Source organism: Dipteris shenzhenensis, chromosome 8, assembly GCF_047967505.1.
Source record: "Dipteris shenzhenensis isolate YYH24624 ecotype China chromosome 8, Dip_SZ_1.0, whole genome shotgun sequence".
Lineage (NCBI taxonomy): Eukaryota > Viridiplantae > Streptophyta > Polypodiopsida > Gleicheniales > Dipteridaceae > Dipteris > Dipteris shenzhenensis.
Genome location: NC_141603.1, coordinates 7,015,288 through 7,087,376, shown reverse-complemented (window position 1 = coordinate 7,087,376; position 72,089 = coordinate 7,015,288). Strand labels below are relative to the sequence as shown.

At 41.0% G+C, this 72,089-nt stretch overlaps 2 protein-coding genes across 2 annotated transcripts; one reads left to right on the top strand and one right to left on the bottom strand.

Moving 5' to 3' along the window:
• Positions 1-23,779: 23,779 nt before the first annotated feature.
• On the bottom strand, positions 23,780-24,956 carry LOC147899037 (uncharacterized). The gene is made up of 2 exons (XM_087378653.1): positions 24,769-24,956; positions 23,780-24,638 (listed from the first exon to the last, which is right to left on the bottom strand). Exons 1-2 carry the CDS (start codon positions 24,946-24,948, stop codon positions 24,468-24,470), a joined length of 351 nt encoding a protein of 116 aa, XP_087234779.1. The 5' UTR covers positions 24,949-24,956; the 3' UTR covers positions 23,780-24,467.
• A 37,590-nt stretch (positions 24,957-62,546) lies between these two features.
• LOC147899036 (pentatricopeptide repeat-containing protein At2g33680-like) lies at positions 62,547-66,169 on the top strand. The gene has a single exon (XM_087378302.1). It carries the CDS (start codon positions 62,745-62,747, stop codon positions 65,535-65,537), a length of 2,793 nt encoding a protein of 930 aa, XP_087234428.1. The 5' UTR covers positions 62,547-62,744; the 3' UTR covers positions 65,538-66,169.
• The last annotated feature ends 5,920 nt before the right edge of the window (positions 66,170-72,089 follow it).

Sequence of the window (72,089 nt, the reverse complement as noted above, 5' to 3'; positions counted from 1 at the left end):
GATCACCCGGGCTTTGATACCAGTTGAGAGTGCTCTCAACAGAAGCAAGAACAGAAGAAGGAGAGAGAGAGAGATGACTGGGGTAAAGGCACAGTGACCTTTAACCCCCACAGAGAGTGGGAGAGAAGTAAGGAGTCTCACTTGCAGCTTTCTCAGATACACAATGGGGGAATACCCACAAAGGTGGAGGCTAAAAACAGTTTTCCTCTTTTTAGTTGTGAAAGCCAAAAAAACTCTCTAAGTACAAAAGGAATAGGTGAACCCTATATGTGGGTCTCAAACCAAACTCAGCTAACTAAGGTGGCATACTAACTGAACCACTACTAGAGTACATAAAGATAGCTGTCATCTAGCTATTATTCATGGGCGGTGTACCAACCGCATCTACAGCTAACAAGTTGGTGACATAAATGCACAACGGTCACCCTGGCATATCACGAGTGGAGCTCGATATCTCAACACTCCCCCTCAAGCTCAATCCTAATTCCTACACACCAAGCAGGTCTTTGAACTTGCACAGCTTCTCTGCACCCAATGCCTTCGTGAATATGTCGGCTACCTGATCCTCTGTGCTGACATAAACTAGATCAATAAAACCTACTAGAACCTTCTCTCGCACATAGTGATAATGCACCTCAATGTGCTTTGTTCTAGCACGATAGACTAGGTTATTTGCCAAGTGTATACTGCTCATGTTGTCACAATAAATGACAACTGGCCCATTTGTAGACTGATGCATATCATAAAGTAGCTTACACATCCAAGCTACCTCACATGTAGCCATTGCTGCACCCTTGTACTTAGCCTCTGTGCTCGACAAGGCAACTGTAGACTGTTTCTTGCTGCTCCAAGTGACTGCAGCACTCCCAAAAGAGAACACATATCCATTGGTAGATCATCTATTAGACATACTACCAGCCCAATCAACATCAGTGTATCCATGCAACTATATCTAAACCCCAGACTCATAAAATAGTCCATACTGCAATGTGGACTTCACATACCTCAATATGCATCTAGCTGCATCCAAATGCAGTTTTCTTGGAGCTTGCATAAACTGACTTACCAGCCCAACAGCATAGCTCAAATCTGGCCTGGTAATAGTTGTATAAATCAAACTTCCTACTATGCATTTGTACATAGTAGGGTCTTCTAAAAGCTCACCTGCATCTGTGCTCAACTTCACATTCTGCTCTAAAGGAATTGAAATAGGCTTATAGCCTGTCATCCCATATTTGGATAGCATGTCCAATCCATACTGCCTCTGCAAGAGCCATATCCCACTTGTGGATCTAATCACCTTAATGCCCAAGAAGTAATGTAGCTCTCCCAAATCCTTCATCTCAAACTTCTACTTCAATAGCATTTTCATATGAAGGATATCTTCATCACTATTACCTGTGATGATCAAATCATCAACATAAATGACAAGCAGCATAATGCCTTTCTCTGTTTTTCTCACACAAAGTGAGAAATCTGCCTTGGAAATCTGAAAGCCAATAGTGACAACATACTGTCCTATCTTGTCAGACCATGCTTTGGGTGCTTGCTTCAAGCCATACAAGGCTGCAGACAAACTCAAGATGAACAGCATGAACATAACTTGGTGGTTGCTCCATATAGAACTTTTCTTGCAAATCACCATGCAAGAAAGCATTCTTTACATCCATCTGACATAAAGACCATCCCTTTGATGTAGCCATAGCAATGACTGATCTTACGGTTGCCATCCTTGCAACTGGACAGAATCTTTCTTCATAATCAATGCCATATGTCTGTGCATACCCCTTGACAACTAATCTTGCCTTGTATTTGTTCACAGAACCATCTGCATTGTGCTTCACCTTATAAACCCACTTGCAGCCAATTGCATTCTTGTCTTTAGGCAAAGGCACCAATTCCCATGTAGTGTTTTCTTCCAAGGCATCCATTTCTTCTTCCATGGCTTTCTCCCATTTTTCTTTTCCCATGGCTTGCTCAAAAGAAGTGGGTTCTGGTTCATGTATCACTTTGACCATATAGGCATAGTGAATGGTTGTAAATTTATCATATTCCAACCTATCCACAGGATACCTAGCTCTGGTAGACCTGTGCAAAATAGGCTCACTACCAAGTGCTCTTATAACATCCCTTGTGTTCCTTACTCCAGGTGTAACAATAGAAGGAATACCCAACTCATCATCAAGGCTCTGTTCTGAGCCATTGGATTCACCATCCACATAACAGTGACCTGGATGCACATCAACCATGGGCTGATCTACTTTCTCTTTTCCTTCTCGTGATACTTGCATACCACTATCTGCATTGCTTTGAGGAGATCCTCCTGACAAGCCCTGCTCAACCATTTGACCAATAGAAACCAAGTTCTTGGTGATATTCAGGACATGAAATACATCAGACAGGAATTTCTTTTTCCCATCCTACATAGACAAGGGAATTTTACCAATCTGCACAATAGGATGTGCAGTATCATCACCAGTCTCCACAAATCCTGGTCTTTCCATTTTCCTTGCATCCTGCATCCATTCTGCATGACCTGTCATGTGGTTTGATGTACCTAAGTTAACATACCACACATCATTGCATTCTTTTGCACTTGTTTTAGAATTGGTCATGTGCTACACCATAAACAAATGCTCATTTTGGTCATCACCTTGTCTACTAGAGGATGCATAATTGCCTTGCTGCAATTTTCTAGTCATGATGTCATTCTGCTTTTTATAGCAGTCTTTTACCATATGACCCATTTTACCACAGTAGTAGCATTCAACATTGATGTTTGCATTTTGGACTCTCTACCATCCACCACGACCTCTTTGGCTCCCCCTGCCTCTAAGGTTACCATGTCCTCCTCCATAGGACTGGTTTTCTTGAATTTGCAGCATATTTTGTTTTCTGCCATGGCCTCTAAATGGGCCTACTCTACCTTTGCCTCTACCTCTTCCAGCATCTGAGTAGAAGATAGTTTCTTTTGAAGTTCCTCCTAAAGAAGATGCACCACCATTTCTCTACTCTTTAGATATTAAAAGAGCAATCAACTCCCCAAAATTAGGAAAATTCTCGCGGATGGCAATGGATGTTTGAAACTATGCATAACCTTTCCTAGACCATTCAAGGTCACAGAAACTAAATCATCATCTTCCACTGGCAACCCAATGGAAGCAAGGGCATCTGCAATCTTCTTCACCTTCATGTGGTAGTCATGCTCATATTTTCTCTTTGCACATTATGCAACTCCTGCTTGAGCTGCATTTTCCTGGCTTGTGTATTTGTGCTATACATTTTTGTCAAAGTATCCCACGCCTCCTTCGGCCTGCTTGCATCCTCAATATGCACAATCATAGAATCTGAAATACTGATAGACAGCCAGTACATAACTTTTTTGGCTCTCTCATGCTAGCCTTTAAATGCCTGCAACTCCTATTGATTGGGAACATTAGGAATAACTGATTCTTGTTCAGCTCCAGTAATGAACTCCCAATAGCCTTTTCCTTTAAGAAAATTCGTCATTCTAAACTTTTATGCTTGGAAGTTGTTCTTGTCTAGCTTTTTAGTGACTATCTATGAAAGAGCATCAGACGCCATTACATAACTCTACAAAAAATATTATGTCACTGCAGAAAACACACCTTCTGCCTCACACGGGCAAATCTGCAAAACTGATGAAAGTGGTATTTGACCACATAGTCACTTCCTAGTGATTTTTTTGCATCAACAGGCAATAAGAATGATTCTGTCACTCCCAATATCTCTGTGCACAGGCATACGATGCAATTTCTGTGGTAAATTTTCACCAACCTATAGAACAGTGGTCGCACAACAAAAACAGGGCACTTTTTTGAGTGCCTGCAAAAAACTTCTGCCACCAAAACGGGCCCCGAAATGGCCTCGAATAAAAAAATAATATTACCAAGGGCTTAGCCCACTCTCCCAACATATACTGCTCTCTCACCACATCGCGAAGGGTGTCCCAATCTGAGACACAGTGCACTCTTGCACTTTTCAGCTGTGGTACTTGCAGAGATTTGCTCCCAAACTCTAAAAAGGAAAGCAACACTGATCCTCTTACCAAGACACCACAAACTTGGTTTGCTTTCTTGAGCTCCTTACCATGAACCTAGATCTAATACCATGTGAAAAGAGTGGGAGAAAAGTAAGGACTGTTACTCTAGAGGAGATACATAAGAAGCTTAAGGGAGAGGTTCAAGATAATCTCAAAGGAGTAAGTGAAAATCTCCTTAGATACATGGGTTTCTGCATGATTTCAAAATGAAGTAAAAGAGTAAGTTGAAAGGCAGCTCAACTCAAAGAAGCTCAAGATTGGAGGGCTACCTAACAAATGGAATTTAGTAGAAGATTCTTGGGAAGAGGCCCGTTAAAAAATAAAAAAAACTCTACCATGCGTTGAATAAGTAGATTTTGACTTTGATATTGGTCAAGAAGGAGTGAACAAAATTCTTACTTCCAAGACAAGAGCAAAAAGAACATAGATTATTAGACAATCCAATAAGTTGAAAGGTTTACTAGTGTGGATTTTAGAGGAACTCATAAAATCTCAATTAAAGAAAAAAGCCTTAGAATTTACAAAGGTAAAGGCAGCTAGAAAAGAAGGCAAATGGGTTATCTATATCGAGATGGCATTGCATTGATCAAAGACTTCAAAGCAAAATCAATGTACCCTTGGCCTATAATTGATGTACGATCTCCATTTGTCTTCTTTTTTTCTTATCTTTACTAGTAGAACCAATTGTATTTGGAACTTCAAGTTTTTATCTTGTCTTTTGAGACTTTATACAAAAACCTTTTTTTGTTGAAAAAAAAAAGACTTACAAATGAATTGTCTCCATCTTCCTTTGCCATATGTTTCATTTCTTATTATTCTTAACACAATGGCACATACTTGGTTTTACTTTGGACATAATCAAAATTATATGGAATGTCATTGCATAAACAACCTTAGTACATGGAAAAACCAAGCTTAGAAATGTGTGCTTCTAAATAAAATGTGTTATAATTGAAACATATATTTATAGTGTTGTAATCCTTTTTCTAAATGATTGTGTTATAGTGGAAACATAAGAGAAGGTTCAAATATTTTTTCTCATATTGAAAATGTTGTCTTTTTAAAAAATAACTTGTGGGTTAAGAGGATGCAAGATGAGAAACATAATGAACTAGAACAAAGGCGTATTCTAAAAAATTAGAGCCAATCAATTCCACTACCTCTCGGCAGAGAGTCATTGAGCTTAATGGAATGAACAAAGCCACGTGCATTCTTTGTTGTGCTCTTATAAGTAAGCAATTTATTTATAGTCTTGCAAAACTCACTAGTAAGGAAATACAAGAACATAAATTATGTAAGATCCTTTTTTTTGGGGGGCAAAAAATTATGTAATATTCCATTGGGAAAGGTCATTAAACCTTTAACTATATGTATTGAAACATATGTTGTATTTTCCATTCTTGCAAAGGTCAAATATATGCATTTGTAGTCTTTTTGGTGACATGCACATGTGCATAACCAAGCTCTTTTAAAAACCAAGCTCTTTCACTTTTAAGATTCCATTTGAGACATCTTTTCTATTAGTCACAACATTTGTAGTGTGTGCAATTGTCTCTAATTTAGTGTCATCGGTGTACTCTCCTTCACTACTACCATTAGGCCCCAATTTGATGCTATTTATTGATGCTTTTACTTAATTAGTGGAAAATTGACATTACATCAATATCAACATTGATATTACTGTAGGAAGTCATAGAAAGGTTGATATTAGTGTCAATATTTGTGTCAATAAAGCTTTTGAAAAAACACACAACATTGAAAAAAGTGATGATAATTTGCAAGCACTTAGCCATTGACAATGGAGCCCGATCAACCAGCTATATGGGGTAAAACAAAACGACAAAGAATCCCTTAGGAATGACATTGCGAGGATTAAGGATCGTGGCACCAAGGGGAGGTGTTGAGATATGGTGCCATGAGCATATATTAGAGGCTAAGGTATGGTATAGGAATGTATTAAAGTGGGCCACCCTAGAATGTGGACTACATGATGTGGAGATGTGGATCGAGGATATCCACAAGGAGAGATGTGGATCATAGGATCCCACAGGTGTTGATTATTCAAAGGGCTCTCTCTATATATAAGAAGCCTATTATGTATTGTTGATCATGCACATTACAATAGATTGAGTGTTTCCTATTTAGTGTGTCTCTCCCTATGTTTTTCACTATATGCTTTGAGCCTCTGTAGTCCATACATTGATCTTATGTACACTAGGCTTAGCATGATCCCACTATATTCACAAAAGCCACCCCAAAAATAATTATGTGATTGGATACAGCCACTAATGTATCGGCCCTAAGGGCTTTGTAAGAAGGGGTTTCTTGGAGGGAAATTTGCACATACGTTATGTAGTTGTCAATTTGAGTGCTTTGGATGATGTCATGGTTGTTAGGTTGAGTGCTTTGATTGATGATGAAGCCCAAAGTAAGAGGGCTTCCAAAACAAAATCCCATTCCAGTCTATCATAAGCCTCATCAAAATCTACCATTAAAAGGCAAATGTCTTGATGGATATCCCTAGCATACTTACATTCCTCCCATAGGTTTACAATTTCTTCAAGAAAATATTTGCCTTTGATAAAACCATTTTGATCCTATATAATCCAAGTGCCATCCTTTTTAGATCCTTAAGCAAGGGTTTTGGCAAAGATCTTATAGCTAAGCTTCACACGGTTCTTTGAATTCTGCGACTGCAGGTAAGTGAGCAACCATACCTTGCTTCTGCATCTCCTTTAGCACTGCTAATCCGATGTGGCTGAATCTTTCATGCCAAAGTCTACTTGTGCCCACTCCAGTGATGGCTGTAAGAGCACTTAGCTCATACAGGTTGTTCCTCCTTACTCCTGTGCCAACAAGATTTCCTGTACTATCCAAAATTTTTGCTCCTATCTTGTTGAACCTCACCTCATGGTCAAGGTCACTTATGGAAGCCATTGATAACAAATTTCTATTGATTTGTGGAACATACAGCACATTAGATAGTTTCTTACATCTCCATTTACAAAAACAAATGAAACCGTAAGGAGGGGTCTCCGATTTTTTAACTCTTCCCTTTTCCCCTCTTTGGATGAGCTTCATGATGGCCCAATCAACCCAGCTATAGGAAGTTGTTGTTGTTGAATGCTTTCCTACCAAACTCATAGACCGCTATCTCCCAAAAAAACTTGTAAGACTCATTGGTGGGGAATCTCTCCTCCCCGAGGGTTTTGCCATATTTCATGACATCCACAGCCTCCTGTGACTTCCTTGAGGGTTAAGAGAGTTTCCAAAGAAGAATTTGTCAATGTTCTTGATAGATATCTCTCTAACTTCAAAATCTTGACACTTTCTTCTTGCATGTTCAAACTCATAATTACTTCTATAGAAATGGAAAGGAGAGCTTGAAATTGTTGACTAGTGATTTGTAGCCTTAGAGTTATCACTCTTAACAAGTAAGGAAATTTCTTCATTTACTCTTGTTCTCCTCATGATAAGCTTGAAGGTTTCCTTGTTAGGTCTGTCAAAGTTCCCTACCCACCAATCCCTAAAGTAAGTTTTGGAGTCATTTAATATGACTTGTTCTTGCTTCATTATCTCTCTATTGCCAAAACAAGGTCTTCCTTAACTCTAAGGTCTCCTTGCCTTCCTAAGGGTTCCACACTTTCAATGGTCTGTAAAATTTGGTCCATGCTTTTTACTTGATTTTAGCCTTATTCTTCCTAGCATTTTTTTAAATTGTCTAATTGTCTTTAATTGACTCTTTCTAGGACTTAGTAGTAGACTTAGCAACTATAGAGGGAGAACTCCAAATCCTTATAATTTGCCTTTGCACAGTTTTTAAGTGAAAAAGGCTGGAATCAGCCACCATAAACCAAGAAGGGGATTTCCTTCCTAGTCTAAAGTCACAAAGCAAGTACAGTGGTTTGATTTCTAATAGAGTGAGAGGAAAAATTATAAGTGATGAGATTACTATTTTGTTAGAATTTCTTGAGAGAGGTAGGCTCTACCCACCCTTGCTTCCCTTCTATGTTCTCCTAACTATTTGTTTGTCCAAGTGGAATTACAATGAGTAGCAAAGTCCACAAGGTGAATTGAGTCCTTGAGAATTACCTCAAATAACTATTCCTTTTCCTTTTCTCAGTTATCTAAAAGTTTTGTCTTCTATTAGATTGAAGTCACCCAAGTCAACTGCATTTCCATCTATTAATGTCAATGAGTCCCAAGTGTCTTTTCTATCTTGCATACTAGTGGGGCCATAAACTCCTCATAAAATAACGTTGTAGAGTGAAGTGCACTCCTTTTGAAACACACTAAAGAACAATCCATATGTGATAGTGGCCTATCAGTTTCCTCACCATATCCTCTATGAGGTGTGAGAGAACCCCTAGGGTCAATGTTTCCTTAGGTGTAGCCAATCACAGAACTATTTTTGAGGCCAATTTGGGGCCACGATATGATGCACTCCTAGGTGAGATTTTGAATTTGGGGCAAACCCATGCTCTCACTGAAAATTTTATCGACGTCATGTTGCTACACTGGCATAATAATGAGATGCAATCTATCATTCTGAACACCACAGAGCTCAACACATGGCAGCTCTACTCTGCTTAGAAAAGTGCAATCTTTGGCTTGACTACATCATGCATCTCTGCCCTGCTTTGCACAGTGTAGTCTCTGTCCTGACCACCTATCATCACTCAGCCTTGCCACCTATAATCGGGGAGTGCATTCATGCAGATCATGAAAACTAGAGGTTGGCTTGGAGCAACCATCAAGCTAGTTCTTGGCATAATAATGAGACACAATCTATCATTATGAACATTGCAAAGCTTGACACACAACATCTCTACCTTGCTTTGCATAGTGCAATCTTTGGCCTCTGACTACATCGTGTAGCTCTACCTTGCTTCAGGCAACGCAGTCTCTAGCTTGACCATCTATCATCACATAGGATTTTGCTACATATTTACCACCTTTCATCATCGGGCAACGTGCACATGCAGATCATGAAAATTCAAGGTTTACCTGGTGCAACCACCTCGCTGTTTCTTGGAGTTATGGAGTTATTTATTTTTACTTATTACAGAATGCGATCTCATTTCCTTGTGCAACTAAGGAAAATACAAAGGTCAATATGGCCCTTGAGGGGTCCCCTTTAGGCGCAAGGTCCATATCGACATGCCATATCTGTCCATTGGCATCCTAGATATTGTATTATGCATGTCAATATGGCCCTTGCCCCTAGAGGGGACACCTCAAGGTCCATATCATCAATTGCATTTTCTAAAAGTTTAATTGTATTTTTCTAGATGTATCTCCATGCAACCACCACAGTGGTTGTTGGAGATATTTTAGTGCTATTTTGATCCTAAGCCAAGGAAAGTGTAGTCTCACTTTACTGCTTGTATCCTTGTTGCAATATATCCTAATTGAGGGAAAAGTATTCTGAGCCACCGTAGTGACTAGAGGCCTGGTGGTGCCATCTAGATAATCAACTACAATTCATCGAGTAAAAATTGAGTATAAGAGATTACATCTACACCCAATAATAGGTTATATAAAAATCAACAACACTTTATATTGAGAGCCTCATGGAGCGAAAATTGAACAAAAGATCTTACATTTATAAAAACTCAGTAATAGTTGTGAGCCTTAGAGGCCAAAAGATTAAATCTAACAAGTGTAACTACTCAACCATTATTGAATGGTTTATATAAAACTTAACAATAGTTTATACTGAGATCCTCATGGAGAAAAATTTAAGCAAAGGAGATTACATTTGTAAAAACTCAGCAACAATTGATGAGAGTCTTGGAGGCTAAAAGATTACATCCAACCATTGCTGAGTGGTTATGAGCCTCATTGAGCAAGAGGATATTTGTACAACTCAGTATTGCCACCGGCCTAGCTTGCTACATTCAATTTTTTTGGGGAGATGATGGAGAGGCCAAAGATCGTGCACATTTCGCAAATGAGGACTCAGAATACCCCCCCCCCCCCCCAACAAGATGAGAGAACTATGATGTGAAAATAATTAGCCCTTCATCAACATCTCCAAGGAATTCATAGAGCACATCCATATAGAGGCCAAAGGTGTGCATGCTATTTAAGGTTGTAACATGTAGATGTGGAGGGAATCAATCGAGGGATGGAGAGATTCTACAAGAGTGAGCATGAGTGGTTTATATAAAAATTAACAATACTTTATATTGAGAGCCTCATGGAGAAAAAATTGAACAAAAGAGATTATATTTATAAAAACTCAGCAATTGCTAAGAGCCTTAGAGGCCAAAATATTACATCCCACGAGCCAAAAGATTGTTGTTGAAAGCCTTAGAGGCCAAGAGAATACATCCAACCATTTCTACATGGTTATGAGCATCGTTGAGCAAGAGGATATTTGTAAAACTAAGTATTTCCAGTTACTAAGAGCAAGAGGATATTGGTACAACTCGCTATCACCACCAGCCCAGCTTGCTACATTCAAATTTTTTAGGGAGCCGATGGAGGAGACGATGGAGTGGTCGAAGACGTGCACATTACACAAATGCAAGAATCAGAATATGGCCTGCACCCCAACAAGACAATAGTACTCTAATGTGAAAATCCTTAGCCCTTTATCAACGTCTCCATGTAATCCATAGAGCACATTAACATCTCTAGGGAATCCATAGAGCACGGCCATATAGAGGCCAGAGGTGTACATGCCATTAAAGGTGGTGACATGTAGATGTGGGGGGAATCGATCGAGGGAACAAAGTGATTCCACAAGAGTGAGCACTTAAAGTCCTAACAAGTACAACACAATGGCCTTATACGAGAAGGAAGACAAGGTTGGGATCGCATTGCATCAAGGGGCGATAGTAGTAATAGGCATGGTGAAAAGAGTGGGTGAGATTTTAAACCACCGTCTTAATTAATCAAACCCCGAGAAGGGTGAAATCATGAGCCATTTTAATTGTAGTCCACTATGGTGGCTAGTAATTAACTACTAGCCTAGAGGAGTCTTAAGCGCCACCCTAGATGCCACCAATGATAGTGGCAATTAATTATGACGTGACTAGTAATCATGAAGCAAATGCCACCATCCTAGTAATGAATTGTTATTTAACTGGTAATTAGCTAGTAATTAATTGGTAATTAACTATGATAAGTAACTGCACTCCACTGAGCATGCAAGTGCGGTGACTGGTAATTAACAACACTCTACTGATCATGCAAGCTCGGTGGTGGTAATTGGTAGGTTAGTAATTGTAGGACACTGCTGTGGTTGGTAATCAGCTACCAGCCCGGTGGAATCTTAGTTTTTTCCACCACAGACATGGTTGGTAATCTTAGCACCGCCACCACCTGCAGAAGGTGGTAGTAATTACCACAAACATAAATCATGAATAATAATCACCTCTAATCACTCATTACCATGCACTCTATTGAGCATGCAATCCTGGTGACTCATAATTAACTACACTCTAGTGATCATGCAAGCCCTATGGTGGTAACTGGCCCGGTGGTGGTAACTAGCAGGTGAGTAAGTGCAAGCCACTGTAGCAGACATGGCTAGTAATCTTAGACACCACCTCAGTGGAATCTTAGCTATTGCCACCATCAGCCCCACCACCACCGAGGAAAGGTGGCAGTAATTACCACATATGTAAATCATGAAGCCTAATCACCTTTAATTACTCATTAACATGCAAGGTAGGACTGCCCCCTTGAATTAATCAAAATTTGGGCCAACCACCACGGTGTCTCTTACCTTGATAGTTCCATTTCCTTCACCATTTTGTCTAATATCAATCTCAACTGATTCTTTTTCCCTTGCAATCGGGCTACAAACTTAAGCCTCCACTATTCCATTTCCTTCACTATTTCCTCTTCTATCCCCCTTGACTATTTCTTTCTCCCTTTCACTTTTCTTGCAACTCTCATAATGGACCTGTTAGATATCAATGCTCCACTCTCATGTAACTATGCCGGAACCAGCTAACTCTACTTGTAAGCCCCCCCATATGAGGAGAAGGCATTTGAGTAGCTCATTATCCGGTAGGTCCTGGTTTGGACACCAGATGGGGGCCATGTGTGGCCTGATGGCTAGAGGCTTCAGATAGAGTTGGCACACTGCCAACTAGGCTACATGCAAGTGCAAGAAGGCATCCCATGACTGACTGCACTAAGGGTAGACGGAGCATTTCTTGGAACAGTCCACTCTCGGGTTGCGGGGCTCGTTTGGAGCCCCAGATGATCTCGGATGGGGCGAACGGAGCCCGTAGGTTAGTTGCTCTATTCTATGCCACGGTTCTAATGTGTGGTCGATGGCCTATTTCAAGACTGACCTCCAGTTGGTTGTTTTGGGTCGATTGGGTCGGTCTCCCAATTGGGTCTAACTGACTACAACTAGTGGCTATATAAGAGCAAGCTCGTGAAGCCCATATTTATCACTAGCTACAACAACCCTGATTCCTTAGCATCCAGCCTCCATCCTCTACTGTTTCCAGCATGCCATTGAAGCTTCTCACACAGGAGCGCATGGCTGGGAGGCAGCGCCATCTATTGTATTAGTTTTACAGTAATCAAATTTTTGATTCTCCATACTATCTGCTTTTCTATCTTGCATATGAGATCCTGTTATCTGTTGAGCACAGATGTTGTATTGTTTTCTTACAGGACCCTCCTGGACACCGAGCTCCAAAACATGTCTACATAGTTTGAAAACTCCTCACATAATCTTTCCTCCCCCTTTGCATAATCCAGGATGCCCTCACACAATCTTTTCTCCCCTCTATAGCACAATGCAAGAGACTCTCCTCCCCTGATCTTGAAATCATGACATATGGGAGCTCTTTCTTTCTCCCTTGCACTTTTCTTGCAACTCTCATAATGGACCCCCCTGGATACTGAGCTCCAAAACATGTCTACATAGTTTGAAAGCTCCTCACATTATCGTTCCTCCCCCTTTGCACAATCCAGGATGTCCTCACATAATCTTTTCTCCACCTCTGTAGCATAGTGCGAGAGACTCTCCTCCCCTGATCTTGAAATTGCGACATATGGGAGCTCCTCACTCACTCTTCAAAAGCCCAATTTGGATGCTCTCACCAACTTCACCAAGTTGGTACAGGAGGTTAATGTGAAGGAGGGGCAAACAGTCTATCAAGATCTGAAGATTACCATCACTGAAAGCATGATTGAAAATGCATTAGGCATTCCTGGAGGCAATTTGCAAGCACACTTCTTAGAGAAGCAGCAGTGGAAGAGACAGGATATTCTATATCTATACCCTAATGCTCAGATTAGTGCAAATAGTAAATTCAATCTTTCTAGCTTGCCAACAAACCTCCAGGATGTGCTAAAGAAGACAATGCACTTCTTTCCTCATAAGAAAGGAACTGTGAAGTTTTGCCAGATTCAAGTAGTAGCAGAACAACTAAAAGAATGTGATTTCTCAATGGTGATCTCCAAGAGCATGATAAACAATGGATTTTTTAGCAATACGATAAGAGGATATCTTAGAAGGTGACTTTCCTAAAGGGAAATCCCTCAATGTAGCAAAGGCAACGCTACATGAGAAAATGCTCAGGGAGGGTGCAAAAGCCAAGGTAGAGGAGGCAAAAGCAAGGGCCTTGCAAGCATGATAGTAGCAAGTTGAGCCCACTAGAAAAATGGTTGACATGGAAAGGCATAGAAGAGAAGAAGCAGAGAAGCGCATCAAGGAGACATCAAAATGCATGGGGACATCACAGAGAAGACATTAGAACACATGGAGACATTGCAGAGAAGGAGCTAGCAATGATGCAAAAGCATCTTGAAGACCAAAGAAACAAAAAGGAGGCTCTTTACAAATGGCTCTGCAACATGCAAAATGCATTGAACATTGAAAAATACCAGATGATGGAGGAACTAAAAAGGGAGAATGCAGAAACCAGAGAGGTGATGCAAGAGCTATGAGAGCTCTTCAAGCCAAGGAATGATGGGGCATAGAGCAGCCACAGTGGAGAAGATAATGAGGTAGCTCTCTAGGCTAGGAACAATGCAGAGAGTAGCCACAGGGGAGGAAGTTGTAGTAGCCACCACAGTGGAGCTTGTTATGTAGAACCACTTTTACAATTTTGAAAGTTAAGCACAAGACCTTGCAACAAGATTACGATAAGGTTGTGCATGATCTTGCAGTGGATTTTGAAAGTTTTGAAAAGCAGTCCATCATCATGAGAGATTTCCAAACTAGAGTGGAAGTCTTAGAAATGGCCATCTTGATGCTATTGATCAATTTAAACAACTTCAAGAGATGCTGAGGGAATCAAATGAAGCTATCGCACGGAGTGAGTAAAGAGTGGAGGAGTTGAAGGAGAACTCAACAGCCATAGGATGAGGGAGGAAGGAATCAAGAAGCAACTTCTTTGTGTATAGAGTCAGGCTGATGTATTGATGGCTGCAATAGTTAAATCAGATGCTTATCATTTTATGCAACAAGGTCCAAAATGCTCTATCTACAAGACCCACATCATAGATGACTGCATGACTCGATGGCCTTCATGCTACCATCCTGTGCATGTTTTTTGCTTCGGGTTGTTTGTGGATGCAAGCTTGGCATGTAGAGTATATAAGATACCACTGCCTAGGTCATGGAGAGATCAAATGTGCCTACCTGCTATACAGCTATCAGAAGCAGGAAAGTAGACGTTGCAACTCAATTTGCCATTTAGGAAAAAATTGCAAAAGATAGGGAGCTTGAATTGAAGAAGCCTGACGGTGAAGAAAAGGATCTTGAAGGGTGGAACCAGCCCCTTCACGAAAGGAGCAAGAAGGTCCGAGCCTACAACCAAGGAGCTCAAAGCAAGGAAATAGGAAGCAACATGAAGGGAGGGGCTAGGCCCTTGAATGAAGGGAGGAACTAGGACCCTTTAGGAAAGGAGCAAGGAGGGTTGCGAGCCTGCAATTAGGGAGCTCAAAAAGGTGACCTGCTCAAAGCAATGTGGAACCATCCCCTAAAGGGAGGATGTAGTCCCCTCCAGGAAAGGAGCAAGGAGGGCTGAGCCTACAATCAAGGAGCTCAAAAAGGCAACCTACTCAAAGCAATGTGGAACCAACCCCTTGAAGGAAAGGAGTCTTTGAGGTGTAATTTATGTAATCTATTGAATTATTAATGTTCTCCAAAGTTTACATGGGCAATTTATTTGTTTTAGGATAGCACTTTGCAACAATGTGATTCGTTTTAGTGGTCACCAGCCTAGCTTAGGTTCAGGAGAAGCTCACGTAGTGTACTTTTTAATGATTACTCAGCTACATGTATGTACATAACAAAATTTTGATGTTTTTGAATAAATTGCTATTTCCTATACTCTTCAAGATGCATGCTTCACATGCAACATAGCACTTGTAATGCTATAATGGTCTCGTTCCAAATTGTTATTCCATATTTTTTTTGTCTCATTTTCATGTTTGGAATGTACTACAACTTGAAGACAAAGTTTACCAAATTCCGTTGAGTAATGCATAAGTTATGGGTCATGCAAGATACCTATACACAGAAAATTCCCTGAACCTCGCCAAAAATGGCTACACCCAAGCAAACAATGACCCCCTAGGGTTGTTAGCCCTCTCCCCTCTTCGTCATGGTAATACACCAGGTGGCAATCACGTACTATTGCCCCTACAAATGGCCAAGCCGAGTGAACCAATAAAGTACTCAAATCTATTCTCACGAAAATAGTCCATATGCATTTCCGAGACTAGGATGCTAGTTTGTATCTGCATTATGGGTATACTTAATAACTTTCAAGGTGACCACAAACTTAAATTCATTCAGGATGGCATTTGGCCTGGTTCCCTTGGAGTTTCTTCTTTCGAGTCTCTGAGAAGCTATCTTGAATAAGTCATACCACCAAACACTATAAAAAAAATAGCTAGCTGAGTTGGACCGAGGTGGAGACCCAAGTTGCATGGGTTCTTTCCACCATTAATCAAGCCATGATTGATAGACATCATGACCACAACATGTAATTGACTTCCTCTGAAGCATCACATGGACCATTAATTCTGACAATGGATCAATCCCAACATGTCGTTATTCCATGCGAGATGAAAAGAGAGTCCAATCTCTATTGTGCCTCACTCTCTTATGACCTCAAAGCTCTTATCTACTTTTGAGATTTTTTTCATTGTCTCTAGCTCCATCTTTCTCTCAGTCTCACAAACTTCATCTTCATCACAATGGCCTCCTCCACATCTAGCCCTGAGCAAAACCTTGTTTGATTTAAGGCAGCCTCTTCCCATGTTGCACCTCCTCATCTTTCTAAAGTGACCTCGATGACACACTCTATGATCAAATAGATTTGTCTCTAACCATTTGCAGAGCTACTATGGGAGGACACCTAGGACCGCATAGTTGCTAAAGCCCTCCTAGTAACTTATATAGCAAAAGACCATATCCTCTTCTTTGAAGGTCAGGATGTCCTCATCAGCAAATATACTACCAGTATGGAAGTTACTCGACATCTCAAGGATATTTGATCAACACCATAGTTGATGACGTTATTCGTCCTCTCTTCTAATTTTTGTCCAAGCACATAGGCTTAAAGAAGAGTGCAGGAAATATATCTAAGACTTTGGTTACCCAAGGTGTTAGGAGGATTCAGAGAGGAATAGGGCTTGGTATCTTTACTAAGAATTTTGATTTGTGATTGCAAGCAGTCCGCAAGGGCCAAGCTCACTGCATGCTTGGGCCCCATCCATTTGTGATAAGAGGGACACCACCATGCACATGGATATGTTAGCCTGGCCCCTCGTATTTGCCTTTCCCTCCATGGCTCCTCCACCTGAACACCTCCTATTTCCCTTTGTTGCTAAAAATGGTGAGCTCCAAAACGTAAGAGGTCCCTTATTGGAGTAACTCGATAGTGCACCCATCTAGTTTGGACACCTAGTTCTGAAGCTAGGCTGGTTCTAGCCATCCCTTGACTTTGTTCCACATATGCAAGGACACAACTAAGTTTTAGCCGAGGCAAATAGTTAATCCTTTGTTAGTTTGATTTCCCAATCCGAGTACCCAATTAGCTAGGCACCAATACACCACCAACTAAGCACCAAAGGAGCGGGTTCTTGAGTAGCACAGATAAGTAGGAGGGAACTATGTACTATGTAGGAAAGCCAATTAGCAATAGATGATTGTAGTGGGTCGATTTTGGAAGGTGATTAATAAGAGCGCGAGTATGGACGTTTCTTTTGATTCAATCCAATATTTCTCCAAGTAGAGATAGGTTTGTGCCTTTAGCTGAGGCAAGTTGAAATGCTCTTCTACATGTAGCTCTCTCAAGGCCTCTTGCGATATTTATTGAGGTTGTACCTGGGGTTACTTTAGACTTGAGGGGATGGGTTGTTGATAGTCTTTTTCTCTCAGCCATTGGTTGACCTGTGACGACCTAGTGCCTAGTGTGTGCTTAGTGCTTGAAGCTTACAAATGTGCTTGGATCATGAAGATGTCCTCTCTTGCACTCTTGGTAAGCTTGGGGCATATCATCCTATCAAGGCTTTTGGTTAGCTTAGCACATAGTGCCATATTAGTGCCTAGTTTGCAAAGAAACAAGAGTCATGTAAATGTGTTGCAGTAACTGTGGACATAACCATATAGAGTGAGAAAAGGTGTAAGGAATAAACCACTTTAATTATCATAAGAAAAGGGCTTGGCGCCCATTACAAATATCCATTCATCCTATCAGGGCTTGGTTAGCTTAGCACACAGTGCCATATTAGTGCCTAGTTGCAAAGAAACAAGAGTCGTGTAAATGGGGCACCCATTACAAATAGCCATACCTACAAAGGAAGTGCTTGTGCAACAAGGTGTTGGTGCAAAACAATCCTCACACACATGCACAAGCCTAGACTTAAGAATCCAATCTATAGCAAGAAACTTGAGCAAAAGGATGGCATCACCACCCCGCATCAAAGTGAAGTTTTAGATCTTCATAAGGGTTGAGGATGAAGATACTTGTAGCCACTTACAAATCCTCCTTTGAGTATGCTCTAGTGACAGGTGAAACACCAAGAAAGAGTTCAGGAACTACTTCCCATTCACTGTGAGATTTGGTTAACCGATTCCCCATCACACTTTTCCAAGATTGGGAACAAACAAAGGAGTCCTTGTTTAGGCATTTCCACCAGAATTAAATGAGGATAATGTCAAAACTAAGACCATTAGCCTCAAATAGTAAAATAATGAATCCATCCAAGATGTTGGGTTGAGAATGCTACCTCACGTCCATGGAAGTTCTAAACCCAACTAAGGCATACAACAATTTAACTCATTTGAGCAATCACCATGGAGAAAAGAAACATGGCTAGTCCAAAGTCCATGAAAAAGGAATAAAAACCTATCTCATCCTTAAAAAGTAACAAAGAGCCCTTGATGTCCCAACTAAAGAAGGTTGTATAAGAACTCAGCTCTATAAAAGCTAGGTGTGGTAGACAAGGAGCCGATGAGAAGTGGTGTAATTAACTACACCCAAGGAAGATACATAGAATCAGACTGTTGCATGAAATATTGCAAAATCTATTTCAAATCAAACATAATAGCTCCTAGTACCACAATCGATGCCAAGGAATGCGATAGCGCCAAGAGCTAGTATCAGACCAAAGACTGAGCTAAATGCAAACGAGATCCCCAAATGAACTTTCAAGGTAGGGGAAAATCTAAATTCAAGTTTATTATTTGTGAGGAGTAAGGACACTAGAAGGCTATTATAGGCTATGGAAAGAACAAGTCAAGCTTCTCCATATCAATTGTGAAAGTTGTGAGGTCATCATGTGGAATGCCATATCATGCCAATAGAGGTGTTCAAGGAGAACCCACCACAAGTCAATGTGTTGACACACTCATAATAAGGAAATTCCATCAAGCAATCAAGGTCGTATCCCTAAACCAAGGATATCAGCTTGAAAGAATAGATTGTAGTAGCAACAAAGATTGCTAAAAGTTTGAAAGGTATTAAAGCCCCCACCATTGAGTTGCCTTTAGATGGATTACAAATCTAGGAGATGCCATGAGCATCAAGAAAGAGCCCATTACATATAGACCAAGCAAATATTGGAAGTCTACCTAGCTCTAGGACCAAGCAAGCCAATGAGTGTGAAACACCAAATTCATCCTCATCATAGAGTGTGCAGTAGTTACTACAGGAGCCAAGCCAAGATGAACATGGAAAGATAAAATACAATTCCATCAGAGCATGTGATTTTTCTTTGACTTGAAGGCTAGCATCAACATTGAGAAGCTATTATAGTTAGCTTCTTATCAATAAATTTTTGCAAAGTGTTGTCACGTTTTCTCTCATTTCCAATTTTCAAGAATTTTCTCTCCAATAATCATGGTTAATTGATCATCGTAGTAGAGTGGCACAGTTGTAACTTAGGACCGTGGGTTGTATTTTGGTTGGTGATGTAGGCTTCAGCATGGAAACTAGTCCTCACAATCAACTTAGTGAAGTAGAATGGATATTCGTGATGGTTGATGGATTTTTTCCCCTCTGTGAGGAGTTTTTCTTTTTATCTATCAGGAGTTTTAAGGGTGAGATGGAGTTGTAGGGGTTCATGAAAAGATTGCAAGGTTCAAAAAGGGGATATAGTTAAAAAGTGGATAATTTGTCTCCTTTATGGGTCAAGGGAGTACGGGGTAGAAAGTAGAGATCTCGTCTTCTTTATGGGTCAAGGGGGTAAGGGCTGATAAGTCTAATATAGGAGTTCTAAGGGTTGCAAGGGTAGATTAGGATACAATAGAATGATGTTTGGAATTAAGGAGAAAAGTATATATGAGAAGGGAGGAGGATGGGATATTGAAAGGTTAGAGCATGGTATCACACATTGATAAAATTGTCTTCAAAAGGTTAGAGCATGGTATCACACATTGATAAGATTGTCCTCAAAAGGTTAGAGCATGGTATCAAAAGGGAGGAGGAGGTTAGAACACGATATCACACATTGATAAAATTGTCCTCAAAAGAAGTCATCCAAGTTTTTTGTGGCTAACCCACCCCCTCTTATGGTACCCAAGGATAAATGGGTACCTAAGGTTAATAAAATTATTGTTGAGCCTCCCTCTGAGCAAGGAACACAAGGAATTGGGAAGGAGGTTGAGGTTAGCACTAGCAAAGATAAAGAAGAGGTGTCATGTATATCAAAGAATAATATTGAAGCTCTAGCAAAAGAAGAAACAGAGGCTTGGATCCAAGGGAATTCAAAGGAGGTGGTGGAAAAAGGGTGGTCCGGAGAGTTCAAAGATGAGATGAATAAGTAATACAAAATAAGAGGAGGCTTTCCCAAGTGAAAGAATCAATGTCTCAAGTGAGGAGCTCCAATCTCAGGCCAAGAGGGGGCACCTAAATAATGGTACTAATCCAACTTCTTTCCTCATACTCAATGTGAGTGGTATAATAGACCCCACAAGAGGGAATATTATTCTAGATGTATGAGAGAACTCTCTCTCACTGTGCTCTCACCAATGTTTGTGTCTATTCAAGAGGTCAAGGCTATAAAATCAAACTTTAGAAGCTAGACTAAAGTCCACAGACAAGAGAAGGGAGTGTGGTTCTATTCTAAAGGTTACAAATCAAACCTTAGATTCTAAAGTAAAGTCCACAAACAAGAAAAGATTGTGGTTTTATACTAACCATTATTAATAAAATGGATTCTCATACATACATTTTGGATATATTCAAAGATGAATTTGGTCATACTCCAAGCCAAGTTATCCCTTAATGCCTTAGCCTCAACCCACTCAGTGGCATAATCTATTGGCAACAATAATATACTTGTTTTGTGTATGGTGAGTCGAATTCCTTAATGAACCCATGAAATGCAGGCCCCAACATTGAAATGCTTCCCAAGGTTGACTCGATTGGAGACACATATGATGCTATGGCAACATATGACCCGCTCTCTGGAAAACATTACATTTTAGGGCACAAGCATGAGCATCTCAGAAGAGAGTACTTCATGACATTCGAGATGGTAAGACTTTCCAACTTGTGAGTTGTCCATCAAAAGGTCTACGTGTGTGCGTCATTGCTCATTCATGAGGGAGGACTTAATGGCCTAGAAGCCCATCTACTTCTTGGAGATAAAATTGCATCTCTGTCTATATCTATATCTGTATCTATATGTATAGATAGATAGATATGTATGTATCAGAATTCAAAATGGAAACTAGCACCACCTTTAAAGTTATAAATAGGAAATTATGAGCAAAAAAAGTGAAGAAAATTTAAAGAGAGAGATGATGCAACATAACATTAGGTCCAATCTACACCCTCTAGATGCGGCTCAAACTTCCCATCTAGCCTTTTTATAATTAATTGGAAAAAAAGAGAGCCAATATAGTGGTACACCTAGTCTTTTCCCTTGTCCACAATTGGAGGGATACTTAAAATAGATGTACAATGCTTAATATGCTGCTATTTGAAATTCATTAAAAGAATTGGTCCATGGCTATATATACATTTTTTTTACAATGTTGGCCCATGGCCACATTTTGCTCAATTGGTATTATCTTAACCATCTCCATTTCGTGTTATCCAAGACATCATTTGTCCTGATGCCAATTGTGTTAGAAATAATTTTTTTGATGAATCATCATGCTAAGTAATTTCAACACAATTACACTTGGTATACGAACATAAAAATGTGCATCAAATACATATAGTTGCAATAATGCTACTCATACTAGCAACATTCATATTCACATGGAATTAGCCATTGTCTAACTAGTTGGCTTGGCCAAAAATAGTATTATGTGCCAATTTGTATATACTGTACTCTCACAATGTGCCACATTATATTATTTTTTCAAATATTTATGGTTTAGTACATTTCTCCACCATCCCACTTTATGTGATGTCTCTCTTGCTTATTCTTCGAGTAACATCATTGAGGTGATTAAAATGTATTTTTGAGAGAGTTGCAAATTTCATTATTCAAGACAATGAATTAACCAAATTCGATCTTACAAAAGATTATTGCACTAGTATTATTTTTATCCCATATTAGTAGAAATTATTACACCTTCCAATCGAGAGGCAGACTTCTCAGATTTTCAGATGATATTATTTCGGAGGTTGCCTTTAAGCCTATTAGGATTACAAGTTACATGGAGTGGGCACGAACTTACAGTGACATCTTGGTCTTGAACTTGTTCTCCTCGAACTTGGGTCTTGGAGACTCTGGTTGTATGGTAGTTCCCCTATAAGGTGCTTTCAGTGGGACCCAGGGGAGTGGGAATGGATTGATGAAGGGCACTGAGAAAAGCATTCCCTTCTTTCATTACACATTCAGAAATGGCAGGAGATTTCACCTTAGCAGTAGAGGTTGGAGGCCCTCTAGAGCCCCTCATTGGGATAATTTTTAGATTTTTGCAAAGGTGCAAATAAACTTTTGGAGGAGGCTCTGCATATCCCTCAGGAATAGAAAGATCACTGACTTCTTTTGGCTTTCTATTCATGGAGGGATTGCAGTGAACCTTTGGAGATCCAGGGGGCTAACCCTACTTGTCCTCGATGCCACGCAGCAGTTGAGTCAGTCCAGCACTGTCTCTTGGAGTGTAGACAGGCGAGGACGATGCAGAAGGGTGTTGCTAGGATACTTCGCATATTTCATACAGCACTCTTCTTCATGACTTGGGGATCAATGGCATGGTTATCTCTTATTGGCCCTCAAGTTTTGTTCGAGGGACATAACTCAGATTCAGCCTTCGTTATACGACGACACTTTGTGAAGTCATGTTCTCTCCAGGATGTTCCCTTTACTTTTTTCAGAGATGCACATGCCTCGGTAGACACATCATGGGAGATTTTGCCTGGCATTGCCGCTTGGCATATTTGGAGGGCCACCTGTACAGAGGTGATGGAGGATTCCCAAGTTTACCCTTCCTAGTCTGTGGCCAATATATGGACTAGCACTATTTTGTTAGCCCTTTTTGAGCTGGATTTTTTTTCTCATGCATGGCATGATGTACTCCCGCATTAGAGATTGCTCTTGGGGTTTCATTCATACTTAATGAAGTGATCTTTTTGAATATATATTTATTTATGTATTATACCGCATCAATTTTATTTTTTATATTAATCGGGTACACATCCAAACAAATTTGTCAAATTGCTAGACAGATATATCATCCCACCATCTAGCTTACGCGTAACGGCAATCACTTAGGTGGACAATTTCACCTTTGACGAGCACCTTTCCTCCAAATTTTTGAAGAGTTGACTGCAATTGACATGATGCAGGTGCATCCTTTGAGCTTAGGTAAAGGAAAGCAGCTCCACTCCATTTTGGGGATTGCGCATATTCTTTCCCTGAACAACAAGCAAATCAATGTACCAAGGACATTTCTTCCCTTATCAAGATTGCCAAATTCCTCACCACACTGAAATGCCTCTAATGGACGACATTAAGGAGCCTGTTGTCAAAGACACTTCATGAAAGGGAGGAAAAAGAAGAGCTAAATGCATGGCAAAACTTAGCTGCCACATACTTCATCCTTCCCCACCAACAATATACATTCCGCGAGGACAGAAAAAACCTGTTCTTAGAGATACTATTCCAGCCAAAGAAGAGATGCTTATATCATCATCATCAGTGGCATGTCCACAAATTTAACAACAAAAAAACAGAGAATATCCACCTTTGCTTGTCAATCAAGAGCCTGCTGAACAACAGCTTACCTGTTCCACTTAAGAGTAGAAAAGGGTAATTTGTTACATGGTTTCGGGAGAGTCGTTCAACTTCGGCAAGAGCACATTCTTGCACCGACATGAAGCAAGGCAGTGCATCGACGAGGACACATGGTTCCCCATGTTACCAAAGTTACGACTGTGAGGCAGACTTAGACGCCTGTAACCGAAGGCACTTTGTGACAGGGAGAAAAAAGCAGAACACCATAATGTAAAATGTCATGTAGTGGCATGTTCTACAAATTTCACAAAACCTGCAGAGAATATTCACCCATCCTTGATGTCAAGCATCGTTGCCTTCAGAAGGGCCACTAAGCGACACCAAATTAACTTGCAGAACGCTTACAATCATTCAAAACCACTCCACCGGATTCCAAGATAGTTTAGCTTTAACTTATCTAAAACGAAATTACTGCGCAACAATTCGAACCTCAGAGAATTCCATTGAAAAATCGGTTCATCAGAACCATCTAGCTGAAAGAGTCACGGTTCCGGAAACCGGAAAAGTACATCCTCAGCCACGAAAGAGTTGGTAGGAATTGGAGAGGAAGGGGAAGGTGCACAACACAACAGAACGTAAGACAGCACTCGAGAGGAGTCGAAACAAAGTAATACTCTCCGCCACGACATGGCATCTGTAAGTATAATGTCAAAAATTGGAATTGTACAAGGTTGTCATTCAGGAGTGGCGATTACTATTTCGATCGCGGCTACGAGTTGCTGGGCAAAACAACAGTCTCGAAACAGTGGAGACCGTCAAACTGCGGTGCCAGATATGGCGCCGCGGCCTTTCTGCACCTCAGGTTGCTCTGGACGGCAGCCGAGAATTCACCCTTTTCAGCAGGGTGGTCGAGCAGCTCCCTGCAGGGCTGCGCTTGCCCCTGTTAATCATAAAAACCATCAGGACGATAGATGAACTACAAACGTCGAATCAAACAAATGGATCTGGGCCATGGATTGCCAGAGACCATGATAAACAGAAAGATTGGGGGCGGAAGAAGCGAAGGCTACCTGATGCTGAGAAGAAGACGAGAAGTCGAACATGCTGAGGGCGTAGGTCTCGTAACTGCAGAGGGCACCAACGCCAGCAGTGGCGAGGCCAGCAAAAGATCCGAAGGCAGCCATGGGAAGGAGGCCAGGAGCAGCAGCAATTTCGTCAGAAACTTCGGGAGAGACGACGGAAAGTACCATAAATGACCTGTGATTCCGTCCTTCGCTTGCCGCAGCCTTATACGTGTATTTCACCCTTCTCTATCCACGTGTCCCTCCATCATTGGCTGATTCTTCCGGATTTGCCCCAATCCCCCATCTCCACGTGGCCCACCCAGCCGCACAAAAAGTTCATCTTTTCTTTTATTGTATATATATATATAGGGTTTTTTCCTACGCCATGAAATGCCTAGATACTTCCGAGAGGCTTGTGGGCTCCACCATAAAGATTCTACATCCTTTTTAGCCCCCTCCCTTGTGTGTGTGTGTGATGTGTGTGTTTTTGGCCTGCCCATAGGAAGGCCTTAGGGCCTGTGCACGCGTGCGGCACTGGATGCGCCCCAAACCTGGCCACGCGCGAAAATAGAGAGGGTGAATCAAAGTGCCCTCAATGCGCAAATCTGCATCCCAGATTTTGGGGGTGTGAAATGCAACACCTGTGCGCAGTTGAAGGTTGACTGCCTGTTGTTGCTAGCTGCAGTACAAGTCTCCATTTTGAAAAAGCAAGGGAAATTTAATTCGCAAGAATTGTACAACTAGTCACACCGCCGGTTGAAGACTTCTAAGTGAAAATGTGCGTGAACAGACCAGAGGGCGAAACTGGACTCCTCTAAAGCACCTCCAAACCACGCACCGGCTACGCTCCAGCTTGTGCGTGTGCACTATCCCTTAGTGAAGATGCGTGACAAGAAAGGAAAAATAGGGTTTTTTAAAACATTTCTTTTTATTTTAAGGTGATTGGTCCACTTATGCTCCATTGAATTTTTTATAGGCTGTTGTAAGGGGCTTTCAATGCATGCATTCAGTGACTCCGCCGTCTTCTTTTGCATGCTCTCTCTCTCTCTCTCTCTCCTCTGGAAGGCCACATGAATGAAATTCATCCCTTTTTTTTTTAGTTTTTAAAAATTGAAGTAAGGCACAAGTGTGCTAAAGTGAAATATGCCACATGTATAACACTAAAGAAAGGAGGGATAAATTGTGACAAAGGAGGAGCACAAGGAAAAAGAGAGAGGGGAGCCACGTGAGGAGAATACACGTGTGCACACACACACACACACACACACACACAATATATATATATATATATATATATAGAGGAAGAGAGAGAGAGAGAGAGAGAGAGATCTTAGGAAACAAAAATGTTTGGATCTTGTGAGGTGGATGAGGAAAGCTTGTGGGAAGTACGTTTAGTTGAATCTTTTCCTTGCTTTGTTTTTTTCTAGAACTCCGTACACAGAGGAAGCTTTTTTTTTCTTCTAGAAAGTGGTGGATTGTGAGCCTTGCTTTTTCTAACTCTCATGGTTGCATTGGGTTGCACCCCTCTCCTCAATTGCTCTACTATTGTGCCCTAATCCAAGAGGTGTTATGATTGGCAATAATGGTTTTGTTATGAAATTACAAGTTCGTTTTGTTGGAATTTATTTAAATCTAATAGGTGTTATGATAAGCAATAATGGTTTTGCTTGTTGAAATTACAAAAGTGAAACTACTTTACCCATAGCTCATTCATCTAGGAATCTATATTTGACCATCAATTGATAGTCTATATTATCTATAACATTGCTTCTAGCAAGGCGACAGAGAGAGAGAGAGAGAGAGAGGGGGGGGGCAACCCTAGCTTGCTAGGGGCTCACAAATAGGACCCCCCAATTAACGTTTCCCAATTAATTAATTTGTGGATGGAGTGATTGCTTGATTAACCTAAGCATGGGGCGAGGGTGCAAAAAATATTACAACACGATTAACGTAAGGGGGGGAGGCTTCTTCAAGAAACCTCCACGCCGCTAGTATAAAAGGAGGGGAGGGTTGTGTTGTAGGCAAAGATGGGGGCTATGAAAGCCTTTGAAGAAGGAGGGAGAGAAGGGGAGGGAGGGGGAGAGAGGGGGGAGGGGAGAGAGGCAAATACGTGGAGCGAGCCTGCGAGGCAGGCAAGCAAAAAAATCAAGCGGCGAGATTGACACAAATTAATCAATGTACCTTAGCGTAATCGGAGGGAGGCAGAGAGTGACACAAATTAATTAATCGGATTTGGAGGAGAAGCGAATAGCGAGGAGAACATTGGGGACATACTTATGGCCTATTTTTTCCCTAAATGGAGGGATTTTAAGTTACTTAAATTATACTATGGAATTTAAAGTAAGAATGACGCGAGTTAAATTTATGCAACATAGATTCCATATCTATTTTAATAATATAAGATATTCATGATATCAAATCCATAGATCTATTTCACCATCTTTAGAGCTATTATACATCCTATTGCAAGCCATAGAGTCATCAAAAGTATCATGATATTGACAATATGAGCTTACTTTTTCGCATGAACTGTATCCAAAAACACTATATTGAGTATGTGCCCCTTTCAATAAAAAAATCAAATATCATTTGCATTAGTCCACCCCCCTCGTCGATGTGAGATTAGCATAAAGTAAATGGAGTTGCCAAAATGCAAATAATTAAGCTATGATTTCCTCTAAAACACCAATTGGTGTCTCTCTGTCAACTGCCTTCTCCTCATTGCCTTGAGCTGCATCATGCTTTCTCGTTTTCCTCCCCTTCTTCCTTGAGCTACATCACTCTTCCTTGTTTCCTCCCCTTTCGCCTTCCCTCACCATGTCTCTCCCCCTGCTCTTCCTCTCCCTCTCACCTGATGTTTGCACTTAGCTTGATGTTTGCGCTTAGTTTCAATGTAAATTTATCAAATTTAATGCAAGTTAGTTTTTTAATGCAAATTTATCAAATTCAGTTTCAATGGAAATTTATCAAATTTAATGCAAGTTAGTTGTTTTGGCATGTGAATTGGCTACATGGAAAATAAAAAATATTGGTGTTTGAATCAAGTTAAAAGCATTTATATCAAGAAAGCTATGAACTTTAATATAAACGAGTAGCATGACCTATCTATGCTAGGTAAGAGACCCACTCCACTGGGTCTCAAGGTTGGGATCTCAGGGTGCCTTTAATTTCAAGGAATAAAAGTTTAGCTAAATCTCAATATTTGAATGCTTTTTTAGGAAATCTCAAATTGGATCTTTAGCATTGCTTTTAGTTGGGATATATATTTTTGGTAACATTGCATACATCTCTCTCTCTCTCTCTCTCTCTCCATATGAAAGTTTACAAATCTCTACACTTGTATGCTTTTTAGTAAGTTTTCAAATCAAATCCCAAAAATGCCCTAGTAGTGCATTTATTTGGAAAATATGGCAACCTCCCTCTTTCCTAGATTACTAGCATGGACATCGAGGTGTAGTGGGAAGGCCGCCACATCAGCTACTATGGAAGCACAAGACCCGAGCACGCATCTGTTGCTGACCAGACTATGCTCAATACATGTCTCTATGAAGTTTTTCACTGATTAGAACTGTGAGGTGGATCGCGCAATGCTACAACATGTGGTAGGGAGGCGGGCTAGTTAGAGCAGGTCAGCAACCTGTCACAGTGTCACGCTATGATGACATGTGGTGGTGGGCAATGCAGGTGCAGAGGTGAGGGGCATGTGGACTGAGGGGCAAAAGGCTCCCAAGGTAGAACTTCTTGGGATATGTGTGATCAAGGGCTTTCTCTAGTAGCAATCGTATGATTATGTGTGTGTGAGTAGAGAAACACAGTTAGTGCTATGGACCATGACACAAGTGGTGATGTAGTACAAGGCCCCCACTTGGGGAGGTGCCTATGATGTAGGATTTATCTCCATTGATGCAGGAGAGATGCCTATGATTTAGGCCATCCTCTCTCTCATTGTATAAAAGAGAGGCCTCCCTCTCAAATGAATAGAACACTCACTCTTTGGCTCATTTGTGTTCTCACTCCCTCTTGTCATGATGCATCTTTTCTCTCCCACTTCCCAACATGTGGTATCAGAGCCACCTCGAGCCTCTAGCCCATTCTAGCTCGAAAATGCCACCTCATCATCTTCTTCTCCACCCTCCACCTTCTTCCTCATTTTGCTCTCTTTCTCTCCAAAGCTTGCAGAGCTCAATTCTACCACTACACGTGACCTTTCCCCAAGTTGTCTGAGCTCAATAATCCTCTCCCTAGGGCACACCTCTGACTCCAAGCTTGTCCCAACATTGTGCTTCTATAGCCCTTGCTAACAAGATATTCACGCGGGAAAGTTCATCAAAATTGTGCCCCCACATAAGAAATTTCGACCTGCCCTTTGAGCACATGTTAGGCAATGCTGAATTACAAAATATTGAACAATAAAATTGTAAACATAGGAATGGAATCTCTGAGGAAATAATCATATATATCATCAGTCTTCTTCACAACAACTACATCTCTCTTAGGTATACCTCTCATGCATGGATTAGAGGGGATACACTCGACAGTTGGTGTCCCTTGCCATCTGAAACTAACTATCATAACTATATGGGAAATAGGAAATACTTATTTGGATATGTATAGGTATTTATCCGTGTATCTTGACTCAAGCCTAACCAATTTAGAAGACATATATCTCACATAGGAGGCAATCAGGATGCCAATCCAGCATACAAGATGTCTAAGGGCAAAATCTAGGATTTGCAAAGGTCATTTTTCAAGGACAAGATAAAGAAGCTGGCACCTCCAATTAGCATCAACCTCAAAAAAGGAATTCTAGTTTGACATTGTAGAGCTAATGTCCATGATGAGGCATAAAATCTAGGTAGCTTTTCTAGCTTAGGGTTTAGGATTTATTATCATATTCTTTTCATTGTTTGGTTCATTTTCTCATCCATATCCTCTATGTTTCTATAGGTTCTGTTTTTGCATAGAAAATCCATGTTCTGTCTTCAACCAGTAGGGATCAAGAGTAGGGTTGCTTGATAGCAACCCTAATCTCAAAAATTCTTCTTGATTTTGAACCTACATGCTCATGTAGACATCATAGTGCATGCTATGAAATAGCGAACCAAAATGGGCCTTGGAAGCATCAAATCTGGTACTAGGCGACTAGGGCTTACTTTTTGCAAAAAGTAAGCTCTGGTCACACTGTATTGGATTTGATGCTTCGTAAGGACATTTGGATTTGATATTTGATACTATGCACTATGATTTCTACATGAGGATGTGGCTTTAATTAAAATCCAAAAACAAATTTTCATCCGGAACCCTAATTTTTGAATTATCTAGATTTTATTGTTTTCTTTTGATTTCCCACCACAAGGTTCTTACAACATAGAGTATTCATCTACTGAAAAGCTAGATTTAAAAAAGCCTTGATGCATGGAATCTAGTACCATGTGGCCAGGTAGGTCCTCCTCACACTGTACCAGATTTTATGCTTCCATGCCCTTTTTGGATCTAGTTTTTCACCAATATTATCTCTACTACTGAGAGAATAATCTGGTGAAATTTTAGCATAAGAAAATATTATGATCAAGAATCAAGGTTTAGGGTTTTGATAAAATATTTATCAATGGTTGATTCTAGGATATTCTATGGTTAATGAATATTTGATGAATATGCTATGTGCAAAGGTGGAAGTATATGATCTACTAAGGGACCAATGGATTCAATCAGGCACTATATCGACAATGTGGCTCCACACATCTTGGTCTTTAATCGACAATCTTTGTCGGATTGGAAGTTATAGAAAATGAAGTTTAGGGCCCTATCCTTAGTCAGATGCTGAAGATGAAGACCACCCATCACAATGTGGATCATATGGTTTTGATAAAGCATAGCATTTCTTTTTTTTTGTTCTCAAACACAAAGTCTGGCCTTCTCCATAGCATCATAGCCATTGCTTGGCTAGCTAGTGTTACTGGTCCCCAAGTAATTAAGAATGAAATTGTTGAAGCCTTCCTTCTTTGACAAGCCAAACAGGGTCCGAAACCCAGCAAGAAGAAGTGTAGGCTAGAGTAACATGTGTCCTAAGGGCTGATCCATGTAATCTCAAACAATAAATTTATTTTTGAATTGATTTCTTTCCTTTTTACTGAATATTGTTTCCTTTCTTTAAATTGCATGTAATTAAAATAGAGACACTTCAAATGATGTGGGAAAGAGTAACTGTATTATCTTGAAAGGAATTAGATACAAGATTAAGATTGCCCAAGGCATAATACACACACTAACCCTAACTATTGCCCAATGCGTACTACACCATCATAGCTTATGTACCTCTGGATGGCCTAAGGTGTACAATAAATTGTATATCCTTTATAGCCACAGTGACCTTTGTTGTTAACCACCTAGGTTAACATTGTCACATTTTGCACCTTTCTACAAACAAGAGAGTAGAAAAGATAGGAAGGGAGTGAGAGCATAAGGTTGTAGGCCCTCCCTTCAAAAGGTGATATGTGTGAGAGGCCAAAAGTTTGACTTTGGTCTTCCATTGTTAGCTACAAATTTGAGAAATAGAAGCTCTCAGTTTTTCCAAGAGTTGTGTCTTGTATTTCTATTCCTTATAAGCTCTTGTGAATGCCTCCCATCCCCCTTCCCTTGTCTTGCCTCTTGCTTCCCATACCCTCTCCCTTCTCCCTATTCTTTTCCCCTCCCTTCTCCACCTTTTTCTCATGCGGATTCACACGTGCAACAACTTTGGGGGCCGTTTGAGTGGTACTTATGGACTGTTCATGCTTACATAGCTCCCACAAGGAGTAGCTTGGAGTAGGAGTCTCCATCGGTAGACCTCCAAGATCCCCATGACACGTGAGTCATGTGAGAGGCCACACATTTTTGGAACCATTTCTAGGGAGATAAAGGTATGCATTTTCTTGCATGTGCTTCTCCCGTTATCTCCCATTTCCCAACACTTAGTGGCTAGGTGAAAAGTAGTTGGTTTGGATGTTTAAAAGGTATGAGCTGAGAAGGAGTAAAATTGATTGGGAAGAGAGGTAGGTAGTCATTTCAAGTTGTTTGCACATAATTTTTGAGGTTTTAAGCTTCACAAATCTAGGAAAAGGTAGAGGTGTGCATTGCTAAACCTTGCTCTCCAATCCTCAAAGAAAAGCTAAAAAGTGATGATTTGGTGAGTGTCTCAAGGTCTTGGAAATGACAAACAGTCCTCTTTTTTAAGACAACACTCTACTTTGCTCAAAACTTGCTTGTTTTTTGTTGTTTCTTGCTGCTTCATGTTGTAAATAGGTAGAATAGGTAGAGAAGTACTCCTCAATAACTCCAAACCCTGCACAAAAGCCATAGAAGCTCAAAAATTTCCAAAGTTTCCATTGGCCAATGGCAACACAGTTTAGAGAAGCCACGCTAGATTGAGGCTAGATTAATCTTAACCTAGTGAATGATGAATTAATTTTGGCATGTTGGGTAAGCTTTGACCATCTGACACAAACTAAACCCTATGAAACCTAACAAGATCTTCCATCTAGCATAATAAATACACTAAATTTGATCCGATGCGGAGTTATTAAGCTAGTGCACATTGGTTCAATGCTAACCCAATGCACACTGAGTTAGTTGTCATCACTACAAGAGTTGTATTTTCATCTAAATTTTATTATTCTAATCATTAAGTGATTCACTATCCACAAAGTATTCAACCCCCCCTAATTCAAAACTCAAAATTTTGATAAAAAGGGTAAAATTTGTGATTGATTGAACTAAGGAAAATAGGCCACAAGCATTAGAAGTTTTTATTTGGACCCTAAATCCACCCAAGAAGCCACGCTGCTAGATTAAGGATAACCCAATGCACTCTGTGTTATAATGCAGCATTTTGAATTATGTTGGAATAGTAACCCAGTGCATGCTGGGTTAGCCAGTTGGCTGGAAGTGGAACTGAGGGCTTACCTAGGTGTCCACTTGCACTGATCCACCCACATGCACCTGAGGTCTATAAGGGTGCTTGCATTTGAACTCAAACTAGAAGATAGTTCTTCCAATAACATCATCCTATCCGGCCAAGTGACTCACTAGCATTATCTCAATCAGAAATTCAACACTAATCCCACACTCCGTACATGGACCATCCCAAATTGACATGTCAAGCTCAGAGGATTCCATGAGTTTTGACAGAGAAATGGGTGAAACCCTAAATTTGGGAGCTCCACGGCCCCTAATTCTAGCTCGGTTCAACCCAATCTTTCTACCACAACCTCTCAACTTTGAGAAATGTTTTCCAACATGATGGGAAGGTTTGATCTATCAAAATTAGCTGAGATGGTAAACTAATTTGCTAGGAAAAATTCAGTGCCAAAGGAGCCGTTGGGCCCCCAACCCTACCCACCATGACTGAGGCTATGTAAAGTGCACCAATGTCCACCATACCGATGAGTACTACGGTTCTATGTGTATGCTTATATGAGTGAGGACCCTCATCTAGTGATACCTTTGAGCCAAGGATGCCAAGTGCTTATCGACCACAAAATCTTATGGCACAGATGAATGAGCAGCCTGAATCTAGGGAGGACACATTACCTAGAATGTAAACTCCCCAACCCCCATTATATCCAAACTAGGGAAGCATCTTAGAGAATACTACCAATCTGTACTCCCTATAGACCAATGCCCAACATAAGTTTGCCTATTCCTAGGGCACCACCAATGCAACCGATAAGACCAAGCCCGCCATGTACGCCAGCGCCCCAATACCTAGTGGGTCAGGATCTACCAACCCTACCTTTTTTCAACCTACAACCTTTTGTAATCCTCCTCTAGGACAACCCACTTATGGGGTAGTTCCATCCCCACAATAAATCCTCCTACACATAGATGGTGCTTATCCTAGTGCAAGTACCAAGAAGGGGGGCCATGCCACCGACCTTTCATTGGAAGGGATACTAACTCCTTGAGGAGTAAGCCAATAACAATCTCCAAAGTCATCACTAAATTCTTAGAAGAAGGCGAGCCAGTGTCCCATGTGGAGAGATTTGAACATTCACTCCCAAGACATAAGATGTTTGAGGAGGACCCTACATGGCACCAAGTAAGAGAAGAGGACACTATGTCCTTTTATAGATTTGAAGAGACATAATTGGTGGGCCACAAACCAATTACACAACCCCGAGCTGTGACTGGACTAGCTACATTCCTATCCATGCCGAGGTCAAAATGTCCATTGCAACCTTGTTGCCAGGTAACCCAATGCTTTGGAGAGACCTCTTTGACTAGATGAATGGGAAAATCGTGACCCATAACAATGTGAACCCAGTAGAACCCCCCATTGAGGAGCAAAACGTCCTCAAGGTACCAATTTGGGTCAGTGGTTTGAGAGTGACAACAATAACGCAGTACTTCACATCTCCTACCAAGACATGAATGTTATGGCAATCGTGGATGGAGGAGCCAAGGTAAGTATAGTCACTAAATAGTGCTGGGCAAAGTGGGGATGACCCAAAATGGAGTATAAAAACCCCATGGTCAAGCTTGTGGGTAGACGGAGTGAACCCTCATGATAACACAAGAAGGCAAAGATGTGAAAATCCTTATGCATAAGAGCACAATCTGGAAGAATTGCAAGCCCAAATGTGTGGAGGTCGACAACTTGGGCATTGAGAAAAAGATACAAGCTTAAAATATGGCACCAAAACAAACACAATAGTTTGGGTGATGATCAGAACATAGCTAAAGCAAACATGCCAAACATGACAATGCACCAAACACAACAATAGGAAGTGGTTGCAGATCAACTTCACCCAAACCGACTTTGCAACAACAAAAGCATCAAGGGAATGAAGGGAAGTGGAAAGACAAAGAGAATTATTAACCATCAAATCAACATTAATAGGTCAATTACGGTAAACCATGATTAGGAGCAACCAAATCACAACAAACCCCCAGATACATACATCTTTAATGCAGCCCAACCCCACCATGCAAGGCCTAATATTTGTAGTGAGAGGTGGCGAGGGCAATGGGAGCTATCAATAAATAGCTCATGGAACTACCTAAGAACGTTCACGCAAGCCCTAGAATCCCACATGTATTAACATTCGAACGGATAAGAACCCAATTTACAAATATTTCATAATAGCTTGAGCTCTTGCTCCTTCATCTCCATAGCTTCAAATACTCCTTGCCCAAAATTTTCCCTAAACCTCATCGACATCATGATGGCAAGCCATAAGAAAGAGAGAACTTCCTATGTTCTCTCTCTCTGTCTCTCTGTCTCTGTCTCTGTCTCTGTCTCTCTCTTGCTATTTATGTGCTTCAACAATTGCAACACCTAGTTAACAAGCTTGTTTTGCTTTATCGTTAACCCATGCTTACGCTTAGTCCCAACAGAACCTTCCATCTTGTGCTTGTAGAGAAAACTATGTGGAATTGAACATTTATGTGAAAAATTTGTATCAGATACAGTTTTTGCATATACAAAAATCCTTTTGTTAGCACTTCTTGTAAAATTGAAAATTTGTTGTGAAAAATTTGTATCGAATACAATATCTACATATACAAAAATACTCATCTTAGCGCTACATGTGGTGTACAATGCATGAGACAAGTGCATGAAAAAAAAAAAATCAAAACCACCTCGGGGTCTTCAAGAGAGTTGAGAGTGGTCCCATCTAGCTCCCATGTCTTGTGAGCATGTGGGCTGATGACTACTCAATGGACCAAGGTTTGCATGGGACTAATGACAAGAAAGGAGGATTGCCTCTCAAATCAAAAGAGATTAAAATTAAACTAGTAGGGAGCTTATATAGAAGTGGCGATAATTATATCTCTGGTGTTTATCCAAATACCTCTAGTAACAAGCACACTACCAGTAGTTAACCCATACCCTCAACAACAACAACAACAACAACAACCACAACCAACTCCGTAAGCAACACCAATGACACAACTTAAAGGATTGCCCACAAATTCACCACCCACTAAGCCACATGGGCTTCCCACAATTCCAGCACAAGGGGAAAACCTAACCCACCACTGACCCAACAAACACACACATTGGCTCCTAGGTCAAGGGACATGATGGAAGCAAAAGGAAAGAGCGTCAGCAAGAGCTCAAATGCCAAATGCCTAGAAATGGCTACCATATTTGGTGCCCATGAGCCCTCCAACTTAACCAGATGTTGAAAATCCAAGATGGTGCAACGTACCATGGCAATGAGGTGGCATTACAAGTGAGGCAGGCTTGCATTGTGGTTTTCTACATGGTTGACCATTGTGTACCTTTGGACCTGGTACCAACCAAGGCTAAGGGAACAAAATAAGGCACTAAGAGTCTCCTACTTATCATATGAGCTTGGTCAGTGAACCTGATAGCCAAAATGGCTAAGGGCATCAAGCAAAAAGTCATGGCCATACACAAAATTTATGAAGCCAAAAGGGAAAGTGCATCCCTTTGAGAAGAAACCAAGAAGCTAAAGCATACCCTTAGAAGGTGAAAATCACATGAAAGGATGCACAACCAATGTGCAACCAGGTCAACAGTGTGAATCTCAAACTACAAACCCTAGCCAAGCTTTTAGAAGCAGGTTAGAAGCGCAGACATGTGACTCACCATGTATTGGATCATTCTAGCCTCAAAGCCCGCATTGCTTGACTAGGGTGTGACTAGGCCATCACTGCATGATTACATGGTTGCTCTCCATCTCTCTTTCTTCCTACCTAAGCCTTGCTACTCACATGTGACTATTCTGCCTAGCCAAAATACTCAATTATTGTTGATGCTATGATGATCGATTATGTTTTTGCTTCTCATACCAAAGACATTCTATAAAGTTGGAATCATCAACAACCACATACCTTTTGTCTAGAAATTCAAAGATGTCCAGTCCAGTGGCTCTTAAAAAGTTCAAATATTCATGGGGGTTTCTCATCCATTATCTCACAAAAAAACAAGTGTCTTAGCACTGATATAAATGAATAAAGAATAAACTATGCTAAGAATGTGCTAGATGGTTACCCTTTTGAATTTTGGACATAGTTGTATAGGCTATTAATGGAGAGGTGGAAGGCCTTCATTGCAAACCCTCTAGTTCCTTTACACTTGTGGAAGCATGTGCTGGGAGGCTCCCAATACGTCTAGGTGTGAAATCCAATGCTCAAGGCCATGGGTGAGGTCTAGGATCAGCATCAACTATTTATCTTGGTTACTCACCTAAGAAGTCAGACAATTACCCACATACAAAACTCTCAAAGCACGATTATCAAGCAACGTATTTGCAAAACTCCATCATGCACTTGTCAGCAAATGGACCCTAGTTTCCACAAATCATCTTTTACCGAGGGGGCGGGGGGCGGGGGGGGGAGGGGCGGTTCCATTCACCAACAAATGGACCCCCAATTGCCACAAGTAGTCAATGATGATTTTGCTACATGTTTTCCAGTCCAAGAATGATTCATATTGGACGTGGAAATGAATTGGATCCCATCATTGGAGAAGGTATGTAATCTCCCCCAAGTGCCATACAAATACTTGGAATTTGGTGTGCAAATTTATTTTGTTGTCTAGCATTAAGATGGGTTGAATTTATTTTGTTGTCTAACCTCAACATGGGTTGGTTACAGATTTTGAGTTAGATAGTATTGAGCTTGAATGGATCAACTTCCCTTGCCATAACATAGAGATTTCGACAATTTTAGCAAAAATCATGGAATATACCTTTGAACTATCATTGCTTCAAATTGTGCTCATTCACTACTTTTTCTTGCGCCTACTTGAAGAGCATGGAAGGCTAACCATTTTCCTTTCCCAAATCATTACAAAATTCCCTATGTTCCAATAGATACAAAAAATTAAATGACATGTGTCAAATTTGACTTATGCCACATTCCACTTTTATGTGACTTATGCCACATTCCACTTTTATGTGACTACCGTATAGCTTCTATAACATGCCCAATTTTTTCGATAGCTCCCCCCCTTGCACCCTCTCTCATACTTTTCACCACCTTGTATTCTATTAGCAACATGAACCAAAGGGAGGGTAATTAGTGGTTATAAGGGTAGGTGTGATTGTGTAGAGGATGGAGAGAGCCATGAGAGGGGGTGAAACATGTTGTGAAGGGGTGGAAGAGGGGGGTGGACCATGTTGTCATGGGTGTGGGACTATGTCTTGAGTAGACAAAAATAAGGAGGGGATGGAGGGGGTAGGACTATGTAGTGCGGCATGAGGAAAGCCATCAAGGGGGTGCCCCGTTGCAAGAGGAGCATGAGTTTTCAAGGGAGCATAGCTAAGAGGGGAGTGGGAGTTGAATGGAGTGAGGGGAGAGATTTGAGAAGGGGTAAGGTTTGCATTGCCAACATGAGAGCACTGGAAGAGATAAAGGTATATGCATGTGTGTGTGTGTACAATTTGGAAGCAAAGGAATTAAGTTTTCTTAGGGAACCTATTATTCAAACCGTATGAGTTTTTTAGAGCATCATTATGGCAAGCTCTATATGATGCTTGTCATGAGAATGACTTGAATATATCTTCTCTAGAGGTGTTTTCTTGCTCCTTTTGATTTTTCAAAATAGTCTTTTCTCGAGACTATTCTTCTTGTTAAAACCTTTTTCTAATATAAATACAATGGTTTCACCCAGAAAATAAAATAAAGTGTGTGTGTGTGTTTGAGAGAGAGAGAGAGAGAGAGCTCTTGAAGATGGGAAGAGAAAAGGAGAGGGGAAGAGAACGTTAAAGCTTAAAAGTAAGTAGGGGATAAAAAGGGGGTAAATTATGAAGGAAATCCCGTATTACAAAGGATCTTTCTATGTATATTGAACTTCACTTAAGAGGAAATTTGAACTTCACACTAACTGTCTCAATGGAGTGCGCTCGTTATTTCTTGCTAAAACGGCACGCCATGCGGTGTGGAGCATCTTCGGATCAAAACCTCCTCATTGTCACCCAGCAGACAATTCTTCTTGCTTTTCTACTTTCATCTTAGTTTCTACATAAAACAGTCGTTGCAAAATTCGGAGATCCCGGTAAAAATTTGGCTCAAATGGACCGTACAATCTTTGTCAAACTCCTTGGTAACCATTTGACAATTTAGGAGACAAATACCAGGTTTCAAAAAAGTACAAGTTATGGTATGCTTCAGAGAAACTTGATGTAGAATAGCAATGATAAAAGGCAAAATTTCGGGCAAAGTTTAATGAAGTTGAGGGAACCCTGATCTGGAGGATCAGAGGGATCCTCAAAGAATAGTAAATACATACAACTTTTATGTCTGTGCATAGCAGCGTGTATAATCCCACACCTTGCGATGGGATGATGCCTTAGACTCGGCATAAAAATCAATCACTGACAATTCTAAATCTACAGTTCCATAAACGTTTCTGTGCGAAGCTGTTCATGACGACCTGGATGAGAATACAAGGCCGGAGAAAAGCCCCAACATACGAGATCATCGTCAATTTTGTACACCATCCAAGCATCGCTGTTAGATATTTTGAAGCATCCTAGCACTTGTAAGAGGGAACGAATGTCTCGAAACAGAACAAGCCATCAAATTGCGGAGCCAACTTGGGCGCACAAGCCTTCTTGCAATCGGTAGAGTGGTCTTGGCATGAAGTTTGATTCGAACGCTGAGAAGGCGTGTGTACGGGGGGGGGAGGCGGGGAGGAGAAATCGGACAAGGCGAGAGCGCGAGACTCGAAAGAGCAGAGAGCACCGACAGCAGCTGTGGCGAGGCCAGCGAAGGAGCCGAAGGCGGCCATGGATGGGGGCTGGGCAGATGATGGAAGGGCTTGGAATTTGGAAGGAAGGATACAAGAAAGCAGCGAGGGAAGGTAGACCGACCCCGTTTTATTGTAAAAAGAAAGGCGGTGTCGGTGGTCGGTCCGCCAGCTGGTGGACGCCGTCAATTGACCGCGTCCACCCGTCTCCCATTGGAAGGCCAGCTCTTTGAGTGTATCTTGTCCCAAGTTTTAGCCACCACCATTCCAAAAAAATATAAATTTCCAAGCCTAGGAATTTTTCCCCAATACCCCTTATTAATAAATTTATTGCGCTCATACATTTAGCACTTTCGATATTAATAAATTCTACAATCTTATGTTAAGTGCTCAAACTATTAATAACTAATTGATCTTTGATTTTCTGCTCAATCGAGGACATAATCAAGCTGTTGCCAGCATTTTCTTCCTTAGCATTCATAGAGAGCACACAAGAATTACCAAGGTAGAACTAAAAATTTTGCATTGAGCCCCTAAAGTTTTGGCATGTTCCATGCACATTGTACATGAAATAAAATTTTGCTTTGACCAAGCCAAACTTAAAACCAGTGTATCCTTAAACAAACACCTCAAATTGTTTCATGTTCTTTTACACCTATGAGACCATTCACACTCGTTGCTCCACATGCATTTTTAACTAGGTCAATCATGGGCTTGGGCTAATTTGGGTGAAATGCCCTTGCCTAGAACACATTTCATGGCTCCCTCAATCAATCACAAAGTCATACAGCAAGCTACAATGGCTGCAATGCCCTCAATTACAAAGTCTTATAATTGGCAAAACATACTACAACTTGCTACAACAAGTTGCATTACTCTCCCTTTGTCTAAGAATATGCAGGATATCACTTAAATTGCAAGCAAGCAACATCAAGTAATGAGTGGACAAATTGCCACCAATTACCTACCTTGCCTTGCCTACAAGGGTGGACTCTAAAATGCACTTCCCCCCCCAAGGCTACAAGTATTGCAACATTACTCCTTCCAATGCAACATCACTCCCTCCAACTGCAACATTACTCTCTTCAATGCATTGCTCCCTCTTCAAGGCTCCAAAGATTGCATTAATAATCCCAAAGCATCATAACACTCCAAAGTCCACTAGCATCCACAAATCGGCTCTTTAGGCTCAGCAAATATGGCATTATTTCTTTATTGACACTAACTCGATGCACAAGCATGGAAATATATTATTATGAATTTCAACACTTGTAGAATCTCTTTATGGGGTTTCCTGATGTGCATCTCAATGGCGAAGTTAAGGCTTTGAGGTTGCCAGAAGAAGTTCAACCTATTCTAGGTTAAACAAGGCATTTCTTTTTGGATACTTGAGAAATTGTTTAGGCATACGGTCTCATATTCAAAGGCAATCACCAAGACTGTACTAAATAACTAGATTATGGAATGTGAGGGTAGGTCAAAAAGCATTGGATTGCACCTATTAGACACAAGCCTAAAAGCAAGGATGCAACGATGGAAAGAGCAGTTTGGAGGCTAAGCAAGCACATCAAGCACATGCTGATGTGCAACAAGCATGAGAGCGCATCGAGGCAGTCAATGCCCAAGCAAGGGTATCTAAAACGTTGAGGTAGAAAAGACAAGAAGTAGAGAGCCACATTAGGCAACTAAAGAGCAGTGAAATGGATGAGTTCAGAAGCCAAGCTTGTCCATGGTAGAACATCTTGAGTCTCAGAGAATAAAAAAGGAGGCCCTTTACAAATGGCCCTTTACTAGATAGAATCTCATATTATACTAGATAGACTCTCACAAAGAGAAGAATCTAATATACACGACTCTCATATTATACTAGACAGACTCTTGTTACTTCTAATTACTCCTAATGGGTGCTCCGACTCCAAAAATTTACTACTACCCTAGCACAAACCAATTGCAAACAACACCTAATTTCTTACACAAAATTATTATCCACTAAACTTCTGCTACCCTCACTATGCTTCACCTCTCCTGTCTCATCTCTCCTATTTAATTAATTAACACCCCTAATACCTAAGTAACCTAAGCTAATCTCCCCTAATTACCTAATTAACCAAAGCTAATGTAAATTAAGATATCACCATCCCCTCTCTCGGTTCTCCCTCACCTCCCTATGTCTCTCTCTCCCTCACATTCCCTACGCTGCTTCCACTCCCTTTGGCTCCCTCACCTCTCCCTTCCTTCCGCTCCCTCACCTCTCCCTCCCTCCTTGACCTCCCTCCCTCCCTGCATCTCTCGCTCAAGTCCCCCTCTCATCTCCCTGACCTCTCCCTCCCGTCTTGCACTCCCTCCCTCCCTACATCTCTCGCTTAGGCCCCCCTTCCACTCCCTTACCTCTCCCTTCCTTCCTGCCCTCCTTCCCTCCCTATGCCTCTTACTTATCCCTCGCCCCTTCCTCTCTCTCCACCTTGTCCCCTCACTCCACTCCCTTGTGCGCAGCCCCCCCTTTACACCCTCTTGCCACCACTCTCTCTCTCTCTCTCTCTCTCTCTCTCTGCTCAGCATGCCCTTCTCTCTCTCTTCTCCCTCTCCCTCTTCCTCATACACCCTCTCAAGCAGTGCAAAAGCTCTAGATCAAGGTGTCGCGAATGTTCTCGAATCAAGAAAATTGGACCTTATGTTAATTCGCCCTTTCCCAAAACTTACGTTATACCTTAGCTTAATTGTTCTAACTGAGCATGGCAACTAACACAAATCACTAAATAAAAGTCATCAGGGGCATAAACTGGCTTTGCAACATGCAAAAATATTTGAACATTCAAAAAGGCGACATGATAAATCATCTTAGAAGGAACAATCAACAAACCAAACCTGTTGATGATGGAGGAGCTACAGGAAAGCTTGAGCTATAGATTAGGGACAGAGAGTAGCCACAACAAATATATGCATGAGGATGTGCATATTGGTGGAATATACATGATTCCCTATAATTCTAATACAATTCCAATGTGCAACGACTTATTGATACTTTCTTGCTAGCAAGTTGTGAAGCGTGTATTCTAGGATGGATTGAACTAAATAATGTATAAGCTCTATGGTCGAGTGTTATTATATGATAACAACCATCTCCTTTTGTCGTCTAATCTTTCAACATCAACCATTTCAAATCTCCTCCATTTTATAATAATAGGGTTGTTGACCCTATGTTCATTTTGGTAGAGAAATTTCTTCTCCTTCACAGCACACTGTGCGAATTTGCCACAAATGCATTCAATGTTGTGCTGCTTAAAGTCTCCCTTTGATAAATTATTGGCTCCCACGTAGACCTTAGGTTGTCAACTTGCTTGCCCTTGCAATACATGATGAGGATCTATATAGCTAGCAGATGAGACAATCACCTAGGAGACATGGGCATCTATCTCCACGTAACGATGCTCCAAGATGATCGCATCTCATTTCATACAAAGCTTGTTGGGTAAGGCCAAGTTTATATGTGTTTTCCAACAACACACATTCCTACCATTTCTCTTGATATACTATTCTTGCAATGCTTAGATCACCTCTACCCAAATTCTTACATTAGGGTTCTGTTGTTGACGCGCTAGTTTGCTAAGGGTTTCTTGCGACAGTAAGGGTTTTTAATACAGTTTGCAAGGTGCCAGGGTTCCGAATAAGAAGTGCTCAAGTGCTTGATCCTCGGTGCCATGAATGGTGTTAACACAAAGATGCCATCTCTTGCAATCCTTAGGTTTTTGTGCAAGGTCCACAAACAAACTCGATGACAATATAGTAATTGAACACGAGGAACTGGGGTGATCAAAGTTGGGGTGACTATATGATGATGGGGTGGAACAACTTACATGAAAACACTATTGTTGCACACAAAGAGAGATACACTTCCATTTATCATCATAAGAAGCCACCTCGGCTTGAATTGAACCCTCTCAGTTCAATCGACAGACTCGACTAAGGACATTCCATTCATATGGATTAAGGGGTCTTCTTATCTTCCTTCTGGCCCCTCTTTGTTAATTGCATGTCCCCAGTTAATAGCACTCTGGGGCTCTCTCACTCTGCTCTTTGCTATCTCAACCTCTCCACTATTTCACTTGGTACTCCTAAATTGCCTTCTAACTTTGCAAGTACCATGATTGCTCAAGCTGCTACACACTACTGGACCACTGCCCGGGCTTGCCGATTGTGCTGCATCAAACCCTTGGTGCTCTAGAAAGTTAGCCAAAGAGGTTTCCTGGTTTCGAAGAAATGGGTTGCTTCGCATTGTACATTGCTTCTCTCATTCTCGGTAGCTATACCTGTGCAACATGTATATCCCCTTGTAGTTGCTTGCTACCTTTGTAACTCGAATACTTGATGACTCAAAATGTTGTAATATTCCTTTGGTTGTTGCTGGTAAGTTCTTCTATGTTGGCCTAACCCAAGGGACAACATCTCACCTAGGCTTTAAGCAGCGTGCCCTCACAATTGGGGTCGAGGAGGGCCCCGAACAAGATGTTGCTCGAATACAAAAGCTCCAAGATTGAAACCACAGGGCTTCCAAGACTTGTCGGTAGGCTTGGGACGTCGAGGCTTCCTATTAAACTTGGAAGGGCCAGGTTTATCCATTGTGCTATTGTACCGGGTGGTAGAGGCTCAACACTGACATGCAAATGTGTGTGAGCGGAAGGCCACGGTATATATGGGAGATATCAACAAGTGGTGATCCGGGTGGGTATGCTAGTGTAACACCCCCATTTTAGAAAAATGATCACACCCATAATCCGTGATGCTGAAATTAGTATTGAGGTAACACTGATAATGCCTTGTCAGAGGGGGAGTGTTCTGGCACCTAGTAAGGGTATCACCATCACAGAGCTACATAAAGTTATTGCGCAAGGCCTTCTTCTTTGAGATGTGACTGCCGATCAGTTGTTCGAGAAGTCGGATAAGAGCAACATGATATTGTGGAAGGGTCTCAGTAGTCGGTCGATTGAGGCCCTTAATATTCTTAGCAAAACCCTTGCATTCCTCTTGGAACACACTTTACTGTCCTATGGTGCGATCCCTGATGTAAAGCTCAAAATTTCTCAAGGCACAGTCATGAACTGATATAATAGGAGTGACCGGCCCGAGTTGTGCATGTAATGGAGGTTGAGCAAAAGATGTACCTGCTTCCTCAATCCTACTTCAAAATATCGAGTGCTGAATGACAAGGCATGTTGGAATGGTACTTGATGAGGCATTGTAATAGAATCTTGATCAAGGGGGATAGCCTTGGGGGGTGCACTACTTGGGAAATGCTATGTATCACGTGCGTTCAAGGGGTATTTTTAAAATCCCTCAACTTAAATTCCCCCCCTCCCCCCAATAAAAACACCCCTCTTCACTTATGAACTAAGTAATTTCTTTCTAAAGTGGAATTTAAAAATCCCTCCTATATTGTGAAACTTTTTAAAATTTCCAAAATTTTAAATTAAATTACCCCTCCTTTTGAATGCACTTGGTACACTAAGATTTTATGAGGTGAAACCCTCGGGGATCGCATCATACAAAATGGGTTCCATCTCAATCGTATCTGGCTCGGCCTGATTAATATGAGTTGGGCTCATTTGCACACCCTTATCAACAGGCTTGAACCCAAGAAAATCGATCGGGGACACGTGAATACCCAAACTGCAACATATGGGCTCGAGGTTTGAGTCAACATCATAGTGTGTCTCGACCTGTACCTGTCCTGGATTGAGGGTGAGGAGGGTTTGCACCATATCCTTTGCTTTGGTTCCCCCAATTGCCGCAATGTTCTTTGAAGTTGTTGTTCCCATCTGACTAGAAGGTCGACTTCTGGAGTGCGGAGCGGTAACCTGGGTGCCTCTCCCTATTGCATAGTCTCCATCACTAGGTTCTCGAGGCTACGGTGGCTGCTTTGAGGGATGCTCGTCTGGGACTTGTAGCCGGCGAAGAAGCTGTTGAAGCTTCTCATACTCTCCTATATGCACTTTGCTGAATTCTCATTTTAAGTGCAGAGTTAAGCGAGTTCATCGAGCTCACCTCGAAGCTTGTCATTCTCAACCAGAGCATTGTTTCAACCATTTTCTGCTCCAATACCTACTCAATAGATAGAGTTGGCTGCTCCTTGAATTGAGCAATCTCCTTTATATCCATTGCTAAGTTTGATCTCAAGGCTTGCGGATGTGATTAGTTGGGTCCTCGACTTGTGTAACCATTTAGTTTCTCGCTGTAGGCCCTGGTGCTCGACTATGAGGTCTGCCTTTTCCTTTCGGAGAGTACCGACTTCGGTCACACAATCTAATCATGAATCATTCTTTTGTCATTGAGCGGTGTTAGAATGTCGGTTCTTTTAGTAACAATAGTGGAGTGTTCTTCCTTTAAAACATCCCACTACTTTCAAAAATTGATCTTGGTACTTAGTTTGCACATATTATGTGCAAGTACCTATGGAGGGATCCAATTATTTACCAACCAGTCGAGGCCATGGACTGCTAGTTACATGTTCTCCCTAACAGTTTGTCATCGCTCCTCAGTGGCCTCTCTTTCTTGAACCCTATTTTGAAGTAAGTAGGGGGTCGATTGGTAGGTATTTAGTAGAAGGGGTAAGGGAAAGAAAAAGCTGTGGGGGATAAGGGAAGACCATGGAGATAGAGGCATGATTCATTGCTGAGGAAGAGGCGAGGTCTGCCAGATCTACATTGAATGCCTCTTCCCACTTGAGTGTTGCAAACTTGTATAACCCATTGCACTGCAAGGTAGTGATCATCTTAGTAGAGATGAAGTTACTAATCGGATGAGATGCAACCATGCGTGTACGTCATTAGACTTGCGCTTCGCCATAACATTGAAGCAGCAGGATTCAGAGGAGAGATTTAAGAGGGAGATAGAAGAGGTAAGGAGCACATAGATATCAACACTCTATAAAGGCAAAGAGCTTACAGGAGGTAAGAAGTGTAGTGATAGAAGACCAAAACAAGCCGATAAGGAAACAAAACAACAACGTCAGCAATATCTTGAAATGAAGAACTATGCAAGTAGTAGACAATAACTTAGAGTTGGTTGTCTATATTGCAATGATTTTGCATGATGGCCCCAATAGCCTTGTTCATCCTTATAATTAGCTTCTATTAATGACCATGAACTCTGACTCATGCCACATGGTTGCCTATTTGCACTTGCTTCTGTCTTTGCATCCACTCCCCTCTTCATGCGCATTGCAATGTCTACTTTCACTAACCAACTGCATGGTGTACATGACAACTTGGAAGATTCTCCTTCCAAGTGTTGATATGATATTTGTTATATTTTAATGTGTATCGTTGGTTGTGTAATAAGGTTTCATTTTGCTACCATTGTAAAGTTCGGGAAAAACTCGGCCTTCCAAATCCTCAATCTGAACAATGCCATTTGAGAAAACTTTCGTCAATCTATAGGGTCCATTCCATCTAAGCTTGAAATTGGTTTTGATAGGTACATAGCATCCCAATCAGCAAAGTATCCAATGGGAAATTTATTAAACTGCCTTTGTGCACCCTTAATCAAAGTACAAGGAGAATAATCCATGTACTTTACATCTATAGTAGCACCATTAATATGATAGACCAGTAAAAAGCTTTGCAAATGGCTATGCAGGTCTTCATCATCCATACCCTTGTAATTCTGAAACTTCACCTTAATGTTTTGAGCTTTGAGCCTTTCCGCTCAATCTGTGGTTCTACTACTCGATCTGCTTTGTACCTAGGTAAGTAGATCGTCCCCTAGCTAGCATGAAGTCAATAGCAATTTTGTGGTCGGAATGTACATCATGATCACCATCCCGATGCACTACATGAGGATGCCATCTGCGAGGATGTTCAATAGGTATATCCTCAAGAGTATCATGCAGCTCGTCCTCACCCTAAGTCCCCCTCTACTTGGTTTGTAGAGGAACTCGACTGAACTGCCTCAACTTTAGACATTCGGCATCTTTCTCCATTCGAAGTGCCGGACTTCTTTCGAAATTGCTCTTCAACCATCTCCTGTAGAGCTAGCCGCCTTTGATTTTGATTTTCTCAATGATTCCTATTTGGAAATGCCAAGAATTCAGACAATCTCTTGTTTATTTCATTTTCATTATATTGGCTTGCAAAAGACACCACCATCTGCTCCAGTTCCAAACTCTCAGTAGATGAGAACTCCTAGTCTACTTGATGTGACGGCCCTTTAGCGGCTTGTCTTCTAGAACATCTCAGTCTATTCCCAGTAGTTCTTTATTTTGAATCTGCATAGTAGTCAACTCCCACCCCAGGGGTAGTGAGGCTGAGTCTCTCATCTTGTGCAGATCGCTCCTTTTGGGTAGTCGAATTCTCTGTCAATCTCCTTCAGAATCCCATCTTGGGTTTTGAAACTGCTCCAGTTCGCATGGCGGGATGCAACTGGTTTAGATAGTCTTCTCGTCTAGCTATGTACCGATGTCTTCTTTCTGATCATGCATTAGACATTGGTTCACAAATTAGCTGGATTGCATTTTAAATACTCTTGGCTGTCCACTTACCAGACCTCAAACACGCCTGCAAGCTATTCTAGTCATCCATAGTCACTCGGAGAAACTTCTTATAATACATTGTGATGTCGAGTAAGTGCCTTAGTTCATTACTTGACAACATGAATCTCTCAATGACTATGCACTCAATCCTAGGATTACTAAGCTCATTCCACTCAATACCCAATCCACCTAACTCTATTGACTTCTATTCTTCCTTGGGTTACTATGCAAGGTCCACAAGCAAACTCGATGACAATAGAGTAATTGAACATGGGGAACTAGGTTGATTGAAGTTGAGGTGACTGTATGATGACAAGGTGGAACGGATTACATGAAAACACTATTGTTGCACTTAAAGAAAGACACACTTCCAGTAATCATAAATCATTTACAAGAAGCTGCCTCAGCTTGGCTTGAACCCTCTCAGTTCAATTGACAGACTTGACTAAGGACATTCCATTCATATGGACAGACTTGTACACTCACCTTAGTCATGGCATGACCTAACTAGGAAGATCAACTGTTCATGTTCATGTCCTACTCTCTACTCTCGATGGGTCTACTTACCTTCCTTGTGGCCCCTCTTTGTTAATTGCATATCCCCAGTTAACAGCACTCTGGGGCTCAAATAGGAGAACTCACGATCTGTAGCCAAAGGAATATTAGAGTATGCCGAGTGATCGAGTATCTGAGTTACTAGGGTAGCAAGAGCTCTGCAAGGGGATATACCGACTGCACAGGTTGAGCTACCTAGAATGAGAGAAGAGGTGTACACAAGGCGGCCCATTTCTTTACAACCAAGAAACCTCTTTGGCTAACTTTCTAGAGCACCAAGGGTTTGATGCAACACAATCGGCAAACCCGAACGATGGTCCAGCATTGTGTAGCGGCTTGAGCAATCATCACACTTGCAAAGTTAGAAGGTGTAGCGAGTGAACCACTGGAGAGGTTGAGATAGCAGAGAGGAGAGTGTAAGAGCTGAAAGAGACCCAGAGTGTTGTTATCTAGGGACATGAAATCAACAAAGAGGGGCCAAAAGGAAGGTAATCAGACCCCTCAAGAGTAGAGAGCAGGACAGGAAGATGAACAGTTAATCTTCCTAGTCAAGTCAGGCCATCACTAAGGTGAATGTACGTCCTTAGTCAAGTCTGTCCATATGGATGGAATATCCTTATTTGAGTCTATTCATTGAGCTGAGTGGGTTCAAGCCAACAAGATGAGGCGGCCTCTTGTAAATGGTTTATGATTAATGGAAGTGTGTCTCTCTTTGTGTGCAAGAGTAGTTTTTTCAATGTAAGCCGTTCCATCCCATCATCATACGGTCGCCCCAACTTCAATCACTCCAGTTCCCCATGTTCAATTACTCTGTTGTCATTGAGTTTTTTTGTGGACCTTGCACACAACCTAAGTATTGCAAGAGAGGGCATTGTTGCATTAACACCATTCACTTGGGCATTGAGCATCGATCACTTGAGCCCTTCTTACTCGAAACCCTAGCACCTTGTAAACTGCATTAGAGCCCTTACTATCACAAGCAACCCTAAGCAAACTAGAGCATCAATAGTTCTTAGCCATAAATCTCAAGTATAACTCTATCTACTGATCTAACCGAAATTTCATGTGAAATATATTCATGAACCCATCAAGTTTATTGTTTCAAATACCAAGCTAGCTCACTTAGTGTTGGTTCCTAAACTAGACCAGTACTTAGAACTAGCACAATGGTTGTAACCAGCCTAGTGGTTCTCCTAATCAAGCCAAATTTTGGCCTGAATGATTTTGATGGCTTGGACTAGCACAATGTTGCTACCAGCATGACACTTGTTACCATCTAGATGGTTGTATTAAACCATACTAATGGTAGCCCTTAACTATATAGCCAGCAAGGTAACTAGAAGTTTTAACCATGTGTCTTGTCATATTGCAAAATCTCCCTCCCTCTCTCTCTCTCTCTCTCTCTCTCTCTCTCTCTCTCTCTCTCTCTCTCTCTCTCTCTCTCTCTCTCTCTCTCTCCTAGTTTGCAATGATGGAACTCAAAAATAAACTAGTATAATGTATTGGGGGACAATAGATAAAAATTGGAGGTTCGACTGTGTCACTTGCATTGTGTTAAGGATATATATGATGTGATCATCGTACTAGTTGCCTCCCATCCATAGCCTATAGATGTCCTTTTTTGAAGAAACTCTCGAGTTTTTCTGCCAAGACAATGTCACTATAGTTTAAGTCACATTGGTCCTTTGGATCGAAAAAAACTTTGATGTTGTGGGCCTGTCATTATGTGTTTGTTTCAAAGTAGAACAACATAGCTAAGGTTTCCCTCTTTGTAGGTAGCTAATCAAAGTTGTGCACTCCTTTCACTATGCTCTGGCCAGCTCTCAAGTAGTAGAGTATATTATTTTGGATGTGTAAATCTTGGAGTGTTTGTGCCACTCAAAGAATGCTTGGGTGTAGTGTAAAGGGGGTCTAGAGTTTTTGCAGACACAAGCATGTTACTCACTAAATGTTCTACTGGTGCTATGAGGAATCGTCCCACAAATTTTGAGACCATAGGTCATGTTCTTTAATCTGATGGCAATGCTCATGTTCTTTGTTGTGATGGAAAAGCTCAAAGGCATGCATACTCTATCTCCAAGGCTTTTTCATGATGTTATTTTGCCTTTGTAAATGTTGCAAATGCGTCTTCAATTGACATTAGATTTTGTACCATCTTTGCTCTTATTTCAATCTCTTCCTTCTATCTTGATTATGTTTTTCAAACCGGGTTGGGGGGGTGATGACTAAAAAATACACATATAGAAGGGTTTTTAAAATCACAAAGTGAAAATTTTCAAAGTAGTACCAAACTGAAGTGGGGAAAAGAAAATGATACCAAATCCAAGTGCACACTCATAGGGCAAAGAGATGGAGTATAGAGTCTAGTGGAACAAGGGGGAAATGAACTTGTGAAGAGGGTATAGGAAAGCAGTACCAAATCGACATGCATGCTCAGAGGCAAAGGAAATAAGACCATAGACTCTATTATAACAATGGGGAAAATGTCTTTAAAAACAAAGTGGTGGTTAGTGATTTATTTGGGATTTTCATGAGAATGAGTTGTGAAATTTCTAAAGCCAAGGTGGGGTATGTGAGGTTTGGATAAATCTAGAATCCATGGTTTTCCTTCTTTGGCCATACATGTGTGAAATTTCAAAAGACAACGTGGGGTTCGTGAGGTTTTGGATAAACCTAGCATCCATGGTTTTCCTTCTTTGACCATACATGTCACCAAAATGGACTTCTTGATGACCCCTGAGCAAGCACCATGACACTTAAATATGAAAAAAAAGACAAAAGGAACAATGGCACATTAGTAGGTTTGATAGATGCTTCACATACAAAATGGAATGCAATATCCAATCTTGTCATAAATAGATTCATTAGACCCACATTAACATCTTCCAATAGGGTGCCCTTGGCTACTACAGAGTTATCCATATCAGTTAGGCTCTAACACAACATACCTCAAAAAACTTTAAAGAATTCAGCCATAAAGTTGTGAGGCCTAGACAACCTATCATTAGCCATCTCTTTAAGGGAATTTTCAAGCTCATCCTTAGAGAATGGCATTGTCAAAATCTTCCTATAAGCATCATAGATTTTGCAATCTGCCTCTTGCATCATCTCATCAATGGCCACCCCCACCATTTTGCACCTTGTGTAGCCTCTTCACCTACAATTGCACTTAAGTCCCTATGGGCAACATCAGCTACATGCTAAAATTCCAGCATTATATTCCATTGAGCATGCTCTACTCTGTCAATGCACTCCCTTTGCTCTTTTTCTTGACTAGCTAGAAAAAAGATTTAGATGGGAAATCCCCCACCTTCAGCCAATGTTGCCTTCCCTTAACCCGAGCACTTTTCACTTCATCTAGTTCCCATACATGGAGTGTCATCTCTGTCTCCACAAGCAAGGTAGCCAACACTGGATCTTGTGAGGAAGTAGCTACACCCCCCTTAGAGCTTGACACGTAGCCATGAGCACCTCCCCATCACATTTCTATGTACTTTCTTCTATTTTGCAAGCTTTAGTGCTCTAATATGGATCCTATGGACGGCGACATCCCCTAGCTCACAAGGATCGTGACAAGATCGGTCATATTCCCACAAGCACTCCATCTCCACAAAAAAGCTCATTGAATTCAAGAATTTCTTGTTAAAGTTGAAGGGAACGTCCAAGGATCTCCTTATGGAGGAGCACCGAGAGCATGGATGATTTGCTCAAGTTAGTTTCTATATTGGTCTCAAAAGTTTATATGCCCCAATAAAAATAAACATTTGAAACATTCGCCAAGATTTGAAACTTTTAAGCAAAAGAATTTAAAGTTTAGCCAAGATTTACATTTTCTAATTCAAAATTCAAAAGAAAATATATAAAATTGTACTATATTCAATCAATATTATGAAACTAAAAAAACAATCTCGATAAACTTTGCCAACATATCTCAAACGTTTATAAGCAAACCAAAAACCATCATCCCCACCACATTTTACCTCTAGTAGTAGTAGGATTATCCTGGGTTTCACTTTGCTAGACACTGATAAGCGACCTCTTTGCTTTACTTTGTCACAACATCCGTGTATGTTCCATGACGTCATGGAGATTCCCACCTTTGATCCACCACTCCTCTGAGACACCCTTCCTTTATTGTGACAATGCTTTGTAAGCACAACATCTGTGTATGTTCCATGACGTCATGGAGATTCCCACCTTTGATCCACCACTCCTCTGAGACACCCTTCCTTTATTGTGATAATGCTTTGTAAGCATCCCTAGTGAATTGAAAACAATTTTCCTTACTTGCTGCCATTTGGACATGTGATGATCAAGTTATATACATAAAGTAAAACAAGAACTATTTCATTTGCTATCTTTTTTATGTAGATTGACTAATCTAAACCAAATGGTTAAAAGCCCATATTAAGAAAATGACCCAACCAAATGATCAATGGAAAATACAATTAACTGGTTCTCACCCCTTCCCCTCCCCCCTGAAAAATTTATGCAATTAACCCAATGCGAGATGATAAGATGGAAGGGGATGAGCCCTCACCTTCCCCCCCCCTTTCCCCTCCTGAACAAATATGGAGAGAGGAGAGAAGAAGAGTGGAGATGAGGAGAGGGCACACCTATAGAGCACACCACAAATGGCTAACTGTATACTAAATTAGTTGAAAAGAATGAATATATACAAGCCCCTTTAGGGTTAGGGTTTCCAACCCTTTCCTTTTTAGCACTCATGTGTTAGTGCTATGCACATATGATAACACATGATCTTGAGATAGTTCCTCAACAACTTCCCTCAAGATCAACATCATGAAGTAGGCCTTCCCTCAAAACGATGATTATGGGGAAACCAAGAGGCCTGACATTTGATTCCCTCACACCCCTTTAATGGGAATGTACTTCCTCTGAGTCAAACCAAGAGCTTCTCAGTGCTTCTCAAAAAGCTCTTTTCCAAGTGGTTTCGTAAAGATATCTGCAACATTTTATCTGTTGTCTCACAAGGTTGCAATGTGATGTCATGAAGTGCTCTCTGACACATGTGCTTTGTCCTAGAGTGATATATTGAATTCTTGGCTAATTCTTTAGTCGATTGATTATCACAATATATTATTGCTGGCTTTGTCTCCTCAAAGTAATCAGTTTCTGACAATATTCTTCTAAGCCATATAGCCTCACATGCACCTGTGTGAGTTCTCTATATTATGCTTCAATTGAAGATAAAGAAGCAGTTGGTTGTTTGTTTGACAACCATGATATAGCACTTTGAACAAGAAAAAATGCATATCCTTGTGTGGATCTGCTAGTCTCATGGAATCTCCCACTGTCACAATATCCATGCAACCTTGGATGACTTCTGCTATATTTTATTCCAAACTCTCTTGCACCTCTTATGTATCTCAAGACTCTCTTGGCTATATTCCAGTGAGACTGTTTTGGATTTGCCATAAACTGTGCAAGTGAGTTAACGGCATAACAAATATCTACCCTCGTGATGATGGTCAAATATATAAGAGATTCGATGAGTTGCCGATAGTACGTTATTGATTGTGGGCTTTTGTGGATCTTTAGTAATTTTCAAACTCTATTCCATGGGAGTGGCTTGCTTTAAGTTGTAGATACTTTTCTCAAGATGGCAAACCTGACGCTCTTTCCCTCGTTCAACATACCCTACTTCTTCTTGGTGGTCTGCTTTCTCTAGACCATCTGAGTTGTTGCTTTTCTGGGGGTGTCTCTAGCAATTCTACCTCTTCTTCATCAATCGTTTCTATAGGTGATTGAATAACTAGTGTGACTATATCCTAAATATTTGATGATTTTGATTTTGATTCTTCATCAAAGATTACATCTTTGGAGAAAATGACCTTTCAGTTGATGGGATCATAAAACCTGTATGTTTTGCTCTCTTCATTGTAGCCAACCATGATGCTTGCAAGTTACGTGACTTGACATCCAATTTTTAGTGATGATGGTCATGTATATGGGCATATGCTATGCAACCAAATATGCAGAGATGCCCAAATCATGGCTTGTATTGAGTGAATGCCTCATAAGGTGTCGTACCTTGAATCAGTTTAGTCAGAAGTCGATTAAGCAAGTAGTTTGCAGTGGCAATTGCTTCTATCCCCCATACTAATTCAAAATATGCCTCTCACTGAGCATTGCTCTAGCACTACCTGCTAAACTCCTATTCTTCCTTTCAACTATTGTATTCTACTGAGGAGTATCTTTGCACATGTGAATTGTCTTTGAATGCCATTACTTTTGCAAAAGTTCATGAATGCTGAAGACATGTATTCACCTCTTATATCTAGTCTCATGACTTTGATCTTTCTACTTGTTTGGTTCTTGAACAATTGATGCTACGGGTCTGTGCATAACCCCATACATTTGTATGTATCAAATCAAGAACACTTCTTGCTTGAGAGGTGCTTCTACCAAAATTGGTTCTCTTTTGTTTACAAAAGAAACATGCTTCGCAAACTTTTCCAAGAAACTAAAGATTCGGAATTCCAAGTGGCATATTTTGGTTTCTCAATTGCATTAGACTTTTAAATTTGACATGTCCATATCACTTGTGTGATACTGCAAAAAGTGGCATCAATTGTTGTTGAGCTGACATGGCATGTAAGTCTGGTACCGAAACTAGCATTCTAAACAAGCATCCTTTCTTAACTGATTTTTCTACTAGGTAGCTGATATTCTCTAGATTTGTATCTAATTGTGCATTCATCCCCATCGACGGTGACTTGATAGTTGTGTTTTGTCATTTTCCTAACAAGAAATTCTTGCTGGAGCTTTGAAGCATGGAGTAAATCTTTCACCAATCCTTTTGCACCAATGAATTGTTCATAGGGACAATGCACATTGCCTTTCCCTACTGGATTTGGTGTGTTATCTGCCATGTAGATAACATTCTTCGGACCTTCTAATGGTTTTATCTCTATGAACCATTCTTGATGCTTTGTCATATCAGATAATGCACCACTGTTGATGTACCTAGGATCTTGATCTACTTGATCACCTTGATAGCTGCATTCCCCTTTGGAATCACAATCAATGTTAATGTGCATTGTTTTAGTCTTCTGCATATCCTCACTTGCAAGATACACATTCTGAGGTTCATTGGCATAATGATCGAGACTTGAATGTCTATTATGGTGATTTCCTCTTCCACAAAAGTTCCCTCGATTGTTGCTGGTACATTGACCTCCTTGGTCATACTGGAGTCTTGCTACAATCTCTTTCATAGTGTCCAAACTTATGATAGTAGCTGCATTGAATATTTGACACGGTGGTGGATACATTTCATCTTCCATGAAATCTCCCTTGATTGGAATGGTATCCTCTTCAATGCTAATGCTGATCCTACTGCAGATGCTCTTGTTGATGCTAACTTCGATGTTGATGACCACTTCTTTGAGATGCTCTACTCTATCTCTGCCTCTACCTCTGCCTTCACCTCTGTCTAAAGCTATGAATGCTTGATCATTGTAATGCCCTTTGCATGCTTGAATGGCCTAAGTCCTGAGTTCTTCCTAACTAACACTAACTATAGGTCTTCAAGTGTTAGAATTTTCCTTTAAATGAAAATACTCTAAACTAGACTCTTGTATCCCTCTCCTAGTCCATTCAGGATGACTTGAACCATTTATGTAGGATTCATAGTTTCTCCTACTGTGCTGCGAGTTTATTGTTGTAGTCCTTGATCCTGAGTACATAAGCATGACTAGTTTCATTACTATTGTAGAAACTCTGGTTGATCTGGTTTCTCAATGTGAGATTCTTGGATGTGTTCTAGACTCATAAAGAGCTGCAAATATATCCCATGCTTCTTTAGATGTCTTCACTCTGTTGAGCTATCCAATTATGACATCTTGCACATTCTATTTAATCAAACGATATTCATAGTTATCTTTCTTGTCCCATTCTTCCTGTGCTTGAGCAATGGCAAGATCTACCATAGGTGTGGACACCATTGGTGTAGGTGTAGATCCTTCTACTCGTGCTGCGGGGAAATGGCAGGAGTTGTTGTTGGTACACTAGATTAGACCCATCGACATACTCCCATTTGTCTTGAAGTACAAGAATAGTCTCCATTCAATATTTCCATGTGCCAAGGTGCCTCCAAATTGAGGTTGCTAGTAGTAGACATGGTGCAAGAAATAGTACTCAAAATGCCCATGAAAAACACAATCTAAATCAACTACAAAACAATGTCTGTATCAACTATAATTTTTTATAAGGCTTATGTGGCAAATGATGCTGGGAATAGCCAAGAGGCTTTACAAGGCTGAAAATAAAGTGCACAAATGCCGAAACAATAGCCAATCAGGCTTTACAATGGTAGCATATGAGTGCAAAAAGAAAAGATGTGCAATCTACCCTCTGATCAATCTACCAATATCTCTGAATACTCTGGAATCTGCTCATTGATGTGTAGAAGGTCGAGTTTTGTGACATGTGATGATGTGAAAATACATGTGAGCATAGGGACTGACTCTAAGTAGGAACTAGTCGAGAATTTTTGGGCATGGCTTCAAATGGCTGCTTTGGAGTTCTCTTCTCTATGGATGAACTAATCTACTTTGATCTAGATCTAAACCAACCATTGAATGATGAAGAGCAACAAATAATTTATTTTCCTTTTGTTCCTTTTAGATGCAGGGTCAGATGCGTCGATGTAGAGGCTTAAACGTGTGTAATAAGGGGGTAAGAAGTGGATTTGATGCCGAGGCTAAAAAGTGTGTGATACAAGTGCCAAAATGTGCATGTGATGTGATGAGCATGTACATCACAAAAAATCAGCTGGTTTCCTTTTTGGATAACCCTTGAATTCTTCATGGATCAAGAGATACAGCTTGATCTAGGTAGAGGGGCAAAAAAGGGTGAAAATGATGATATGGCTCTGTGATGTGTCTAGTGGATTTCTCCTAGATGCAACACTCAAAGCAGCACTGAATTCAGCATGAGAGTATTGCTTTAAAAAAGCAAAAATGGTTCATAAGGTCTTCCCATGATCTTGTTCCAAGCACTGACGATTTGGCAGACCAAGTTACTGTGGAAAGACACGGTGGATCACCGAACCAGGCCTGATGAAAGAGGTACTTGTAGCTAACCAGTTCTGGAACGTTGTATGTTAGTGCGGCGGCTAAGAGTGATTATCGGCGAGTATGGGCGTAAATCTATTCAGGTACCTGCGCCTTTCCTACGTCGACCAGGATTTGCAACAAGTATCTTCTATTCTTACAATTTCACCATTGTGTATCTGCTTATAAAAGCAACCCGGCACACTGTCTATGTAGCGCCTTTGCATTGCTACTGTCCAAGAGAAGCTGTGCTTTGTAATCGCTGGCATTTTCCCTGTGTCAATCATGACTACCCCAGATCAAGAGAACAAACTCTCTGGAGGCTCTATGGACACCAGTAGCAGCTAGCTCGAGAAAGGTTTCTAGAATCGGTCGTTCACTTGTTCATATTTCTCAATGCTTTTCTAAATTGGAATTCCTCAATTCGTTTGTTCACCAGCTCCATGCACAGTAGTAGACGTTCCTATTTTGTCTACCCCACCAAAGGGATCCACCAAAGATGGCAGCTTACTGAAAAACTCGCCTATCAAGAAGCCCAGCAAGAAAACCTTAAAGAACTGTTTCCAGGCAGCCATGGAGGAAGCGTATAATGAGGGTGAGGCTTTTGGTGTTGTTTCGTTTGTTGTGTTTCGTGTTGCAATTCTTATAGATGCAACCATTAACGTACAATATGCTTCTCAGTCTGAAAACAGCTAAGGCGCCAAGGCTGCATGATCCAAATTCAATGCAAATTTGTTTTAGACATTGAACCACCTTTTGTTGTTGTAGAGGAGGACGTCTCGACCATTGTCACCCAATGATTTTATTGAAAACTGTAAACGAACGAAATGTTTAACTTGTAGAGCATTCGCCTTGCTTACATATGTTATTTGTCAAGTTACTGTGTAGACAAACGAAACGGTAAACTTGTAGAGCATTGGCCTTGCTTAAATATGTTATTTGTGAAGTTCTAGTTTAACGTTTAGAAATCACACTCGTTTAAAATTGCCTGTGCAGCCCGGTTTATTGTGAATTCATTAAAGGAGTTCTGAAAAAAGAAAAGATCACTGGCCGAGACTTTTTTTCCCACTTCTTTTGTTATGTAACATTTCAAGCACGCTTTCGTCTTCTACTCTACACAAAACAAAACAAAGCACGCATGTTCATACTCTAGTAAAGTTTTCAATTACAACACTATGGCCAAACTTCATGTTGACACAATTAATAACAAGACGCTCTAAAACGAGTAGACACACTTTCTTCTTTTTTTTAGCCTTGTTTCTACGTTTTGTAAGAGGCTACTTTTCAAAAAATCCATTTTCCACACCAAACCGACTAAGGAGCTTAGCACATGGGAAGAAATAGGATGGGAATGGGAAAAGGTCGTCCCAAGTGGTCCCATGCATATTTCTATCCTATTCCCATCCCACCATGTGCTAATAAAAAAAGAACTAGGGATGGGTTTAGGAGGAAGAGGACACATGGCATCATTTCATGTGTTTAAGAGGTGGGGACCTTGTGGGGACAAGGACACATGTCATCTTTCAATGTTTTTGAATCCCTAAAAGGGGGGAACCCATTTTGGCTGCCAGGGTCTAGAGGCCATGGTCCAGGATGGGAGAAAAAGTAGCTACTCCCATTCTAAATCCATCCTAGACCACTTGGTGTAGGATGGGAGTAATGATGACAAAAAGATTCCCATCCCAAACCCACGCTAGCCCCATCCATGTGCTAAGGCCCTAAGTAGACCCTTTCTCTACACTTGGTTTGCAGCAAGCTCAAGTGTGAGGCCCAAGATTGAGAAAGGCAAATCAATTGCGATCTTCGAGCCACCACACAACACATTCGATGACCCTCTCAATGCAACCGCAGATGTTCCAATTACTATCTGCGTTTTAATTACTATAGTCCCTACTCATTCTTTCAACCTCCCTGTCTTGCCCATCAACGCATTGGCTGACTACATACCATATCAGTTTGCATTTGAGGGAAAAGCCCTGGTGAAGCATGGGACCTTCAAAGCAAAGGATGTCTCCTACCCAGTCTTCATGCGTATGGACTTGACGGATGCGGATTGCTGCGAGACAATCACTCTGCACGTGCCTCACACTTACTTGTCCAAGTTGCAAGAAGTGCTACAGGTCGACAATTTCTATAGGATCGAGGGCCCTATGATCGCAAAGAGAACGGCAAGCGAGGGTGGCACATCCTTTGTTTCGTTTTGTGAGACTGGACACTACGACAATGATAATCAAGGGCGAACCATTCAACAGAGAAAACATTCCGAGTGTATGTGCCTTAGGCAGCAAATCGGGTTGAGAACAACAAGACATCATTTGTTTCCTTGATGGGCACCATTGCTTTTGTGATTGTCAAGATAGACTTAGACGGGCCTCCCACAGAGTAGATCATCATCGCAAAGGCCCCAATCCTGAGGACCATGCCATAGTAAACCATATCTTCAAAACCTTTCCAAGAACCTATGCATAGTTGCCTACTTGGAATGCACCACAACTAACTTGGCGACCACATGCACAGCTGACTTTCGTTTCGGAAAGGCGCCACACACTAGCCTACTTGGTGCAAGAGTTTATAGATGAGGGCATCGTCACATATGTTGCCAAGAATGTTTCTTTCATGCGAGCACGCCACGCGCTGGCAATATTTGACTTCACCATTCTAGTGGCAACTCCAGACGGCAATTTGTACACCTCTCTCCTCCGCAACTTCCCAAGCCATGTCTCCCAACTGGGGTATGGGAAGAAGGTACACCGTCTAATGAGGCACTTTGTCTAAACTATGCAAACCAATACCTCCATTGCTGACAGGTGCTTACACAACACTGGGCGTATGGCAAGCTACAAACATTGTCCGCCCTATAAAAGAACGTGGAGCTTGTGGTTATTGCTAGTCATAATAAACACTTTCGTAGCAGTCGACATGCGAATGCGTGAGTTAAAACATAACTCATGATGAACCAATCGGAGAAGTGGACATACTGTTATTATCTTTTCTACCTTGTTGATGTAAATGTGAATATCTAGCTCCTTTATTAATGTAGTAATGCTTTCTATAGTAACGTCATTAGAATAAAATGAGTTTATTGATGAGACTATTTCAAAAATTTCTAACATCTATGCTTGATTTTCTTCACTCACTTTCTGCATCCACTCACATCCATCAATGAGATAAATCTGTCATCAGAAGAAGAGGATCGTAGATGATCCCATACTGAACACAAGGTTCGACGCGACCACACAACAAAGGAAATCGACATGCTGAATAGTAGCTACACAAAACCAAGCACAAAGTGCCCTAATTGTTCTACAGAAACGCAGCAAAAAACGACCACAACAATCACGTCTTCGAAATGCTACAAACAAAGCCTGAGACATTTAATGCCGTCGACCATAAGCACAGTGACATGCAGCAAAAAAATAGGGTTCTCGAAGGACATAAGGTAAACAACGGGTCTGCATAAGCAACTGAAACTCAAGGCATGATCGTCGAAATATGTTCTGGAAACTTGGACATTAGTGACGGCATAGTCAATGGAGCAGAGGCAATATACAAAAAGTCACAGCACGACACCGATGGCGAGACATTCACGAACTCCAAAACATGAGAAATAACAAGAGCGCAACAAGGAAGCAAATACAATAAAGATGTGCTACCACAATGGACACCTATAAAAAAAATAACACGAGAGTTCCAAATAGGAAACAATCACCTAAACACTACCACAAGGAAATAGTTCCTAGTCCAATTAGCTTCGGCGGCAAGAACAATCCATCGATCGCAAACGACTCACAATGGACTCCATCGTAGTCGACCCCACAAACATCCAGATGCATGGCTTGTCATACACAGCTCTGTCACGAGTGAGAGACCCATAAAGACTTTACTTGCTACAAAACATACAAACAAAGCATGTCAAAGTAGACAAAGATGTTCTTCACGAGATCAAGCGCTTGCAAACACAGCGAATGTGGCCATTTGAAACGCAGGCGATACTAAAGCCAGGCCAAGCCACTGACACAATACAAAGTCTAAACACAAGGTCTTTCCAATGCCACAAACAAGACATACTACGATGTCAAGCGATCATGGGAGCAACAATACTATGCCTCCAAGAGACACACGAAAAACAAGTCGACAACGTGACTTTGCCAGGGTTTAGCCACACATTGACAGGACAAGGGATAGGCTTAGCAACATACTTCAAGCAAGGCATTAACATCGCGCACACCACAAGCATATACCGAGATGGGTGCAACTGCCTATTCGCAATGTTTCAGACACAAACAGGCAAGCACATCGCCATTACAAACGTCTACAAAGCACCCCGAGCAAAAACCAGCATGCTCGTGCAAATACTACAAGAATTGGAAAAAACAACCCCCAAACACCACAACGCATACATTCTAGGGGACTTCAACATTAACCACCCAACGAGCAACACACAAAAGCAAAAGCTTACCCAATCCATGGCAAGACACAACATGACACAAATCATTACAGACCCAACAACAATATATGGAAGTATTGTTGACAACATATGGAAAAGCACAACAGCACCATACAACTCACACGGAACGTACTTCGTGTACTGGTCAGACCACTCTCTCATCTACGCCTCCATGTCATGAGCGTGCACTACAACAAAAGGATTGTCCCCAAAAGCACAATCCAAACAACCGCACTTTCAAAAGAGAAAAGGCAGGCCACCTGAACTATGTTCACCTTGTTTTACTTTTATGGAGTCAATCGGTAGTTGGGAAGCTAGAGAGAGAGAGAGAGAGTTAAACGGTAACCCCAGTGTCAAAAATAAATTGGAGTAGAGGGGGCTGCAGTGCCAAAAAAGCTAATGCTGATGGGAGTTGTAGATTGAAAGTTATAGAGTTTAGAAATTATGCCCAAGTATTCTGATGAACCTGGGCAGCCATTGGGAAGGCACGCAAAGCTTTTGTCACGGACAAATCTTATGATGGAATTTATCAAAGTCTAATGACCTTGGAAATTGCTCTGCCGGTGGAGCACCAGCCACGAAGTTTTTATCATTTTTGAAGAACGTAATGATCCCAAAAGCTGGATTTTGTACAGAAGATGTCGCCTTGTACAGCTTTGTAAAAAAACTTCCTTTATGTTTTATGAGCAACAATCGTGGTCTGCAGCAGCAATTATGCTTCTTTTCTCCCAACCTTATGATTTTAAAAGCGACGGTACGGTTGTTGCCAAGTATTGTGTAAGGAAAGTCCGAAGATCAATGCCGCTCTCAAGAGTAAGGTCACATGGACAAACATTTCTTACGATCCTTAAAACATGTGGAGGCATGCAAGACCTGAAGCAGGGCAAGCTTATCCATGCCCGTATCATTTATTGCGGTTCGGAATCTGATGTATATATTGGGGGCTGCCTTATCTATATGTACACCAAATGTGGGAGCTTGGATGATGCACGGAGGGTATTTGATAGATTGGTGAACCAAAGTGTGGTGGCATGGAATGCAACGATCTCTGGTTATGCCAATCAAGGGCGTCTTCAGGAGGCACTCTATCTTTTCCAGCAAATGCAACTAGAGGGTGTAACGCCAAATTCCATCACCTATGTATGCATCTTGAAAGCATGTGCGAGTACAGAAGCCCTGTCGCAGGGCAAGCTGATTCATGCCCACATCATTGGAACAGGTTGTGAAAGCCATGCATTTGTTGGTAGCGCCCTCATTGTCATGTATGGAAAATGTAGAAGGCTGCATGATGCTCGCAAGGCCTTTGAGAGATTGCAAAAGAAAGACATGGTGGCATGGAATGCAATAATTGCAGAATATACTCAGCATGGACGTTCACAGGGGGCTGTCCAACTTTATCAACAAATGCAACACGAAGGCATAGAGCCCAACCAGGTGACGTTTGTCTGCATTCTCAAAGCATGTTCCAGCTTGACAGCCCTAGCCCTAGGCAAGAAAATTCACAGTCACATAATTGAAAGCAATTTTACGTCAGATGTAATTGTTAGCAATGCACTTATAAACATGTATGCTAAGTGTGGAAACTTCGGGGGTGCATGCAGAGTATTCCAAAAACTGCAGGGAAAAAATGTCGTGACATGGACCAGCATGATTGCAGGCTATGCTCAGCATGGGCATTGTCAGGAGGCTTTCCGACTCTTTCAGCAAATGCAAGAGGAGGGCATAGACCCACACTGTGTCACATTTCTTAGCATTTTGAAAGCATGTTCAACCACTGTTGACTTATATCAGGGACAGCTCATTCATTCTCACATTATTGAAGATGGTTGTGAGTTGGATATACATGTTGCCAGCACCGTCATTGACATGTATTCCAAATGTGGGAGCTTGCAGGATGCCTGCAAGGTGTTTGACAATTTGCAAGGGCGAGATGTCGTGATTTGGAATGCATTAATTGGTGGATTTGCTGAGCATGGGGATTTTGGAAAGGTTCATTGGCTGCTCAACAAAATGCAAGAGGAAAATGTGAAGCCTGATATGGTGACGTGGAACGTATTAATTTCAGGATTTGCCCAGCATGGACACTGTTTGGAAGCTCTGCAAATTTTCCAGCAAATGCAATGCGAGTGCATGGACCCAAACACTATAACTTTTGTCACTGTCCTGAAAGCATGCTCAAGGGGGGTGTTTGTAAATAAGGGCAGGCTGATGCATGCACACATTATAGAAAAGGCTTGCGAGATGGATGAATATGTTACTCAAGCTCTTATTGACATGTATACCATGTGTGGGAGTTTAGAGGATGCACGTAAGGTGTTCGATAAATTGCACGACTGTAGTGTACCTACATGGAATGCAATAATTTCTGGGTATGCACGGTATGGATATAATCAGGAGGCTGTTAAACTTGTTGAACAGATGAAACATTTAGGCCTAAAGGCCAACACAGTGACATGGAATTCAATGATTACAGGAGCTGCCGGGCATGGGCATGTCCAGGATGCTTTTCAACTTTTCCAAACAATGACTATAAAAGGGGTGCTACCAGACAAAGCCACATTTTTATGCATTCTGAAAGCATGCTCTAGCATAGGAGCCCTCAATCAGGGCAAGGAGATTCATGCAGCTATCATAAAAAGTGGCTTTGAGTGGGATAACTTAATAAGTAACACACTCATTGGTATGTATGCAAAATGTGGGAGCCTCATAGATGCATGCCAAGTTCTTGGCAAGTTGCACACAAGAGGTCAGGTAACTTGGAACGCAATGATTGCAGCATATGCACAGCTTAGCAATTATGAGCTGGCCCTGGAGTGTTTTGAGGCCATGCTGCAAGAAGGCTTGAAGCCAGATAGTGTGACATATCTAAGTCTCCTTTCAGCATGTAGCCATGTTGGTCAAGAGAGTGAAGGCTTCTACCATTTTAAGGTAATGAGAGAAGTACATGGCATTCCACCAACTGTTGATCATTATACCTGCATGGTGGACATCCTTGGTCGGACTGGTTACTTGAGTGAGGCTGAAGACTTAATTGAAACAATGCCATTCCAATCCAGTCTTGTTGGATGGACATCCCTGCTGAGTCATTGCAAAATATATGGCTGTGCTGAACTAGGCAGACGATGCTTTGATTGGGCTACCACACAGGAATGTCGATATGGTGCTAGCTATGCACTTATGTTGGGAATCAATTCTGAATGTGCCATTGGGGAAGGCACCTACCAAGTCGATGGACTTAAAAAGAGTGCAAATGCATGGAAGAAGCCAGGGAAGTCCTTTATTGAGGCTGAGAACAAGATGCATGCTTTCAGTGTGCGAGGGAAAAACCATGCTCAAACCGATATCATGTATGCAAAGTTGAGAAGATTAAATGTGAAAATGAAGAATCAAGGGTACATGCCAAGTTTGGACTTGGTTCTGCTTCCACTGTCAGATGACGATCATGAGGATGGTTTGTATGAGTCTTGAGCAAATATTAAGACTGGTGTCCTAGTTATGGCCACATTCGTACAAGCATCCAATTGTCGAAGTGTCTTGGATCACACCCCCTTTTTTTGGGTGCAGATTCCCTGTGTATATTAGAGGTGGTTCATGCATGTACTTGTGGAGCCAGTGGAGCCCCACTACTATATGTTCTAGGTATTCACACGGGGACTGTGGCAGTAGCACAGTGTTGTTCTATATCTTTAGCCTCCAGAAATTGAGGCCAAAATCGAGGGGGGTGTCTGCTTGCTTGAGCCTGGAGTGCTGCTACCAAACACCTCGTACCCACAGCAGATTCGCTGCCATCCAATCTGACACATGTCAATGAAGCCGCCCTATGCAGCCTTTACTGTACAATCTCTTCATTTTATGTCTGCAGCCTCCCATGGGTACTGTTGATGAATATTGAGGTTTGCCCCTGTACAACAATGCCATCGACCTTCCAGGTAGCGAAGACGGCCATGGATCTCGTGGTCACATGAAGTATGTGGCCTTTGTACCCATTCTTCTTCTTACCTGTTGACCATATTGGACTTCCTTGAGTGAACCAATGCTGGTGGGATGCAAAGCTTCCTCCCTATGGCAATGACTTTTTGCAAGGGGGACTTTTCTGCAGCAAACTGGTCTCTTTGCATTTTTGTCCATGTATGAGACTTTTTCGTGAACTTGCAAATGAACTTTTGTATGCATATTATTCTGGCCATTCTAGAAAGTCCTTTTTCAGTTGATTGCTTATAATGTAAATTGATTTTGCACATTAATCTTTCATGAAATGATTTTAGATCATAATTTCATGTGCCTTTGATATATACGAGAACACCAATTGAATAAGAAACATTGGGCTTGATGATTGTCAAGTAGATCAAGCTATCAATGTGCTGATTGTATTGTTGAGGATGTGTATGAAGTGATCTATCATAACCTAGTAACAGTGTTGGATTCCATGGGAGTTGGCATTAGCTTTTAGTCATAAAAGCAAACTTTTAAAAAGCATTGCAGAGTATACTTGCCTCATCAAAATAAGCCATTTTCATTTCTCCATATTTCTATGTGAAGAAAACAGTGGAGATCTTCATGTTCTTCATATCAGACTGATATGTCAGTTGTTGCTTGACTTCAGAAAGAGTTTGCCATTGAACCTCTGATGATCAGGCTATCAACATGGAGTACAACAAGAACTATGTATTTGAAGGGCAAGAGTCCAATCATCGAAAACCCACATTAAGAAAATGATCATGTATTCTAGGATTCCATGCTCATGGTGCTTGTTTTAATCTATACAAGGATTTGTGCAATCAGCAACCTTTATTCTCTTTGCATTTAATAACATTTATATATTTCTTCATTCAAAGAACAATTCAGAAATGCATTTGTCGCATCTATTTGATGGATGGAAATATGACGATTTACATTTTTTGCCAACCTTGGTACTTATGTTGGTCCGAAACATAACATTTGAGAAGATCAAGGGCGGTGGAGTTGGCTTCTTCTAAGTGTCCATCAGATTCAAGATGGAAAGAGGATGGAAAATCAGCATGGTACCCATATTCTCAAAGATACCTCTCCAGAAAAGCCTTGTCATCCGTGGGTCACGATCACTGACAATTGATTGAGGCATCCCGCGATGTTTGAACACATGAGACATAAAAAGTCTCTTCATCTGGTCTGCTGTAATCTTCTTCCATACGGGAACAAAGTGGGACTGCTTGCTGGATCTGCAAATAATGGTCCATATCCCATCATGTCCCGATGATGTATGTGGGAGATCGAAGATGAAATCCATGGCACTGTTCTTCCAAGGTCGATCGGGAATGGGTAAAGGCTGTAGCGATTCAGCCGGCTTTTGTATGTCATATTTCACCTTCTAGCAGGTGATGCATGTCAATATGACTCAAAAAGATATGCACTTCTACATATTTTATCACAAGTACAATAACAAACTCTTTATTTGACAATGCTTTGTGTGTGAGTATCCTTGAACACTTTTCCCCACCATAACTTAGTTCGTAGAACTTTCCTTATCATTAGATTGGTGCAAAAGTGGCCAGTAATGAGTCCTCAATGTGCCTCGGTCAATACCACAATGTGCTCATGGGTAGCACTCGTCAATGGAGGAATCCATCTACCCCTTGCCTATAGAGATATCACCCTATCAAGATGTATTTCTTACATTAACTACCACGAACTAGCACTAATAGCAATTGTTAGTGACTACTACAAGTACTAGCAACTAGTACTAGCTAGCACTCAATACTAGGTAGCTAAGAAGCAATTGAGCATACTACTAAAATGCTAGTAATTTAGCAGGAGTAATGATTGCTACTAAGTCTTTCCGACTACTAGTAATAGCAACTAGCAATACCTAGCACTCTACATTAGTTAACCAGTCATTACCTAAACACAAGACTACGCGGCAAAATATAGTTGAAAGGTCAAACATAGCATGAATTGGAACTTCATAGCATGCTTAGGATGCAATAACATCAATATATAGTTTTTGACTGGAATTTTCAAGATGCCATAGTGCAGGTCACATTTTTGGTAGTTACAACTAACGTAGGGGTACAAACAGAGCAAATGGGGTTTTTACATAGTGGCCTCCCTGAGGGAGTAGGGAGAGGGAGAGGAAGAGTGCCCCCCCCTCCAAACATGTGGTGTGCGCCACATGTTCGGGGGGGGGGGGGCAGTTGTCTCTCTCTCCCATACATCAAGCCCCTCCCACAAACACATGGCATGTGCCAAGTGTTTTGGGTCTCTCTCTCTCTCTCTCTCTCTCTCTCTCTCTCTACATCAAACCCCCCCTCCTTCCCCCCACCATGTGGCTTATGTCAAATATTTGGGGGCGGGGGGGCTTCTCTCTCTCTCTCTCTCTCTCTCTCTCTCTCTCTCTCTCTCCTCTCCCCTCCTCTCCTCTCCCCACTCTCCTTCTCCCTACTTTCCACTCACTCCCTCCCTCTTCTCCTTATAACTTACCCCCCCCTCTCCCCTCCTCCTCTCCCTCTCCATATTTCCCCTCACTTCCTCTTGATCCCCTTCACCCACACCACTATGGTGTGGGTAAGGGGGATAGGGAGGAATAGAAGATTACCTACCAGATGCTACTTTGTTTTAAATTAATGCTACTCCTGAATGGTGTGTAGACATCATTGGGTATTTAATGAGAGGAAGAACACCCTTGAAACTAAGATTAGTGGAGGCACGGAATTTAATTCTAAAAGTTGCCCCCCTTTCAACTAATTGTAGGTCATCTATACTAGAAGGGCAGTGATATGATTCTAAGAAAATGTGTTATGTCACATGAAATCATGCCAATCATAAGAAAAGTTCATGAAGGCATTGCAAGAGGACACTTTGCAAGGGAAGAAATAGCAAGAAAAATCCTCTTCGCAAGATATTGGTTGCCAACCCTTTGGGCCGTTTCTTATGACTATGTAAAAAGATGTCATGTATGCCAAAGAACTATCAAACCCCATCACAAGGATTTCAACCCCTTGACAATAGTTTTACTCCATAAAAAACCATTTCAAAAATTGGGTAAAGACCATATTAGATAATTTGGGAAAACCCTTTAGACGAAAATGTAGCCTTTCTCCATGAAGAAGCAAGAGAAATAAGAAATATGTGAAATAGACTACATTGCCATTCATGAAGTATGAACTACATTATCAAAGAAGCAAGAGAAATAAGAAATATGTGAAATAGACTACATTGCCATTCATGAAGTATGAACTACATTATCAAACAATAAATACAATCTCAATGCATAAAATAAGAAATTTGGTCTGGACAAAGGAATATAAAATATCCATAATCCCATCGAGCGAATGACACAAGTGCCATTCTCCAAATGATGACATGGAGAATTCCTTTAACCTCATTGGGAGAATGAACCTAGTGCCATTCCCCATGTTCCAATAGATTTGTATAAGGCACTCAAATCCAAACTTTGACATAATAGTTATTACAATACAATTTTTAATCTTTGTAATGCTTTCAAATCACGGAATCAAGAAGGAGCATAACATTATTACCATTTCTACATAACCTCAAAGAGAGAACATGTCATTATATCACAATTTTGTCATATCACATGTTCAATCTCTTTAATAAAATAAAAGTATGTGAAATCAAGAAAATGCATAAAAGTGATATTATTATATTGCTAAAATTCTTTTCAAACTGTATATTCAAGGAATAATGAGTAGCTAAAGACGTTCTGATCCAAATCTTCCAATGTAACCTTTGGGATACTTCAAGTTCTGCTTCAGTTATAAAGATCGCAAGGGTTCATGCGGTGCTCACCCTCTCCAATTCCTTCATCAATAGGTGAATCAGCTCTATGTGTCTTGAGAGGCCTCTCAATGCTAGACCAAATCCTAATATGGGGATTATTTGATGTATGTGCCACACACATAGCCTCCATCTCTATCGCCTGTTAGGATGTCTTCACCAGTGCGATCAATTTTCTTTTGCTTGACAATACTTGTAATGCCACATCTCCATTAGTAAAGATGTCAACCACAACTTCATGTTCCCTGCTACTACAATAGTACCTGATGCACTCCTTGATGATGCCGTGCTTCACAACCACCTCTTTTTCATACTCATCGTCCTTGTCAAAATAAAGAATATTATCCTCAATTATTATATATGGCCTAGTGTTTTCTAATAAGTGCTCAAATCCATCAAACCCGTCATGTGAGCTTACAAATGATAAAAAGGAGAAGTTCTCAGACAAACCCATTTGTGCACTCTCTAATTCATGGGTAACACCCAAAAACCTTCTATGCCAAAACCGAGCATCTACCATTACTTCCTTGAGATTTACCATCTCCGTCATCGTAAAAACTGATAGCAATACAAACCGTGATGGAGAGACATTGGCCTCCATCAAACCACAGAGCAACTTCTTTTCTCTAGCTGATTAGCCACCCAAGGTACATAGGCTCGTATGACATTGTCTGGGACAAAGGAGATGGCACCATCAAATGGTTCGACCTTTAAAATTGTCATTGTTGGATCAATGCGCACTCAATGCGCAATAAAAAGAAGATGATCCTTCCTCGCTTGGTGCGCGTTTTGTAATAGTTGGGCCTTCTATTCTTACAAATTCATCTTCTTGCACATCTCGCAACTGTAGAACATACACATGAGGGACATGCAGTGTGATTGTTTGTGAACATTCCTAGGGTCAATCAATTCTATATCTCATCTAATGCTCTTATATTACTATAAAAGTGTGAGAATATATCTTCTATAACCCATATTACAAGTATAACCTTGCATGACTTGAAACTTTTCTTGAGAAGTATATTAGCTTTACCTTTACACTACATTACTCTCTAGGTAGACTTATGAGATAGATGCAAAAAATGGTGATAAAGCCCTCACATCCAACCAATTTAAGGACTTAAAAACACTAAAATTATCTTGAATATACAAATATATATAGAAATCTCAAAATAAAGATAGGTATCTTGAGAAAAATTTCATTGATTACAAGTCATTTTTAGCTGGTTTGACAACAAAAATAAGAGAAAATAGCAGTTATAGCCTAGATGCATTACTAGATACATTCCTAAAGCATGATAATATTTGCCATGTTGATGTTGTATATCTTGAGCAAGATATTCTGCATGTCAAGCACCAAGAGCCTTTTTGGATTATTTAAGATTGAAATTAAATAATATATCTATGGTATATGGCTTATCAAATGATATTTATGGTTTTGAGGATGGTGCACTGTCCTTTTTTAGTGCTTTTGTTGAAAACCCTTGCACCCCTATCACTTTTGGCACCTCTACTGGTTTCGATGCTTCTTATTTAAGTCCCTATGATCTTGCCGATTCTACCATAGGTTGACAGGCAATATCACCCCCTCTTTCCTCCTTTCTTGTCATCCCAAGTCAATATTTGTATCCTAGACTATGTTACCTTTCTCATTTACTTAAGAAAGGGGGCTTAAATAAAACACATGCACCATCCATACCCTATCACCCTCATCCTCACATTGGCATTCCCACCTTATAGGGTCATTCCCTTATCATTTGTAAGAATAAAGGAAATGCATAGATCACACATCCTCTATACCATGACGGCCATCCTAACAAACATTTCAAATTGGCATTCCTTGTTAAAAGTGAGTGAGCCCCCGTATGAGGATCTTGGGGTCAGATGACAGTACTAGGGGGTAGGAATACTTGGAGAGCATGCCAATCTTTGTTTGGAGGCTACATGGCTAGGTCCCATAATCTAAGAATCATTTGTGGAAGTAGAGGGTTGGCTCATGCAAGTACAATAGTAGTAGGAAGAAGCCTTGTTTGTGTAGCAAAGAGTGCCCCAAGATAGCATATGACCCTGGAAGGCCTATTTATAGAGCCTCTCCAAGGCTACTTGGTTGATCCAACCAATTGAATGACAGTCCACTATCCAGTAGGTGGTGGAGGAGCTACTAGGCCCTCTATAAATAGGGGCCAAAGTCATTCCTACACTGAAATCTTCAGCAAACAACATGCCTTGGATTCTTAGGGGGAGAGT

What these genes read in the sequence shown, in the direction of transcription:
- LOC147899036 (XM_087378302.1), top strand. Translation starts at nt 62,745, where the DNA reads ATGTTTTATGAGCAACAATCGTGGTCTGCAGCAGCAATTATGCTTCTT.
- LOC147899037 (XM_087378653.1), bottom strand. Translation starts at nt 24,948, where the DNA reads ATGGTACTTTCCGTCGTCTCTCCCGAAGTTTCTGACGAAATTGCTGCT. An exon ending in CGTCTTCTTCTCAGCATCAG is followed by an intron (nt 24,639 to 24,768) that starts GTAGCCTTCGCT and finishes TATGATTAACAG; the next exon opens with GGGCAAGCGCAGCCCTGCAG.